The 61,019-nt window shown below is 34.2% G+C and overlaps 3 protein-coding genes across 7 annotated transcripts; all 3 read right to left on the reverse strand.

The window, feature by feature from the left end:
- LOC109824697 lies at positions 1,144-5,925 on the reverse strand. Its single transcript, XM_020391340.1, has 12 exons — positions 5,843-5,925; positions 5,681-5,765; positions 4,663-4,801; positions 4,383-4,513; positions 3,916-4,118; positions 3,335-3,613; positions 2,951-3,009; positions 2,812-2,851; positions 2,664-2,735; positions 2,428-2,578; positions 1,845-1,988; positions 1,144-1,763 (listed from the first exon to the last, which is right to left on the reverse strand). The coding sequence occupies exons 2-12, from the start codon at positions 5,684-5,686 to the stop codon at positions 1,350-1,352; spliced, it is 1,638 nt and encodes a 545-aa protein (XP_020246929.1). The 5' UTR covers positions 5,687-5,765; positions 5,843-5,925; the 3' UTR covers positions 1,144-1,349.
- Positions 8,274-32,275, reverse strand: LOC109823186. Its single transcript, XM_020389472.1, is given in 9 exon segments — positions 8,274-8,697; positions 19,168-19,229; positions 19,846-19,928; positions 23,537-23,654; positions 25,106-25,168; positions 26,470-26,569; positions 28,172-28,235; positions 28,238-28,289; positions 32,246-32,275. Coding segments are annotated over 9 exon segments (669 nt in total). The 3' UTR covers positions 8,274-8,600.
- On the reverse strand, positions 36,460-59,005 carry LOC109823886 (small G protein signaling modulator 1-like). 5 transcript variants are annotated; one of them, XM_020390313.1, is made up of 14 exons: positions 58,895-59,005; positions 58,631-58,782; positions 58,301-58,422; positions 56,977-57,075; positions 54,133-54,236; positions 43,526-44,298; positions 43,291-43,413; positions 43,071-43,159; positions 42,757-42,957; positions 39,318-39,719; positions 38,659-38,742; positions 38,278-38,436; positions 37,931-38,026; positions 36,460-36,735 (listed from the first exon to the last, which is right to left on the reverse strand). In XM_020390313.1, exons 2-12 carry the CDS (start codon positions 58,722-58,724, stop codon positions 38,395-38,397), a joined length of 2,133 nt encoding a protein of 710 aa, XP_020245902.1. In that variant the 5' UTR covers positions 58,725-58,782; positions 58,895-59,005; the 3' UTR covers positions 36,460-36,735; positions 37,931-38,026; positions 38,278-38,394. The 5 variants fall into 5 exon arrangements, with proteins under 5 accessions (XP_020245902.1, XP_020245903.1, XP_020245901.1 ...); XM_020390314.1 differs by lacking the exon at positions 37,931-38,026 and having other exon boundaries at positions 42,757-42,942; XM_020390312.1 differs by lacking the exon at positions 37,931-38,026.

A 61,019-nucleotide genomic window follows, 5' to 3' on the forward strand; every position in this document is an offset into this window, starting at 1 on the left:
GCACGTGATATCACCATCACATATATTGTTGGAAATTAACTTCCCCTGAATGTTTTCCTCATGAGTAGCCAAGGCAAGAGAACTCATTAAAAAAAATTCAAAACCGGCCACTATCCTATGAGTTTGAATAAAGCTTTGCAAGAAAGCTTTGCGTCATAGCATGCACCTGTATTATCTTCGGCTCAAATGTCAAGTTCCAAAATCCAGGCATGTAAGATTGAAATTGATGATTTCAATCATGTCCTGATGAAAAAAATGTGAAACCTGAAATTTCTATGCACATGAAAACTTATTTAGTGGATGATTGTTTAAAACTGCAAGCAGTTAGCATATATTCTATGTGAAGAATGTATTTAATTAATAAATAATTATAAAATTGGTGAGTGAAAAATCACTTGACCTTTAAATATTTAAACTCTTGTAGTTTCATAATATGCATCACGTGCAACGCACGTATGGCATACTAGTTCTTCTAAATAGGAGTATTAGTAAATCCCTCATTATGAGGGGTTAACTCATTTTAATCTCTCTAGAGGCCGGGTTAGCTTAATCCTTCTATATTTTTTATGTTTGGCAAATTATGGAGGGTTAACTCACTTTAACCCTTGTATAGATTTTTTATGTTTGGCGGGTTAAGAATGAGTTAAGACTCCTTAACCCCTCACTTAACCCTTTGTCAAACAGTATCATAAGAATCCTAAAGAAATTCACTCAATGGGTATATCTGCACTTAAGGCAACATGAGTCTATCCGCACCAATAAAACTACATAGGATCTATCCGCAACTGGGTGACAATATAGAGGGTTGTCTGCAATTAATCATTTTTAATTATGATTAACTTCCAGACGGCATTCAACTAATTATTATGCTCTAATATATTGTGTATTACTTTTGTAAAAATGATTAGAGCTGGGTTTTAGTTCACTTTAACTTATTCTATGAAAAGTTACCTTTTAGAGAAAATTAGGTAAGTGGTTATTTGTTTGGATTATTCATTTAGGATAATCAAACTTTTTGTAAGGTTATCCATTTATTTAGTTCTTGAGAGTAAAGAAAAATGTCTTTTTACTCAATTATATATACAGGAGAAATATCTAGCCTGATTAAATTAAAATTATCAAGACTTGGAAAGAAATTTCTCTTCTTTCGTGATGAAAGAAAAATATTTCAAGGTTCATTACAGGTTAGCCACTTCATCTAGCTCTCTACATATGAGAAAGAGATAAAAAAATCATTCTCGTTTATTTAAATCTTGAAAAAAAAATTCTCCAAGTATAAGGGAAGACCTGTATCTTCTCCTGCTAGAAATATTATTTACAGTGAAAAACAAACTCATCTATCTCAAAATTCATGCCTCCTGTCTAAATTCAGTATCTCTGTATGCCATTTCATTTACATCAACTTCTGAACTCTGTCTCGGGCTCGAATGAGGCTTCACAGATCCATCAACAGAACAACATTTACTCTCACGACGATCTTCAACAATCCATAAAAGTACCATAATGACCATAATAGTCGACAGAGCAACAAATGCTGCCCACGCAATGTGCACGTGTTTCTTCAAAGGTTTGCATTCTTCGAACAAAATCTTTGAAAATGCATCCTTTACCAACTTGCAGTCTACTAAGCTCTCCATACCGGGATAAGCATCAACTATTTCTTGAATTGAGCTGGTATATACAACTGCTTTGTTATAATTGCCAGCTGATATGAATTCTCCTTGTTTACATGTTTCATTTGAGCATGAATATGCTTTTAGTAACTTCAAAAAGAAATAAAATGTATTAGTATTCAATCTTGATTATAAATGGAAGAATAGTGAATAAATTGGATTATTGCTTACTTGGGGTATGTTTCCTATTTGAATTGTATTGGAAGAACAATTCTCTGGCTGGTAATTGTAATCAGGTGGCCCTGAGAATGGATTGCAGATGTATTCTACACCTTGTTGTGATAATGATTGCAGGCTTGGTATGTTTGCATTTACCTGCAAATTATGCGATGTGAATAAATTAACGATATACTATTGTTGATAGATCATATGCCGGAGGTTTCAACATCATGTGAAAATGAATGTACAGGCTTATGTGCAAATGCAAAAAAAGAAGGATGAAATATCTATAAAAAGTCTATTTATTATCTTCACATTGATGAATTATCAAGAATGATTACTGGATAAACCATCTTAGGAGACAAAATTCATGGTAGTCCATGCTGGGGAAAATATTATCTTAAAGATAGAGGGAAATCAAATTCATCGATTCAGTTTGAAATATTACATCCCAAGTCCATATGAGAACTAGATCTTATGTTAATGTGCATTGGAAATTGTTTGGTTGCCGATAATATCATGACAGTGGAGGAGTTTACTCAATGGAATATTTTAGCAAAACTTTTAAGGCTTTGACCATAATTATGTTCAATACCTGATCAACTATATTGTGGATTCCTGCTCCAACATCATGCAAAGCTGTCTTTGCTGAAGTTTGATCATTACATGGCAGAATCGAGCTTAGAGTGCTGTTTCTTGGATCTTGCCTAAATTCATCAAGAGCTGCACAAGTATCGCCAGCAAATCTACGAGAATGACAAATTATTGCTTCAGTATTATTTCGTCACAGAAAACAGATGATATCAATGTCGATAATGGAAAATATCTTACTTGTTCAGAAAATAGTACAATCCAAAATATACCCAGAAGAGGATTATCAATACCCAACATATGATGATAAGCCTGCAAGAGAACAAATTTCATTTAATATGATTCCGTTTTAAAAAGTGATACTATAAGAATTTTCTGCTTAACTTACATATGAAAAATTCTTCGGAGTCTCAGAAAAGGCCCTGATACTGAAATAGCCAAAATAAAATAAATAAATAAAAATTAAAAAAATTACATTTGAAAATTAGGATATCTCAATCTTTTATATTTGGGATAGTTTCAGTTACCTAGTAATCCAATAACAGCAACCAAGTTTACTGAAACTGTGACTATAGTCACCACATTCCTGAAAAAAAAAATACCAACACATCAGTTTTCATGACTCGATACATTCTTAAATATAGAGTAAAGCTTGAATAGGCTCAAGTGGACCGAGTACTTTGTTCACAAACTTTTTCATCTATTGGTTATGATTTGAGATTCTTGTTGATGTGTACTACACATCAATGTTATCTTTGAGATACGCGCCTTGATGTGTATCACAAACCTACATGACTCTCAAAAGGAAAATTAAAGATCAAAAAGTTGGAAAATGGAGCTGTTGGTCCACTTAAGCTTATTTTAGCGTTACTCGACAAACACATTTCTACTGTCTGTAAACTTTTACTCACAAAATTTTAAGACCCTTATTGAGATAATGCATAGTTTTTCCAGCCTTTCTCTCAATACGATCAGCGTCTCCATCAAGCCTTTGCAATGTAGAATTAAGCCGTCCGGATCTATCTAATCTCCTGTAAATCTGTGAATCATTTTGCATTGCCTTGACAGCATCTGTGACGCTATAAATAGTTCCTGAAGCATTATTTGCTGCATCAAGGATAATGTTCTTGATTATTTTGGCTCTCGAGTTGAATCCAACGCTACCACTGAGTGCTACTCCAGATGCAACTCTGTAACATAGAGAAAATAAATGTTACTGGATGAATGATCTTTTTGTTGAAAGATGGGTTAATTGCATACAAACCCCCAGTAGTTAACCCCATAGTTTCTTTGTTGCAGACAGACCCCCGGCTTAAATTTTTTTATCTTTTTACCCCTCAGATGGACTCACTAATTTCACCCAGAGGCAATACCTGCCAAAATTTAACCCAGGGGGTCAAGCTGCAACATGAAACTACAAGGGTAGCAAGTTGAAAACAACGATACTACAGGAGGTCTGTGAGCAATTAACCCTTGAAAGAATGATGCTTACATAGCTAGAAGAGTGAGAATAATTGCGAGGAGAACAGGCCAGAGATTGTATTTTCTACTGCAGAGAAGTTTCTTGTTCTCTTTTCTTTTCCTTCTCTTGTTGCAGCAAAGAGATGTAACTAGTAGAATTATAGCGTAAATTAGGCCAGCGATGAGCCATAGCGCTGCAATGATGTATCCAAATTTTCCCGTAAATATTGTGGACTGAAAAAAAATTGAACAATTTGTGAGAAAAATTCAACAGTCATAATTTTTATTAAGATAGTTTTGTTATCCTTTACTCACTTCAGTTGCAGAAATGAATTACTTTTTGTAAAATTGAATCGCGAAAAGATGTACTTTTGCAACTGCAGTTACAATGAAACAAATGGCTGACAACTCTATGAATGCAACTTGTTGTATGTCCATTTTTATTCTCATTTAATGTGATTTTGTATAAGTTCGAAAGATAGAAAGAGGTGTTCTTACACTCCAATAATGCTTGTTTGTAATATTATATCCTCCTCTATACTTCTTCAAATCATTCAAAGGATCGACTCTTTGTGTTCTAATCGTCAATGCAGATATTGTATCATTTTGAGCTTCAACCAAAATTCTATCTGCAAGAAGTACCCCCAAAAAATAAAAATTAGTTAAGAGTCTAGAGAAGTTTATTAGTTCTATCAATCAACTAGTTCATATTTCAAATGAAAGCTTCAACATCAGAATGAAACAGCACAAGCTTGATTAAAATTATTTTTCTTCTCACCTGTTCCAACTTGCAAATTTGTTCTGCGATATCGATGAGTTTTATGAGCATCAACTTCTCTGAGCCCAAATCTGAAAATGACCACCAATATGCACAGAAATAACACCACTCTGTCGAACTTTAGACCCGTCTTCATTATCTGTTATGTCAATATAATAGATTAGAGGCATTATATAGTAGCTAGCAATAAACTATTTGCACTACTATTTTTTTAGTTATTTATTGTTATTATTGTATTGAAGTAGAAAAATGTGGACCAACTTAGTAAAGGTCCATAAACATGTGCAGTATCTTTATCAGCATGACTGCATTAAGACCAGGTAGTAGCTAGAAATTAGTTTACTTTTAGCCATTGGAGGATCCAATATAATTGACAATTGCAATTTGCAAGGGGATGCAGAGGAACAAATAGACTTTATTTGCACTTTTAATCTGAAAACTGATCTTTCTCCGGAAGCTGCCCAGATTGTTGTTAATTGTTAAGAAATTTCAGGTCAAACTGAACAGAGATCATGAATTATAGAGGAAGGTATTGTATTAGTCATCTTCGGCTTCGAAAATTTTGTATATTGTTCTCATCTTATTCGCTTAAGAATGCACTTATTAACATAATTGAATCTACCATTTTATAACTTTCAATGTATTAAAACAAGTTTTTGAAGGAAATAATATTCTTCTAGATTAGTAGAGGACGACTAAGAGATTGATAACCACCAAAATGGTAAGAAATTGGAATCAACTAATCAGATAAACAACAAAATGATGGTGGCCAACATAAATAAAGAGTTAAGGGGAAAAAAAAGAAGAAGAATCAAGTGAGATAAATGATACGTAATTACATAAATGCAATCTATTAATTTAGCAAAAGGCTAAGGGAAAGTGGTGATGAATATAGTATTCCCTACCTAACAATCTAAATATCGTTCTTCTCATTAAAATAAAATTTAAAAAAAAGAGAGAAAATAAACAACAACAAAGAGGAGAAAGAATAAGATACCGAAAGAGAATTGAAACATACCAGCATCACTAAACTCAAGCAACCCCAGAACAAAAGAATTGTGAACGGCTTAATTCCTTCAAATATGTTGGCTCAGCATGCAGAACTGTATAAAGACTTTGTTCAACTGTCAAAATTTCTCCAAAATGTAAATAACCCAAGTCTCGAAATTCAACAACCAACCTCTGGAAGTTAAGTGTTTTCTCACAAACACGGGTCAAACACAAAATCTATACGTAAGAAAACCCATATCTTCTAGATTATATGAACATAGACATCTCTCTCTCTATATGCACCGTATATTAATATATTAATATATATTAAATGCTTTTTTTTTTTTGAAAAAAAAATCTGCAAATGGTTTTCTTGCTGAGTGGGAAACGGGTAAATGAGAAAGCTCTCATGCATCCTAAGAATGGAAAAAGAAAGTTTAATAAACTTTACAGTATTATAAATGGTCATTTGATCAACTCTTTTTCTATTTTCTATGCTTAACGTGTGAAAGGAATAGAAAATAGTATGCAAATTCTTTACTTTTGGCTTTGAAGGCTTTAAGCGACTTGGAAATCGGAGGAAGAAAGAGTGGAAACATAAAGAATGATAGTACAAAGGGCTTTTACCAAATAGACCCCTTGGTTTGAGTATATTTGACTTAGCTTGCTTTTGCGGTATCTAAATGCACCAAAATAAGAAACAGCGACAATATTACCGTTAAGAACTAAAAGAACTTAGTTGGAAGCAATTTAAGGGTACCGTTTCGGGGTTGAAAAAAAATCCAAATATTAGAAAGTTGTCACATATGCTATGGCATATTCTCGAGGGGGCTCTATTGTAAAAATACCCAAGAAGACAAAGAGAGAACTCTAAACCACACGCGTCCCTTTGCAATGAAGGAGAAGGTCAACTAATCTAACTCGAACCATGAGTGCATCGATCAGGAACGCCGCCGTTAAGTAGGCAGAAAGTCAGACACAGATGAAGAAATACAGGGCCCCTACTTCACACTTTCAATGGACAGTCTACTTTTTACGTTTGACCAAAAACATGGGAACATTTGAAGAGAAACCTTATAGAGATCGTAGAAAATCATGTAAAAAGTTAGTAGTAAAACTAGAAACACAATTATTATCAGCTCTGTCCGTCGCGGGTGGCTCGGACAGTTAAAAAGGTTCCAATATGGCTCTTACGGTCTTGGGTTCCGGAGTGTGTTATCCACCAAAAAAACAAAAAAAAAATCAGAAAATCAAACAACTTAGGCCAGTACAATCAGCAGAGAAACTGAAGACAGGTGCGATCAACATAAACCAGTACGAGCGAGCAGCTAAAACATCGATTGGAAAATAACATGTAAATCACCAACATTTGTTTGTTGAGTGGATGGAGTTTTGGCCTACCACGCTTCTCACTTTGACCCGCAGGCGCTCATTTGTTAAGTTTTTATTAAAGGTGAGCTCATCTCTTATGCGAGCAAACATCAGTGGTGTGACCTTGTTCTGTTCTTATTTGGCTCCTGTGGCTGCTGTTGCTTGCGTTGTTTGAATTGTTGTTTTTTTTTTAAGCTCCCACATTCGGAGGGGACACGCGCGCTCATTGAGCATCACGTGTGTCGTGATCCAAACAACGACCAGATTACGTCCACGTATGAGGCCTGTAATATCTTTTCACCTCTCATTTTCTTTTTAATGATCTTGATTTGATTAAGAAAAATGCCCCTCGAGAGGAGCCCCGATAGAAAATCACACACGGGGAGGACGGAGAACTCAAATCATTTTAGAGTTGATGATTATGTAATATCATGATTAACTGTTGATACTGATAATTACTAAATACGTTGGTATTATGAATTGATTGTACTCATTTGAAACTAGCGGCACGACACGTGTCAAACTTTACTTGGCCTCAAAAGTCATTCAAATGATCATCCATCTTGATTCACATGACCAAGTCAATTTAAACTTTTTACATGGCTTGACGGAGGGTCAAACCATGACGGATTCACCCCAAATTTGGTGTGTTAGGGTTTTAGAATATGTAGATCAAGTTCAACGGAACAGATCATCCACAATGTAGCTCAATCAAGTGATCATCAATGACTAAGAAACTTAGTGGACGTCCACTTAAGTTGACACAAGTTTTACTCTATATGAGTAAAACTTACTTTAAATCTTTATTTTTTACCTTCGAATCACAATCATTTTCTCGTCCACAAAAAATAAAAAAATGAAAGTAAAAAACGAAAAATAGAACAAGTACACCCACGCGCACATGTGCATCACACGGATACTTACTAAAACATGTCACTTGAACCAAAAGATCACACTGCAAGGAATACTCACAGAAATTCTCCCTTGCCATAAATGGGATATCTGATCTGGGTAGTAGCAGTCGTTGGATAACAGGTTAATAATACTATGTTTACTTTTCCTTTCCAATTCGTTATTGCAACTAATAACTATATAATCCAGTGGATCCGGGACTTTCCATATCCTTGCCAGAAACATTTAAATCCGTACATAATCATGTACAACAGATCCAGCACCTGGCCCTTGAAAAATAACAGAAAAACATTTAAGGAACAATTGCAGCTTTTGATTCACCAACCCAAGAAAACATAAAAAAAATAAAAATAAAAAAAATAAAATAAAAAACTAAGCTCAAGGGATATACACTTATGAACAGGTAAGTTTATTTTCTTTCCAGAATCCTGCTCTTACAGAACAAACTACATCTATCTGATGCCTAAAAGAACTGACTACTACATAAGGTCATAATACTGCACAAGGTTATATGTACCTAAAACATGAACTAGGCAACAAACTGAATGAAGACAGGGGACTTTTTCTATCTACTTATTGGAAATTGAACTTGGGCCTCGCAAGGCCGATGTGTGATTTCGACTTCCATACCATATGGAACCCTAATTCTTCGATATTCTGTCTCCTCATGTTTGAATAGGGAGGATGGAGGCTGCCAGCTCTTCGTTTATCTTCACTGGAAAGGGTGGCATCTGCTTCATGACTTCAGGCATATCATTCATACTGCAAAGATAAGTTCGGGATTAGATGGAATATTAGAGAGAGAATCCCCTCTACAATAGTTTGGCCCATTTTGAGTTAACCCCCAAAAAAGTTTGGAAATGTTAACCCCCAAAACTTCTCAGATTAACCTCCAAAGGTTAGGGGCATCTGAAAATATATTCAGACAAAAGCAAAAGTTTTGGAGGATAAGAACATTTCCAAAATTGTTAAGGGTTATCTCCAAATGGGTCAAACTTCTTGGGGGTTTTGTGAAAGTTACCCCAGAACGTATATTAGCAATGAGCAAAGTGATTCCTTGAGACAAACAGACCACAAACAACGAGCAAAGTGAAAGAAATTCGATGGTGACACCCCCTAGAAGAGCAAATAGAAAGTAGAATGCAAACTAGCAATTTTAATTTTGATCTTATTATTGACTGAAATGGTTTGTATATTGATTTAAAATGATTAGTGCACACATGCTATATTCTGCTTTCTCTATATGATTCTTCGAAAGAGGGCCCTCTATCGAACAATTTTTTTTTGCAATTTTTTTTTTGCTTGAGCAAGTGGTAGACAGCCTGTGTACTTATCTAGGCATAACCGATGGTATGTATCATAATATATATTTGATGATTGGTAAAACAACATGAAAATAATGGAGAATAGAAGAATCTAAATGATCTTGAATTGTAGACCAGAATTATGAAATTTGGGTATATTCAGAGGCCAAGCCAAATCTTTTTTATTAGTAGTATGGATGAGTCCTGGGTTTTCCAGTTACAAGTAAATAGAAAGATCCCCGACTATAGGTAACAAGATGAATTTGCAACCGAGAGAAAACCATGAGCGGAACTTCAAAAAATCGTAAGGTAATAGCTTACTTCACTTGGGACGAAGCAGGCAATCAAAAGTTCAATGAAGGTCGCCAAAAATGTTTCAACGAATTTTCTCCATCCAGGGAAGAGGGCACGGGCCTTCACCTTATTCATGTGAGTGAGGAGGGAAGTTCGTAAATACGACCAGTCAGTAGACGCTTTCTTCTTGTTGAAAGAGTTGTTTATTCCTTATTGTTTAGTCCCACATTGGTTAGGGACAAATTCTTTTGTTTCTCAAAACACTATTAATAATATCCAAGATAGAGCTAATAATCTCTCTAGGGTTTCACATTAACATGGTATCAGAATCACCCTCTCTGCTCTCTAATTTTTAATTTTCTAAACCCCAGCCGCCACCCTCCTAAACCCTATAGGCGTCAAAAATTGCCTATAGGTCCCAAACACAGCTCAAGACTGAGAGAAAACGAAGAACGTCATCATCTAAGTTAAAAAAGAATAGCCAATGCAAAAAGAAGCAAAGGAGCACGCAAAACGACAACTCAAAGGGACTCGGAGTTGTCTCACAGTTGGTGAGACGGTCTACACTATCTCGCATAGCCGAGATAGTGTAGACTGTCTCGGATACGCGAGACAGTGGTAACTGTCTCGCTAACTGCGAGACAAACTCCCCTGATTTCTGACGGTTTTGTGACTTTTGTGGGGTCCACGTGGCTCCATAACTGCGGGGAAACGTTCATTAACGTTAATGGACAGTTATAGCCGTGAAATACGCCCACTACCCACGAAAAATTACGGCATCTAACGTAATTTAAGTAGTGGGACGGCAGTTACAAACCGGCTAGAACTGTCTCCTTTAACCAAGACAGTAAACACTGTCTCGCCCAAAGGAGATAGTGATCATCAGTTGTTTCAACTTCTTTTCGACGATTACGGTTTCCAATGGCTATAAATACCCCTTGACACACTTATGGACGGGCACTGACGTACTGATGAAGCATTGAGCACAAAGCAGAGACAAACTTTTGGCGAACTTGGAGAGCAAGAGAGAGAGTCGTATTCCACTTTCAAGTAATTTCAAGAACCCTTCGGTATTTCCTCGAGTTCAAACTTAGATTTGACCTTTAGAAGAGTATTTATCTTACTTTGCTAAGATATTTGCTTCTGTTCTTGTTTCCACATCGAAACATCAACGTCAAACCTTCTCCGCATCCGACTCGGATCGTTGATTCAGTGGTCCACGATTACGCATCCCCGATACAGGCAAAGATTCCACGCAAGCAGGAGCTACTACGTAGAAGTTTTTGCGTGTGTTTCTACAGAACACCAATTATTTTGTTTTTAATGTAAAGAGAAGTTTAACGCGTGTAAGGCTCACTCTTTTATTTCCGTTAAAACATTTGTAATGGAATCTGCAATAAAAATTGTTCCCAACGCAAACAAACCCCAGCCGCCATCTCTACCCTTCTTAAATCCTAGCTGCCACCCTCCTAAACCCTAGCCGTCACCTTTTACCCCTCTTAAACCCTAGCTGTCACCCTCTGCCCTTAGCCGCCAATCCTAGTCGCCAGCACTCCCGACGACGTTACTATTCCGCAGGTTACTGGTCATCAAAGATACTGCTTGTCCAAACCAAACCTTACATGATCAAGCTAATCATTTGGCTTAATTAACTAAATCTTTATAGATCTTAAGCTAATCATTCGGCATAACTAACTAGATCTTTGTAGATATTTAGCTAATCATTTGGCTTAACCAACTAGATCTTCCTTGATCTTAAGCTAATCATTCGGCTTAACAAACTCGACCAAGCTAATTATTTAGCTTCATCTTAACAATCAGTCATTAAAAATCTCTTTGAGATTAGCGACAAGTCATTTTTTTCATCGAAGAAACCAACAGTGTAGGATAGTTTTAATTGGTAGATTGATTGCTTGTTGTAGGGGTGCTTACTTATTGATGATTTGATTATTGGAGATTGATTTGTTTTTGGGTAAGTTGATAGTTATTTGCCAGAGGATTATTAGTTGAAGGATCTTACTTGTTGTGTTAACTTTCCTACGTGGACGAGAGAGTTGAAATGAAGACCCACACAGAGGTGCTCTCTAGTAAGATCTTTGACTAGAAATTGAATAGGTCCAATTACCAATTTTGAAAGCAATTTAGTTATGTTTCAGGTCGAGGAAAGGATCATCATCTTATAGATGACCCCTGTGCCAGCTACCGCCTCCTAAAAACAGGAGGACACTGGTCTACTTCATCAAATTTGAAACAACATAGAACCACATGTCTTTCAGCCATCAATTCATTGTAATACAGTGAAAAAAATGTGGAATTTTTTGGATGAATTCTACTCAGGCAGTGGGCATGCCAATTGGGCATATGATGTCATTAAAGAATTATTTTAGAGCAAGATGGATGAGAAGAGTCAAATTTTTGAGGAGCACTATGATAACTTCAATTGCCTCACGGAGGAGCTAAGACAGATGTTCCCCGTTATAGGGGATGTTCAGAAGATGTAGGACCAGTGAGATCAACTGATGGTATTCACCTTTCTTGGTTCTCTTCCACAGTCTTATGATTCAGCAAGACCACAGGTTATTGGAAGCTCTGGTATATGCTCTTTATTTAGCAAAGAAATATTATTTCTTAAGATAAGCAGTGCAGGCAGCACGAGTAAGTACCACAGCAGAGTTTGCCAACAGGTTTGCTCCAGTCATACAAAGTAGATAGTTGACCAGTCAAGGAGATGGTTGTGGTGGAGGCCGCTTTGGAGAATGTGGAGGACGCTTTCGAGCATATGGAGGACGAGATGATAGTTCAAGAGTTGTAGGGAAGGGTTCATCTGATTCATCTATCCATTGTCATTATCACTGTTTTAAATATCGGCCGATAATAGGTATTATCGGCCGAGTTATCGGATTTGGGAGCTCTCCGCTAGGATAAATTGAATTTTTAATCGGTTATCGTTTTTGTAGGTTTATCGACGATTTATCGGCGTTATCGGCCGATAAGTAAGACCTTTTTATCGGGTTTATCGGCCCATTTTGACTAACATTATATTTTTTTAAAGGCTATGATGCAAGTATCGCTTTCTACAATTTGTTAGTGATTCTAAACATGATGATTTACATTTTGGTATGTTTATATTTTATTAAGCATGATTAGATTATATTTTTTAATTGTTATATTATATATACACACCATCCAGTATATCACTCCGATAAATACTACTTATCCCCGATATATCCCCGATTTCCGCTATCCGATAAGGATTTTGACCGTCCGATAAATACCCGATAACCGATATTTAAAACCTTGGTCATTATTGTAAGGAGTAAGGTCACATAAAATTTCATTGTCCTTAGCTACATGAAAAATAACCTTAGAAGGCACATGTGGCTACACAATAGAGTCCCATAGATGATGACATTCGCCACCAGTTTGAACAATTTCAGCTCCAGTTATTCTAGCAATTTAAGAAGACAATCCTCTCTTGCTATAGCTATACTTGCCTAGTCAAGTAAATCCACTAATCGCCTTACATCGTCACCGTCTTACACTTGGGTTATCAATTCAGTGGCAACTTATCATATGACTGAAAACCAATGTATATTATCCTCTTGCACACCTACTACTTTTTTTCTTCACTAGTATTAGCTGATGAATCCACTACTCGTATGAAAGGTGTTGGATCTACCAACATTAGTACTATTCCACTTTCATCTGTGCTATATCTTTCTCATTTTTATTTAGTCTCTTATCTGTCAATAGAATTACTAAAGCATTAAACTACATGCTAGCATTTTTTTCCTACACACTTTATTTTTCAAGCACTTAAGAGGAAGACAATGTCACTGGATGTGAGTAGATGTGAGCGGAATGGCTTGTATGAGTTGAACTTGCCCCAACCCAGGTGGCCTATATATCAGCTCCACATCAGCCTTTGATGCACAATGTCAATTTGTCATCCACTTTCGATTCTTAAAACTTTGGTTTCCATTTTGAATCATGTCGAATCCTTAGATTGTGAGAAATGTCAACTCGCAAAAAACAGTGTCTTGCCTGAGCCGCGTCAACAAGTGGGTTAGTAACCCGTTTTGAGTTAGTGGATTTAGACGTATGAGGCCTTGTTCTGTTCCATCTAAACTCGGTTTCTATTATTTTGCTGGTTTTGTGGATAACTTTTTTCACATAACTTGGATTTACTTGCTAAAAAATCATTTTGAAGTGCTCTCTGTTTTTAAAGTTTTCTGTGCTAAGGTAAAAAATCAATTTCATAATACTATTAACACTTTAAGAATAGTTAACACGAAGGAATATTTTGATAGATCTTTTACAAAATATTTTAAAATGAAATTTTAGAACAGTCATCTTGTACTTACACACCCCAACAAAATAGGGTGGCTGAGCGCAAGAACAGGAATTTGCTAGACATTGCTAGAACTTTGTTATTTCATTGTCAAGTCCCAAAATATTTTTAGGGGATGCCATTTTGACAGTCTGCTATCTGATCAATAAATTACCCTCATTTATCTTACAAAACAAAACTCCAATCTTCCTTTTTTATATCTAGTTGAAGATGCTTTCCATTTACCCCTTAAGATCTTTGGGTCCCTATGTTTTATCCACAAGCATAGTCCTCAACGGACGAAATTAGATTCGAAATCTCTTCGGCGTATTTTTCTTAGATATTCTAGGGCTCACAAATGATACAGATGTAATTGCCTCTCCTTCAATCGGTATATTATTTCAGCCAATGTTGCATTCTTTGAGAATAAACCAGGACATATTGCCTTTGATAACTCCTTAGACCCTCCCGATGATTATGACTACCTTATTGTTTCGGAAATCACTGTCAATGTTCTTTCTAAGACTGTTGTACAAACTGATCTACTATCCAAATTTACGAAACCAGTTCAGATTTATACAAGATGTACTGCTCCACAACTTGAGCCATCGTCCAAAATCCACCCAAGAGCCTAATATACTATAAGGCAAAATGTGACCATAGAGCCAAATGCTCAGCCTACTAATAGTCTTCCTATTGCCCTTCAAAAGGATAGGAGATCATGTTCTCGTTATCATCTTACACACTTTGTCTCTTACTCTTCGTTATCTCCATCATATTACTCTTTTATATCTTCTTTGGAGTCTCATCCGGTTTCCAAGAATTTGTCAGAAGCTTTACTCAGGTTAGATGATAGTAATGCAAGAAGAGATGACAGTCTTAGAGCGAAATAAGACTTGGCATCTTGTTTCACTACCACTAAGGAAAAAATCGATTGGCTGCAAATGTGTTTATATTGTTAAAGTAAACCTAGATGACTCTCTAGTTCACCTCAAAGCTCGACTAGTTACAAAGGGATAATCCCAGATCTATGGCATTGATTATATCCAAACATTCTCTCCTGTAGATAAGATGACATATGTCCACATTCTTATTGTGTTTGTCGCTCGCTATCACCGGCCACTACATCAGCTGCACATTAAGAATGCATTCTTTCATGGCATTCTTGATGAGTAGGTTTATATAAAGCAACCATCAGGTTTTGTTGCTCATGGGGAGTGTGGTAAGATTTGCAGGTTGAAAAAAAACTTTCTAAAGCTTGAAGCAGTCTCCGAAGGCTTGGTACGAACGTTTTGCAGCAGTTGTCCAAACTTCTGGTCTCTAATAAGCTCAGAAATATCACTTGGTTTTCTGAATATTTCATGATAGGAAACAGATCCTTTTGGTTGTATATGTTGACGACATTGTGATCACCAACGATGCGCATGACATTAGTCATTTGAAGAAGATCTACAGCAATAATTTCGAACCACTTGAATCCTTAAAATATTTTTTAGGTATCAAGGTGGCTAGATTGAAGAAGGGTATCCTCTTATCTCAGAGAAAATATGTGCTTGATATATTGCTAAATACTAAGATGTCAGAATGCAAGGGCATTGACTCACTTATGGATGACAAGATTAAACTTCTATCAGGTCAGGGGGGATTACTGAAGGATTCTAAAGAATATAGACGATTTGTAGGAAAACTAAACTACCTAACAATCTCGAGACCAGATATTGCATGTTCTGTTAGTGTAGTTAGTCAGTTTCTCTCGACAACTAAGAAACCTCATATGGAAGTTGTGAAGAGGATTCTTAAGTATCCCAAAAAAACTCCAGGAAATAGAGTACTCTATTCCGATTGTAGTCACACGAGAGTTGCAGGACTCTCAGATGCAGATTGGGCTGAATCGTCTGAGGACAGACAGTCAACAACTGAATATTGTGTGTTTCTTGGAGAAAATCTAATATCATGAAAGAGTAAAAAAACAAAGTGTTATCTCTCAACCTACAACTGAGTCTGAATATCAACCCATTGCGAATTTGACTTGTGAGCTAATTTGGGTTAGAGATATATTAATAGAGATTGGTTATCCTTCGGAGTGTCCCATAAGCTTGTATGGAGACAATAAGCCCACCGTTCACATAATTGAGAATCCGGTGTTTCATGATAACAAAACACATAGATTGATTGCAACTTAATTCGTGAGAAGATGGAGAAGAAAATCTAGAGCCAAGTACATACCATCAGAACATCAACTTGCAGACATTCTCACAAAACCTCTTGGGAGAACATGAGTGAATTTTATTTGTAACAAGCTGGGCATATACGATATAAATGCTCAGCTTGAGAGAGTGTTGAAAGAGTTGTTTACTCATTGTTGTTTAGTCCCACATTAGTTATGGACAAACTCCTTTGTTTCTCTAAATACTATAAATAACAGCTAAGAGAGAGCTAATGATCTCTCTAGGATTTCATATTAACACTTTCCTTTGTTAAGGATCTAGTGACTTTCTCCACCTTTGTTAGGGGTTTATTCACACCTTCGAACATGTTTCTCCAGAAACTCCACACTATGGGAAATGATTAAAATTTTTAATTAAAGCCACTTAACGCGATGATCATTGAGCTCACTGAATGGTAAGAAGACAAAAAAACTATAATCATTTACAATTCTGTAAAAAATTACAAAATACTAAAAATAGATACTTATCAGTAAAAACTAAAGATTGGTTGACATCTCAGATGATAAAAATTAAATTTAGTAGTAAGAAACTTAAAAATCGCTAAAATAAATGGTTATTACTAAGAGACCACGAGCTAAAACAAAGTCAATTTGGAAAACGAATATAGAAATCTTCGTCAATACCACTAAAAAGTTGAGATCGTAGAATTACATAGAAAACTTTAAAAATTGCTAAAAATAATTAGTTATTACTAAAACATATACGATTTAAGATAAAACAGAGTAAATTTTTTTTAAAAAAGATACGATCTTTATCGATCTCATTGAACTTTTTTATCGATCTCATTGAAAAGTTCAGATCCCACAGAATTTTCTAGAAAACCTAAAAAAGCTAAAAATAGCCAATTATTACTAAAACATGGTGAGAACCACCTTTTTTATCACCACTTATTCGATGTGGGATGATTGTAATACCCCTACTTATTTGAAGTGGGACTGTATCACCATGACAATTAGGCAGTTTTGGTGATTTTTAAAACTTTTTTAGTTAATTATGTGTGATCTGAACCTTCCAACTCTCTAGTGAGATCGACAAAGATCTCTATATATTCCCCCCTAGATTTATTGAGTTTTATCTACTTAAATCGTATAGGTTTTAATAATAACTAGCTACTTTTAGCAATTTCTCTATGTGATTCTGTGTGATGTCGATTGACAAAAATCTCTATATTTTTTTCTTTCTAAACAGACTCTCCTTTATCAACTTAAATTGTGTTGTCCAAATAATAACTAGCTATGTTTAGCGATTTTTAAGTTTTTTACTAAATTATTGTTCTATCATCTTAAATACCAATCGATCTCTAGGTTTTAGTGATAAGTAGCGATCTCCAAGATTGTTAAAGGTTATCTCAAAATGGGTCAAACCTCTCCGGGGTTTTGTGAAATTTACCCTTAAAAGTGTATTACCAATGAGCAAAGTGATTCTGTGATTCTTTGAAACAAACAGACCAACGAACAATTGACGGGGGGGGGGCGGGGGGGGGGGGGGGGGGGGGGGGGATCCTATATAGTGGCACTGTAACAGATAATATAGGAACGAAGAAAAATGCAACCTACCAATTTTATGTTGACGATTGCAATCATATTTTTATTGATTGCTAGTTGTGTATATTGATTTAAAATGATAAGAGGACACATGTCATATTCTGCTTTCTTCCCATATGATTCCTCAATAGAGGACCCTTTAGGGAACATTTATTTTCCCTCGAGCAAATGGTAGAGGGCCTGTGTAGCTATATTGGCATCAAAATGGATGTTATGAATCATAACAAGTATGACATGATGACTGGTAAAATAACATGAAGACGACGCAGAAATATAAAACACCCAAATGGCCTTTCAATAGAGCTCATGGGATTTTTTTTCTCTCGAGCAAATGGTAGAGGACCCGTGTAGCTATCTAGGCATCAAAATGGATGTTATGCATCATAACAAGTATTTGATGATGATTAGTAAAAGAACATGAAGATGATGCGGAATATAAAAACACCCAAATGATCTTGGATAGAATCCATGAGCCTCTCATCTACAGTAAAGCAAAATTGATAAATTAGTATATATTCGATGATAGGTGTTCTTGCACATGTGAAATATATGCCTAACATGGAAACAGCCCATTTGTTTCCCGAGCCAAATTTGTTAAGTATGGATGAGCTATGAAGCACGGACACGCATAACATGAAGACGTGTCGTGTCGTGTCCGTGTCGGACACACGTGTCGAAAGCACGGACACGCATAACATGAAGACGTGTCGTGTCGTGTCCGTGTCGGACACACGTGTCGAACACACGTATCCTATGTATTTTTTAGGATTTGCCTCGTGTCGGCGTGTCGGATGGCCGTGTCGGATCCGTGTCCGTGCTACATAGTGGATGAGCCGTAGGTTTTCATGGCTCATGCTACAAGTAAATTTAAAGATCGCTGACTATAGGTAACAAGACGAATTTGCAACTGAGTAAAAGCCGTAACAAGAGAGGAACTTAAAGGAATGGTAACGTAATTGCTTATTCATGATGGAGGAATCAAAAGTTCAAGAAAGGTTGCAAACGTTTTTAAAGGAATTTTCTCCATCCAAGGGAGAGGGCATGAGCCTTCCACCCTTATTGAGAGTAAGTGAGGAGAGAAGTTCGTAAATATGGCCAGTCGCTAGAGACTTCTCAAGTTTTCCGGTAAAATGACTGCTTCTTTTAAATGAATGTACATGCACTAATGAGTCACAAAGTCAGTTGCCAACTAACAAAAAACAAGCACAAAGGTTTAGAAAATTATAATAGATTTAACGCAAGACAATAAGAAAGTTTAGAACTGAATGAAGCCAATGGGGGAAAAAAGAGTTTATCTGGGAAAAGCAATATCTGAAATTGCAATATACGAGAACTCTTCTTCATGTTGGATAACCAACAACTTTGGTGTTAATTCAATTATCATGCCTTCATCATTATGGAAAAACAAATAAAAGAGCCAGTGCAAAGGGAGTAGATAGCAGTGCAAATGTATAAATACTATATCATTTAGAGATGTGTTGCATAAAAAACTCGCATTTTAGGGGAAAAAGAATTGAAGGTAAAGCACATACTCGTTGAAGATTGCAAACAAGTTGTTTCGTGCCTGGCACAATAGTGCAATGTTTTCCTGTACCTGTTAGAACTAAAGATTAGCATACCATAACCACATGTATGCATCAGCATGAATATTTCTACGCGCGATCTATGAATCAGACATGGACCCATAGTCATGCATTTGTGTGCAAATAAACCTTTTTGGCAATAAGCCTATAAAACTTCTGATTAGATATTTTTCTACTTTGCTCTAGCAATCTGCTGTTTTTTGTGCTTGAATTGTTTCACATTAACCAATGCAATTCTTTTTGGCCTTTTGGATTAACTGTGACTTTAAAATGAATGCATTCTGCTCTAACAAAGCTTGTTATTCCTTCATCTAAACTCTTTTGCAATATAATTGGAGGCTTGATACAGTTAAGTTCTGTGACTGCATTTCTGGACAAATATTAACATCTACTAGACATAGTTGCTCAATAAGGTATAAGATACCAATTCAATGGGAATAGCATCAAGGTTAACAGCCCATCTTACAATTTGAGTAATTTCATGGTAAAGCTTTCTTAACTTTGAGTCTTGGTCAGTACCCTACAGTATTATTATTATGCAATAATGCATAAATGATATTGATGATGCCTATTACATGAACATGGAGGTGATTGTGGTTTTCTAATGATTTCCGGTGGGTGCTTTACCTGTAAGCTGGTCAGGTTTACAGATACTTTCTTGAATAGTTGATCATTATTCTCAAGGAGTTGTCCTGTTCGACCACCAATATCTGAAACGATCAATAAAGGAAAAAAATTAGCTATATTGGTATAAAATTAAACAAGCTACCTTAGAACACTAGTTAAACAACCAGGAATTGTTTCATTAGGCATTTGATTGAAATTTGGCAAAGATCATGTCAAATACACTTCTAAATGTGGATGTCTATCTACTCACTGTTTGGTGGAAAATTTGTAGAAAGACAATGAAAGAATTAAATGTTTTATTCTCTCAATCTCGATTACAATTTGAATTCCCTAATTACAAAAGAGAAGAGAATTGATCTGAATTCTCCCCTTTGTTTAAGTCTGGGTTCTTCAAGATGGCGATGGAGTGCCTCCCTTGATTGCTCGCGTCGAGTTTGCTCTCCGTTGATGATGAACGTCTTGTTTCACTGGAACGTGATCTTCTCCTTACGATTTGACGTTGTAGAGAACTTGCAAAACAAGTTTTAAAACTCTGCACGAGTTTAGAAGAACTTGCTGAGCAAGTTTGAAACTCTGAACGAGTTGATAACTCAGAGCGAGTTTAAACTCTTGAAAAAGAGTTGATTTGGACCGAAAAATCGGTTAATAAGCTACGGCTCTAGATCTCTAAGATACTCCAAGAGCAAAAAGCTCCGAACTCAGTTGAGTTTACTCCTATTTATAGGGGATTAAGGGATGTAACCGCCCCCTTAATTCGCTCCTAAGTAGGGCTGAATGGGGTGTAACCACCCCCTTAAACTGCTCCCCAAATCGTGGAAAAAACGGTTTTGAAACAGTTCAGTTCGTGCTTTGAACGAGTCAAACACTAAAAAATAGCGTTCAGGGCCCGAACTCTGTATTTTAGACTTGAAACGCAGAGTTGGGCCTATTTTGGTGGCTGAACGCACAGTTCGCGCTGCGTTGTAAATCTGAAACGCAGAGTTGGGACGCAGAGATGAACTCCGCGTTTTGAGTCCGTGAACTCTGCGTTTTTAATTGGAGCGCTAGGTATTACCTCTGCGTTTTGACTCTGAAACGTGGGCATAACCTCTGCGTTTTGATGTTGTAACACAGGGATGACCTCTGTATTTTGAGGTTGTAACACAGGGATGACCTCTGCGTTTTGAGATTGTAACACAGAGATGACCTCTGCATTTTGAGGTTGAAACGTAGGGATGACCTCTGCGTTTTGATGTGAAGAGACCATCAATTTGTGATCTCTTTTGCTAGAGCGTTGCAAAGACCGTCATCTTGTAATCTTCATCTTGGCTCCTTGAAAATATGAGAGTCGTCACATTGTAACTCCCGATGTTGATTGTGAAGGCTGTTGAACTAGAGCTTTCATCGGTTATTGTGAATGTCGTCAGATTGTAACCTTCATCGATCTACGTGAAAATCTTTAAATTATAGCCTTCTGAAAGTCGTCAGATTGTAACTTCTATCATCGGTGTTTGATAGGGGATCAGCTATCTGTTGTGATTTTTAGACAGCCTACACTCACCTAGTTACCTTCCCTAGTCCAGAAAATTTCTCAAGACAGAAGATCTATATGCATTATTGAAACTACAAAAAACACTCCTATCCTGATTGGTACAAGAGCCGTCTCTTCAGAATCTTTTGGTCAGTCTGCTTCAGGGCCTAGTGGAACCTTAAACCTTGTTTAAATGCTAAAATAGGCTTCTATATCTAAATGGTCCAGGATCAATGCTTTCAAAGGTTTTCATCAGATTCGTGGCATATCAACATGCTGAATGTATATACTAATAAGACTTTCAAAGGTTTTAAAACATAAGTATGAGTGTCACCATTGTAATGTCGTAAATCAAAAGCAGCAAGTACGAGCATAAGCAATGATATTTTACTAATTCTCTAAAACATGAACATTATAGTTGTAGGCTTGTAGCCCAATAGTTTTCTTACTGTTTCTAGAGTTTTGCTAGTTTCTGACACATGCTAAACTTGACAATGATTAATAACACCATAGTCCATAGGCGTAGAAGGGAACACATGAGCTCAACTAATAGCATTGGCGTTGGTGGTTCATGCTTAAGAAGAAGTCTGAAACTTTTTTCATCAGGCAACAAAGCCTAAATGACAAAATAGGCATGGCAAGAAGGTCTACGTTGACTCCTCATGAAAATGGTTTCTGCAGCTTGTTTGCAACCAGTTTCAACAAAAGAAATAAATTGTCACTCGCCTATAAGAAAGTAGGAAGGAAGATACCCAGTTATAGGATTTTTGGAATCTCATCTTTTCAGTACTTCGAGTTTATTGGAACCCAATCCCTTTTGTGCTGGCAGACCAAATGTGGCATAAGATTTTATTTGTTTGTTTACTACAGAGTCAGACTCACTCCATTTTTTCAGATCATGCAGTAAGTACTAGTAACATCAAAATTTTTGTTATTAAAAAAAATCACACCCATTACATGTGACTTCAAATTCCTGGGATATGAATATGGGCAGCTTTTTGGTGATGTAAATTAGAGATCAATACAGAACCCCAATAAAGTATGACGACACTAATTAGGAATTCTCAGCAAAGGCATATCAGCATCCATTGGAAATTTACTGGAATGTAGCATCTAAACTACAAGTGATTGATATACATAATACAATATAATATCATATATCTGTATAGAGAGAAAATCTATAGCTAAACGATTCTAAACATAATGGATCAAAATGGATCCCAACAAATAGGACCACCTCCAGAACGGATCCCAACAAATAATGGTCACACATCACAAGAAAAACCACATCAACGGATTCCAATAAGTAACACTCACGCATCACAAGGAACAAACACGCAAACGGATTAAAACAAATAATGGTCACATGCCTCCTAAGTTGCATGGAAACGGTATGGATACAGGTGTCGGTACGGGTACAGGCACGGGACGTGGCAAATTGGAAAACGTAGGGTACAGGGACACGGGTATATAAGTATTCATATACACATACATATGTCATATATTGAAATTAATAATTAACATGAGATCAATATTGTTTTTTCATTCACGTGCTATGAGAATTAAAAATCCTATAATATATTTATGTTTCTGTTATTATGTGGATTATAGATTGGAAACCATCATTTTGAACTAGACACTCAACCGATCCTTTTAATAGTTCGAAATCCGATCTATCCCCAATGAGTTTTAATGGGTGGATGGGAAGTGTAGGATTCGAAATCTGATCCATCTCCAATGAGTTTTAGGAGGTGGATGGGAAGTGTAGGATATGAGTTCAAGAAGTGTATGAGAAATGTTTTAACTCAAAACATATATTACATAAGTGAGCACATGCCGGAATAAATATATTCATACATGCAAGAAGTATCTGAGGAGTTTGGTATGGGTATGTGTCAAGTACGTGTACGACTTCAGTTGGAGTACCCAGGTAACATACCATCTCACCAGAAATCACATCAGTGATTAAAAAAACTAACATTAAACTATGTGTTGGGCCTCACTATAGAAAAAGCAAACAAAAAATGCAGGTGGATATATATTAACAACCAGATCATCTGACAAATCATGCTAAATAGAAAGATTCAACATTTTAAAAAGTAATTTGAAAGAGCTATAAGTGATAGTTGGTTCCATCATATAAAATTATAGAAAACAGAGAGGGTAAATAAATATCTGAACCTTTGTATGAAATATCATCATCATTGTCAAAAGGAAGCATTGGCAGAGAATACGGAGGAACATTAGGTCGTGCTGCCAAATTAGATGATGGTTTTGCTGAAGAGTCTGTAACCCGCTCCTGGGAAAGAAAAAGTCAAAAATTCTTAGTTAATTATAGAAAGCCTTAGCCTTGAGAAGCAATTTTGGAGCACATAATGCAGGATACAGAAGCAGTGTTTTCAGTTATACTTGATTGAGTGCTGCAAGTTACATGAAGAAAGGAAGCCAAGAAGTGGATGGACAAATAGGTAAGTTTTATATGTCTGTCTCCCTCTTCTTGGTGTCCTTTTCCATCTGACCACACCACCACCAACATGATGCTCGCTTCTTTTCTTTCCTTTTTAAATCCTAATGGTCTATTTGGCAAATGAAAAAGAGCCTAAAAGTAGCTGATTGATACGGAAGTAAGGCGATGGAGTGTGTCAATTTTTTGTCAAAATAAATAAATAAATAAATGTCTGCTTGTGTCTCCAAAAAGTGTGAAGAGCTGAGCTGGATACTCTGTGGCACCAGAAAGTAAAAAGGGAATGTTAGTTATATCAAGGAGAAAGTAATAAAGTGTCTTAGATCCTCTGTTATTTTGCAGCGGATGAAAATGAGAAAACTTGTGAAACTTGACAAAACACCCCTAAATAACGAAAGATAAATATTGCAAACATGCCTTCAAAAGGAAAAGATCTTGAAGAAAAAAGTGAACAAAGTACAAAACTCCAAAAAACATGTCAAAACAGTGTAAGAAAGAAGTCGTGTCCAACTCTTAGCATTAACATCTTGAACATCTTTCACATGGATTTGAGAAAAAACCATCCCCTTTAGAGCGTCACAAACACCTCAGACACTGTTCCAAAACTTATGCATGTACATTTGTGCCCCATTTACTTCTGAAAACTCAATTGTCAAAAATTAATAGCTGATACATAGAAATTACATGCTCAAGTGACCTTGTGGTCCTAGCAGCCTGTCACCCTCTACCTATCTACCCTTCTGCTTAACTCCCATGATCAAAAGAATAAAGAGATGAAATAAATGGTCATGGAGGAATGGAGTAGGAAACAAATCATTCTAGCATAAACCATACGAATTTAAGAAAGAAAACAAATAAATCTAAAATTCCGAGGTTGATCTTGGTACCTAAGCACTGTTCAAGTACATCAATATAAGGAGGACTGGGGTAGCCTTTAAGATTGATTTAAGTCCCATTTCATTGTTGGGTGAATTTCTTCTTTTTTTTTCAGTTGATCACAGCTCTCTGTACTAGCTTCCTTAATGAAACTAACCCTGGTCAGGAATTTTTAGGTAAATAACTCAACACAAGATCTTGATGAAACAAAAAAATTATTGGTTATAGAAGTGTTCAAGAGAGAAAAGAAGACTTCCTCATGAAATATTCATTTTGTACTAAGTATATGTTTCATAAGCAGGAATCTAGGTAACTTTCTGGATGCTTAAAAAAGAGAGAGAGATTCCCTTTAAAGTATAGCACCATGATTAGAGACAAAAAATAGCATGTGGACATCAGTATATTCTCACCTTTTTATCTTTGCTTTTCCTGAGGTTATGATCCTCTTTCCTCCTCTTCCCACTTTCCCTTTTCTGTAAAAAAATAATAAATAAGGAATCAAATTGGTTTGGAAAACTTTATTGAGCATTCAAGCTTTAAAGATTAGAAGACCAGTGAGCCTGTTTGGTCATTAATCACATTTGAACAATTAGAAGGTGACAGTTCAGCAGATATTGGTTTATCATCTTAACCCTTTCAAAACGGGGTTGCATATCCAGAAGAAGCTTCTTCCTTCTCTGAGTCTAGAAGGTAAGTCTAGAAGGTAAAGACTGTATCTGGAGGTGTTAGTGAAAAACGTTTATAAGGGTGATACATAAATAATAACTCACTGAGGGCTTGCAGGGAATAAAAATCAGAATATGATTAAATGACATATATTATAAATTTATAATCATATGCAAAGAAGGAAAGAGAGTTTTCAGTTGGCTTGAGGCCAAAACTACTGATAACAACATAAGAGATAATTCATGACGAGAAAAATTAGCCTCCAGTTCCTCACATAATAAAACTTCCTACGAAGCTTCTTCCTTCCACGATTCTAGAAGGTACAGTGTAACCCCGAGTATTCATGAGTATCCACAACATTCATAAGAAGGGGTCTGTCAATCATTTTAAAAATAACTCTTAAAGGGCTTATTGGGGGAAAATCAGAGGCCAAGTAAATCATGTATACACATACACAAGGAATAGGGAGGGAGGGAGCTTTCAGTTAGCTTGAGACCAAACTAAATCAAAACTACTGATAACAGACATCAGAAAAATCATGGCCATAATTCTCAGTTCATTGCATACTTCTCCTGTGCATGAATCAACCACTCAGTGGATACTGAACACATGGTACCACCTCCTCTTTTCCTCAAACACATTATTTGCAATTTAACTTCTATCTACTAGATTTAAACATTTGTGATTCCGTGATCCAATTAAAATAGAACTTTAACAAAGAACACTTGTTGTTGAATACTTGAATTTACTATGAAAATCATCCATGAGGGGACTTACCACAATTTTAAATACCACACTTTCCTAGGGTCCCAAAACAATAAGTAACCATTTTGTGTTACATGTATGATGTATCCCGAGACCACTATCTTTTCCAGTATGATGAAATTTTCAAATGAGTTTCAAAATGTCGGATTCTTATAACATTTTAAATGGAAATGGTTGTTCGCACACGAACTATCTCCCAGACACTGATTTAAGAAGTGTTTGATAATTGCATATACAAGCAGCAAAGAAGAGAATAAACTATAGTTATAATTGGTTATTTAAAGTTTGAGAAGCACTTAAAGAATGGAAATGTGGGTGCAACATCCAAAATCATCAAACTTACACTAATCCATTTGCCCCGTAGGGCTACATCTCTGACTGTCTTTCCCTGCAGTTGCATGGCAATTTTTGCATAACGATATGGAAGTTTCTCAGATGAAAACCTGAATTGATATCCACAATGAAAGAGAACATACAGTATTAGTCCAAGAACATTAGAAATGATATAAAAAGTGATAAATGGGTGTATGTAGTAGTTGAAATATGAACCTCAATGGAGGCATGTGTCATCACAAATAGAATATCAAAAGAAAGGAAAGAAAAAGGAAAACCCACATTTAGTAACAACTGAACCAGAAAAACATCTCTATTTTCACACTAGTGCAACCAACAATTTTACGCCTTTTGTCACCCAAAGTTATTTTGTTCAAAAAATCCCGATTTGCCAGTTACATTGGCTATCACCTTCTCTAATCTAATAAGTTTGTTTGAAGATTTGAAGCAGAATATAAGTTTGTTTATAATTTGTTTAAGTGTTTTTCTCACTCGTGGTTGTATTCTATAATAATGCTTGAAACCGGGTAGTTCAAAATATTAAGTAATAAATAGCTCAAAGGAAACAAGACCAACGTTACGGGAAAAAGAATGTGAAAAATGACTTGTGCGTCACAAATTAAGTGTTTGTTAAATAGCTCATATACCAACACTTAATACAGTACAAATACTATAACAAAACAAATAGGCAGACGCAAATAAGCAAAATGTAACATCCAAGCAAGACTAACCATCCCACAGATTGCAAAAACACAAGAGAGTATAATATATATTATATATATATATATATATATATATATATATATATATATTATATTAAGAGAGAGAGAGAGAGAGAAATATGGTGATATGCTTGGTCCAAGCACAAAAAACTGTGGCTTGGTAGTGATGTGTCAAATCCGCCTCCATTTCCATTCAAATGTGGGACAAATCACATTGGGTAGTGAGTGGAGGGGATTGTGCCCACCACCCCTCATCTACAAGCACACAATTTGTGCTTGTACAGCATACCCATATTCTCATAATATATATATATATATATATATATATATATATATATATATATAGTATATATAAACGAGAGACGAGAAGAGAGAGAGAATAGAAGGTTGATAATTGTTATTCATAACAATTACATGGAAAATTGATATTATAATATAGAACGTTGATAATTGTTATGCATAACAATTTACACTGCGAAAAATTTGATATTATAATATAATATAATATATATATATAATATATATACTATATATATGATACTATTATATATATATATATATATATATTATATTATATATATATTATATATATATATATATATATATATTACTATATCATTTTCCAGCTAAGATTGTTATGGCATAACAATTATCAACTTAATCTCTATTTTTTATAGTAAACCATATTATACATGACAGCAATGAAGTAAGATATCGATATTACACAAAACCAGCAACTAGCCAAGAATTCAGAGGGCTAAGAAAGCTAAAAAAAAGAGGTTGTGTAATGGAAATAAATTACACCATAACAACAATTACCAGCGGAAATTTTTTTTTTCAAATAACTCAAAATCCGAGATTTAATTAAATAAGGACATTGCAAATGCCCCAGAACAAGAAACCCCTTCAAATTCCCAAAAAAGAAGCACCTTTCCAGTCAACACCACCCACCCCACCCCCCCCCCCCCCAAATTTTCCCAAAAAGAACACTCACTTGCGAGACCTTCTTCCAAAATCGTTTGGCCTTCAGCCGACCAATCCAGCATCAGCCCGCGTCGTGCTTCAACGCCGCTGACGTCGCTGAATTCGCTCCCGCCGGTCGCCGCCGCTGTTTCCATGTCTAGGGCTCGCCGTGGGCCCGCCACCTCCTTTCACGGAGGAGGTCCGCCGCCGTTAACCCTTTCTTGATTCCCATTAGGCGTTCGAATTCGCGGCCATCTCATAAAACAAAACTCGAGAAGTGAGACCTCAGAACTCCTTTTTCCCGCCAACGAGGGGGGATTGGGGTTGTTCGTCGAGGAACGAAGCTAGGGTTTTCAGGAGAATTGGGGGAAAAAGATGAGAAAATTTTCACCTTGGTGGAGTTTTTTGTTTTTTTTTGGGAGAAGCGAAGAATGAACTCGAGATAGTTTTGTTTTTGTTTTGTTATGATTTTTTCTTTTGTGTGCTTTAATTAATCTTTTTATTAATAAATTATGGTTATTATTATGGATTAGATTAGGATCTCACGAGAGATATATCATAAAACTGGGAAGTCTTTGATGTTGGGTTGGAAAGGACTGAATTGCCCTCCGGTATTTACTATTTTCTACTTGAATAGAAGTCTATAATGGCGGGGCTAAGTTACCATAATGGTATTTTTTGGTGGAACATGTTTAAGAGCCGGATATTTTTCTTTGGTTAGTTGCAACAAGGTATTAAAACTGATTAATTTTTATCCATTCACTCGAGTGGTTTTACCGCTGTGATGGTTTTGATCCCAACTAGTTGAGATGCACTGTCTGTGGTTGGTTGAATATTATGATTATTTAAATTAATAAAAATATAATAAAAATAAAAAAGAAAATAAAATTTTTTGTTATTGTTTCTTTCAACACGAATGTGGCCACGTGATCTACTATTTCTAAGTTATAAACACATTGATTTAATACAACATCTGTTTTTTATTAGTATCTTGAAGTCTTCAAAAGATGAGTGGTCATTCAATTTGTAAATGAATTTTGCATATGAATTTACTTACAATATGTTCATTAAACTTTTAGTTATGATTTGACTCATATTCACATTAACTTTTAGTTGTGGTTTCACTATATTTACATTATCTAATATTCTCATTCAATTTTATAACTCATTATCCACATCATAAAAGTAAAAGTGAAAGTATGAAGAATTATTTTCTTATAAAATTAGAGCAGAGAAATTATGATGCACCCCGCCATGTGCTCTAAATATAGTTTTTTTTTCCTTTGATGCAAGGTCCTTATCAAATCTTACCCCAAATGATGTGAATGAAAAATGCTATTATAACTCACTTGTCTAGGACAATTATATTGTATATAAGACATATAACTCGTTTGGAATATTCACATCTGCTGAGTGGATTTTGCTGTTGTGAGAGCAAAATGTTAGAGGCTCGCTCAAACTTTTTAGCTCTATAAAAGACACAATAATTTAGAGTGCAGCTTATATATCGTAAAGAACATACTTGTTCATAAAAAAGTTTCTCTAATAACGATATTATTACAACGATATTACTATTTAGTATTAAATCAATATTATTATATAAGATTATATGATCCTTTTTAATGATATTATTATAACGATATTTCTATTTAGTATTAAATCAATTTTATTATATAGAATTATATGGCCCTTTTTAATAAATTATAAAAAATATATATGAAAACATCGATGCTTATAGCAAGTAGTTGTGCTCTATAAAATAGATTAACTTTACATTGTAGTTTGCTATTGGTACGTAGTACTGTTGGCAGTGCTATTATCTTTCCTTTTTATCTTATTATTCATGCTTTTTTATGTAAGTTCTATTTCGCTAATCACTTAATTGGCTATATTTAGTTTTTATAATATCAGAGGTTAAGTGTTGACATGATTTTCTTTAAAAATATATACACATAGTAGCAATAGTATATACTTCAGTTCAACTCAAACATTAGCTTGGAGCTATTTAGAGTGAGGTCATTTCTACGCTATAATGGTGATATAGTGATTACACAATCCAAAAATCAAAGAAGAAATTTTTACAAAGGAAAAGTAATTTAATATGTCAAATTAACAATTAATTTATAAAATATACATTGGTAGTGCAGATAACTATAGAAAGTAAAGTATATATCCTCATGAAAATTCCTTAATGAGTGATCAACTACAATCATCCTAATTTAAGGATTTATAATTATTATTTTAGTTGCTAATTTAATACGCATAACTATGGAACAAATCTCAAGTAAAAAATAAGAATTGAGATTGTATTATCCTATAGGTAAATAAAAAATATTATTAGAGGTCCTCTTTATATTAAATTTGAAAGTAATAATTTAAAATATTAAGCGCCAAATATTAGTTCATGTGAGAAAGCAAAGTAATTATGGTCTATATACATATATAGTCTATCAATTAAACATATTAAAATTATGATGGCCACAATCAAAATTATATGGTGGGTTCACGTTAAACATAATTTATAAAAAAATAGTATATTAAACTCAAAATCCTTTTAACCACTATATAGATCGTCTGAATTTTTTTGCATATATAAGCTATACTGCTTAAGAATAGTGATGCGCATACATAACTATAGCCTAATACATCTTAAGAACGACTTACTCTTTAACATCATCATTAATTGACGTGTCTATGCATTATACTGAAAACGCAATAAAAATTTAGAAAACGATAAAAGAAACACCCTCAAAAGTTTTAAAAATTATAAAAAAACACCCTAAAATTTTGTAATTTACAAATACACAAAACTATTAAATATTACATTGAAATCAAGGAAAAATTTCATACTTTGGAAGTGTAATTTGAAATGTACTAAACTTTAAATGTGTTTTTTATAAATTTTAAATTTAATAGATTTTCAATTAGTTATGTTCTTTTAAAAAAAGTTAGGGTAATATTGGTCATGAAAAGTTTTTCCTAAACATATACTTTTAAAGGGAGTATGATATTTTTTGTAATTTTTTTATTTTCTAGGGGTTATTAGTAATTTTGTATATTCATTTTAGTGTCCATAGGTTAAAAATTTCTCATGACGTTTTTTCATAAATTATGAATTTTAGGGGTTTTTTGTAATTTTTTAAACGTATAGGCATTTTCTACATATTGTAAATTATTTATAGACTATTTATAATTTCTATGTTTACAGTTTACTAATGAGTTTTAAATTCTGAGGGTGTTTTTCGTAAAATTTAAATTTTGAATATTTGTTTGTAATTTTTGAAGCTTTAAGGGTGTTTTCTATAAATTATAAATTTTGTAGGGCATATTTATAATTCCTATATTTTTAATGTACTGTAAGGTTGAAAATTATCAGGATTTTTATAAATTTTACAATATGTAAAAAGTTCAGAGTGCTTATTGCAAATTCCATAAATTTTTGGAGGTTGTTTGTGTTATTTTGTAGGTTTTTTCTGTGTTTATAGGTTTGAAATTCTCAATGTGTTTTTTATAAATTTTGATTTTTTAGGGGTGTGTTTTCAATTTTCAAAACTTACAAGATATTTTCTCCAAAGTCAAAAAACTTTCAGTTTCTAGCTAGTGTATGTATTTTAGATTTCTCACTGAATTGAAATAAGTAAAATTTATAATTTTAAAATATTTTAATAAAATTTTGAATTTGTAGGTTTGTTTTTGCAATTTAAAAAATTTTAGATGATATTTTTTACAAAGTCCAAAAACTTTTAGATGCTGGCTAGCATATGTTTTTTAGAATTATCTGCGAACTGAAATAAGTAAAGCGTTTGAATTATATCAAACGTATCTCTTTTATCCAATAACATGTCAAGTCACATTAAAAAAGGTTAAATCATTTAAACACAAATGTGAAGAAGATATGATAATTAGAATAGATTAGAATAACAATGTAATATTCAAAAAAATTAAGGATAATATTGACTATTGAAAGATTTTTCCGAACTCGTACTTTTAAAAGGAGTAGAGTATAATTTATTGTGTGACCGCATGTGACATAATTTAAATGGTTTTGACACTTTGTAAATCCTAATTTGAGCCCGGAACCTCCTAGTGATTCCTGGCTACCTTTGTTATGGCATTAATCCTGTGTCGCATCACCGTTTGAAAAGTTTAAAGTGAAGATCGCATGATAATTTGTCACCAACATAATTATTGACAATGAACAATTAGACCGATTTGACGAAAACTAGTTGGTTTGAATACCTTGTTGAATAGATAAAAAAATACCTTGCCTTTGGGCTGCTTGGTTCGCTATTATAAGGGGTGGAAAACTCGGAAAACCCATCCACGTCAGATTTTTAACCTTCCACGTCAGTTTTTTTTATTTCCGTCCATTTCTTTGTGCCGCTTTGATTCGCTCGGATGGAAGAGGGAAAACTCTGTTGAAATCTCCACCAGCTCAGATTTTTTTCCCCTCTCTGATTTCCTTCCCCAACCGAGTGAAATTGATGAAAACTCTGCCACGTCAGATTTTTTCCTTCTCTGCTTTGTTTACAAAAGTTTTTCTTTTTTTTCTATGCGAACCAAACACAAGAAAAATAAATACATTGGTTTCTCACAATTTTTTATGTGCGAACCAAAGCAAAACAATATATTTCTTGGAAAAGTTTGGAAAACTCAAAACTTATATTTCTTTACATGGAATTGCATTTCCTTATATCAAGGAAACGAACCAAACAGCGCATGTTGCACTAAATCCACCAACATGATAATTTAATTAGCTAGAAAAAAAAGATTTATAAAAGCAATAATATTTTGAGAGAGGGAGGACTATTTTTCATTCAAAATTTTGTTGGTCATTAATGAAATACCCTTATTTAGTACAAATAGTAAAAGTATAAATTTTAAAAGAGAAAAATCAATGAAACCTCCGGAAGAGAATAGCCAATGAACCACGTTTAAAGAAATTAATTTTAAATTAATTCCAAAGAGATAGATGTCAAACAACTTTATTATTTCATTATACATGTCAAAAAATTTCATTTGTCAATCGTCTCATTTGTTTGTTCATATTATATACATACATAATCAAACAAAATAGTGTCTGAGTAAACTCAGTAGCAAACGTTCTCTGATATTTTAGCTATTTTTAAATAAAAATGTTTTAAAAATTCAGAAATAACAAGGTAATAATTGATTTCCGAATTATTATACTAAAATTTTCTATAAAACCATTAATTATTATATTTAGAATCGCTGACTTTAAAAAGATTTAACTAAAAAATCAATATTTTAGCAAACCTTACTGTCTAAATAGAGCTTAAAAAACCAAACCAAGAGTTTGAATCAGGCAAAGAGGAACATAGTAAGTTCACAAACAAAGTATAATAAGCAGAACTTAGAATTACTATACAAGCCAATAATTAAAGTCTGAAAACCCCAAAAAAAAACTTCTTAAAAAAGCCCAAAAAATCATCAAACAACGTCTAAAGTTGAAACTACGTGAAGAAAAAAAATTGTAAAATTAGAACAGAATTTAAAGCGAGCTAAATATTATATTTTTTTTCTTTTCTTTTTTTCACTTCTCTATCTTATTTTATCTTTCCTTCTTTTTCTTCCCTTACGATTTTTAGTTCGGTCCTTTAGTAAACTCCCAAACATAGTGGAAGTGAACTGTATTCAAATGGAAGAGGTCTGGAATCCTCTTTTTATTGATATTAACATAATAATCATGGGTTTAGTCAGAAACTCATGATTAAGTGTGGGCTCAAAACATGGTTCCGCACCACATTTTCTTTCCAACAACAAAACATGTTTCCGTATGTCCCATACTCAATAATGAGAGGAGTGGAGCCCATTAAATCTTTTCCATCTTCTCAATTTCTATGAAACAAATAAATCTTCTCAATTTGTATGAAACAAATAAAAGATTTCAACCAATATTAGATGTGAACGCTTTGGGTATCAATTTTCCATTGAAACAAACACAAATTTGGATTCACGAATAATAAACGAGAAATTTTGCGAGGATTTGGCACTTTCAGAAACCCTATAGCAAAATCCTGCAGCCAGACAACCCCTGAAAGCATGAGATAATAGAACATCTAACACAATTAATGATTAATCATACTCCGTTTAAAAACACGAGTTCGGGAAAGACTTTCGATAGGCCAAAATATCAGTAGGATTCAAATACTAATCCATTAAGTAAGAATAAGTTGAGAAATTGATGAATTCTTATTGGATATATATAGTATAGAAATAAGGGTACAAAGCAATGCTCACAATTTAAAGGTTAAAGAAAGCTTAAATCTTAACTCTATTTATCATCTCATCGTGCATTATGTTGTTATTCATCTAGATTCATTGCATATACAAACACTTAAAAGAAAAGCTTATCAACAATGTTTTCAAAGACCAAAACTTCTTCAAACTCAACATATTTCTCATCTCCCCTATATAAGAAATTTCAATTGTAGCTCATCCTCTCACGGTTAGGGAAAAAAGGTCATTAGCCAATATTCTTTCTAGAGTAATTAGTTTTAAAGTTTAATTATATTATTATTATTTAAATAGAACTCTATTTACAATTGTCATCTTCTCACATGTAATATCACATACCAATATATATAAGCCAATAAATTACAATAATTTTCATAGCACTTTCATCTCCTTGAACAGGTATGTGCCTTTGTTAGTTTCTTCTTATTTGATTAGACTAGATCATTTTAAACTAATTAATTATATTGTATGTTTAATCTTTTTTATATCAAGAAATAGCAATAATTTTCACAGCACTTTCATCTATTTTCTTCTTATTAGATTAGCTTAGATTATTTTAAGCAATTAATTATACTGTATGTTTGATCTTTTTTTCAGATCAAGAAATTACAATAATTTTCACAGCACTTTTATCTCCTTCAACAAGTATGAGCCTTTGTTATTTTCTTCTTATTAAATTATATTATTAGATTAGATTAAATTGTTTAAAAATTATAAATTCATTGAAACATAAAAAAATCAGAGTGCATATTTTTGAAAGTTTGTGTTGAAAATCAGAAAGACGTTTAAATCCTAACAAAGTTACATGACAAGACAAAAGATGAGCAAGCCAAAGGAAATATAATAGCACAAGAATTCCAGCTTCAGTTGACGGAGATAATGATGACACTACTCTAGAATTACCAGAAAAAAATAAATGTGGAGAAGAATTGATCTTGGCTCAATTGAAAATAGTGTGAACACTGTGCAAAGCACGACATATTTTTTTTCCCCGCTGCAGTAATCCCGTTTTTTAACTGCTACAATAAATTTTTTGAATTGGCACAACATCTCGCTTCGCTACAGTATTCCCGTGTGCTACAGTAATATTTTTTTCAAAAACGCTCAGTTTCATGTTTGCTACAGTAATAATGCTATTGTAACATTGCTATAGCATAAATAGTAAATCTTGAGTTTTCCCATTTGTATAGAGGAGTAGATATGAAAAAAAAGGAATAAAGGACAATATATAATTTTTACTATAGCTTAAATTTTTTAGAAAAATTAGAAAACTTTTGAAGGGATTTTTATGCAAATTGTTATAATATTTTTATATGCTTATGTAAATGCTTTATCATATAAAATTATATTAGAGTTAACATTCATCTTTACTTTTTTAATTTAAGTTTATCAATAATTAAGATCTCTTGCATTTTGGAGGAAAACATGTGTCTTGTGATGAGATTTTATACTAATCATCTTACTATTAAATATTTTTTTACTTATATAATAATATTTTTCCTCAAGTCAAGCTCTTTTTGATGAAATTTATTTATATTTTTTATCCATCAGCAACAGATTATTGTATTTTTGTTCATACTCAACACTATATTTAATAACAAAAATAAACATATTGGAGATCAATGATCTGATAAATAAATATATTACATGAAGTTTGATCTATACAAATTGAAAAAAGTGATCTTGTGCATACAACTATATGGAAGTATATTAACCATAGTTTAACACACAAATCCATTTCATCAAAATTTTCAAAATATTTTTAAAAAATATGACAAATATAATAATCTGGGTTTACATATTGGGAACTCAAAAGGAATATGATTGATTCATAATAAGAAAATAAAGCAAAAAATAAATAATTTTGATGGTTAACCACGTGCATTGCACGTACATAAAAACTAGTACAATAATAATCATGATAAATTGTAGTTCTTTTTCAGAAAATTTAGTTGATTTCTAAATTATGCTTAAAAGTTATGCCTCTGAGAGCACAAGGGAAGAGTCTAAACATGATTTTGATAAATAATCTGAAGCTTGCAATAATAAAGAGCAACTGAGGTCCAATGAATATTTAAAAAAATTGATTTCCTTTTGATGAGTAATATTCCAGAGAATGCACATACAGTGTAGTTGTTGCCTTACTCTTCTTCCTTAATTCCTCACAGATTCAATACATCTCTCATCGCAGACATATTCCTGCTTAAATAGACACCTGAATAATTTTAGCCACTGCAATGCCTCGGATTAATTTTTGATTGGATAGAACGATGCTGCTTCACTTTCATTTAGCAGTATAAGTTCCAAATTTGGGTATCTTTCTGAACAAATTCCTGAAGATAAGAATTAAAAAAAAAAATCAGAATATACAAAGGAGGTGCATCTCCATGAAGAATGAATAGAAACATGCACTGATAGTCTTAATCCAAACTTGGACATGTAAGTTGTCATCCAGGGCATATTACCCAAATTCCAGCCAAACAGCCAAGAATCTTTAAATATTTGAAAAAAAAACCTCCCCTAAAGGAATTAACTTGGGGGTTTTCTGAGAAAACCTGAAGGGGGCTATTTCAGAAATGCCCACACTTATGGGGTCTTCACAAACCCAGTAACACCATACGTTCGGAGGGCTTCCTGACAATTATACTTATCTTCTTTTTTTTTTGGTTGGGAGGGCTGATTAATTTTTATGCTCTTTCTGAAGATGGGGTTGGCATTTCGCATGTTAAGGGGGTATTCTGTGAAATTTTCCCTTATTTTCTGTTATTCCTCATTAGCAAAAAACCTCTCTTATATCAATGTTTTGGTTAAAGCAATACCTAGAGAATTTTATAGTTTTTAAACCATTTTTCTAGCTCTCAATCCGCCTATATGAAGGCTTATTCACAAGTATGATCTGATATGGTGAGAGAAATGGTCATAGTAAATACTGATCCGGTTAACAAATAAGCCAGCCAAATCTGACAAGCCAGCAGTCATTCTTTTGATATTTAGACTACCGATTTTAGAAACAAAAATTTAAAAGAAAATTTAGAAATAAATTTAACATGGGTCAATAGGTCTCGTGAAGTAACTTGTGACAAAAAGATCCATTTTTTGAGTGTGAAGAAACTGAACTGGTAAGAGATTTCCTTTTTAAGTGTGCCTAGATAGATCTTGCAGATATCAAAGTTACTTTCAACATAGATTCAACAACTAAGACTAATGTGATATGGTGAGAGAAATGGTCATAGTAAATACTGATCCGGTTAACAAATAAGCCAGCCAAATCTGACAAGCCAGCAGTCATTCTTTTGATATTTAGACTACCGATTTTAGAAACAAAAATTTAAAAGAAAATTTAGAAATAAATTTAACATGGGTCAATAGGTCTCGTGAAGTAACTTGTGACAAAAAGATCCATTTTTTGAGTGTGAAGAAACTGAACTGGTAAGAGATTTCCTTTTTAAGTGTGCCTAGATAGATCTTGCAGATATCAAAGTTACTTTCAACATAGATTCAACAACTAAGACTAATGTGTAAACTTACCAGTTACGTAAGATGTTGGTTTCAGGAGTTTGGATCCATAGTGGCTAAACAATATCCACAAGATACAGCTCCAAGCCTTTAGAACTTGGAGCCAAACTGGAAATTTAAGCAACTTTCAGTTTGACAGCAGCACGATTCATTTATACTCAAAATACCAAATACAACCACAACCTATGATGTTTTAACCCAGAAATTGGAAGATGGTCATAAGTTGACAAGGAAAAGTATTTTACTCCGCAAGTATAAAACCTCCAAAAACCAAGAAAAGGTCAAGTATCACAGAAATCAAATCAATTTAAATTCACTTAACAAGGGAAATAAATCCCATACAAATGAAATCATCTAACCTTGCATGGTGCTTGAGTAGCAAGGAAGGTGCAGATCTCCGAGCTATTGGTGGGTGCGATGGTCCAGTTCCACAAAATAATATACAAGATAAAGCATAAAACACTTCCTACCCCTTCTTATCTTTGATCTGGAGTCCCCATGCTTGTTTGCTTGTTTAACTGTACCAAACAACAATGAACTCTTATTAAGGATCAAACCACCAACATAGTGAATTCCGTAGAAGTATATGCAAAATCTATACAACAAATTAACTATATGATAACAAAAACAGAGGTACGTAAAATGTCACAGAGTGAAGTAGCTACAACGAAAGTCACAGTCAATAAAAACAGGCCCTATCAAGAGTGAAATACATGTAAATGAAGCTATTTAAATTCTACCTTGTAAAAGTACTTCTTCCGTAGTTTGATAGCCATGCGTATGCAGCGCTTCACTTTAATCTTCAGTTCATTATCATTGAAAATCTGAAATAGATTAAACAGAGAGCACTGTTATAGCATTGTCATAGGCTAACATCAGGCACTTGAAAAGTGTTCCCATTCTCCTTTGTCGTTCACAGAATCATAATTCTAATAATTTATCAAAATCATGAATGTAAATGCCCTAATAATAAATAATAGTCAATACTAACGTATTTACAATGGATATGGTCCTTGGTGGAGCTGAAGGGGGAAAAAGATTCATAATTTTATAAGGCTGAATCCTAGTATATATTATAAAGGATTAATTGTTGCTACCATTATTATTGTGGTAGTAGAAACTTATGGCCAAGGAGCATCCTTAGTAAAATAATACTGCCCAACATTTGCAACTTTGGTCAAAGTAAACCAACAAGTAAACAATGTTTAATGAATAAAACCCTGCATAACAGAGAAATGCTATAGCTCCCTGGACATTTGTTAATGTTTAATGGAAAATGAAATTTATTCAGCACAATTGCCAGTTTACATGTTGATGTTCTATTCAAGTTGAGAAAGTTCTGAAAGAATGAAAAGAAAGTACAAAAAAGGGGAGGAGGGCGGGGGCAACTTGAACTAACCTTGATTACATCATCAATGGAACGAGTCTGTCTCATGATTTTTTGACGGTTCAGGATAAGAATTGCAGCAACACAGAACACAGGCAGTTCATCGTCCCCATTTCTTGTTGATCCAGCTGTTGTGCAGCCATGGAGCTGATTGTCTTTGACCCAGAAAGTAGCCTTTGTCAAGCCACAAAATGGGTGATTTGAGATGGATCTCAACCCATTGCTGTAGGGTGAACAAGAATCATCATGACCCTGTTCACGTTTGGGACTTTTATATTTTCTTTTACCATTTTCACTTTTTCCTTCCCTCAAATCTGCGCTTGAACTTTTCCGTAGCTGAAGAACTAATGGTTCAAGGCAATTTTCCTCTAATTGCTGCGCCATGGCTTCACCAAAATCAGCTGCCCACATCATCTGGAGAGTAAAACAGAATTAGAAATGTAATCACAGCAAGAGTTACATAAATATGCTCCGAACTTTATCATATTTATTGCAATTTGACATCTATGGATACATGTGCATCGACAAAGAATATATTCTAAGAAAGGGGTGTCAACATGACTGCAGAATTTTACAACAACAAAGAAGTGTTTTTCTCGAATTTTTTGGTGTGGCTACTAGAATCCTATTCTTCCATTCAGTTCTATTTAGGGTTATCTGCTTAATTATGTTAACCGCTATAGCATCCTTCTTAACAGCTTATAGCCAATTCTCTAAGGGCCACCGCTACTCTCTTTACTCTATTAATTCCAATCTTGGTACCTCTTAATTGGTGCATTTTATTGCCTCTGTTGCATATGGTCAAACCACCTTGATCAATTCTCCTGCATATTTATCATTGTATGGTGCTAACCGTTGAAATTGATAACTAAGGAACTTATTAAAATCAGTACTCAGTAAATTAAAGATCAATCCAATCTCAATGCAGCCATAGAAGACAGGAACTAAGAATGAGTCAAATTGTTGGAATTAGTTCCTCCAGCAATTCATCATCAGTGAGATCAAACCCAGAAAAAAAAGGAATTTTAGTTATTAACTATGTAAGGGTCATTTTACCCAGTGTGTCATAGAGACAATTGAAGCATTAACATTGCACCAAAGTTACACAAGATGCTTAAAATAGAGTACAGCAAGAGGTAAAATAGGACTACAGATTACTTAAAACTAGCGCAAGAATAACACCAAAGCCAACCCCCCCCCCCCCCCCCCAACGCCCACAAAAAAAATCACACACCACACAAAGCCCTCTAGGGTAAATGCCATGCTTCCACATCCAATTCAAAAAACCAAGGACTCATACTGATAAAGTTCATAATGCACAAAAGAGATATGGTGCACCATTTGATAGAGAGTAGCCTCTGGAAGCAATCAGTTTGCTAAATGATATTCAGGAAAGGAAGGGATAACAATGAGGGGTTAAAGGGAGTCAAATTGATTCACAGCTTAAACCTGGTAGTGGGATTTGGCTCGCAAGTGTCGCTTAAAACTGGACTCCGCATGGAGTAGAGTATTTCAAATGATTTTAACTCTAGAGAGGTCCTGATTGACCTTTAAACCAACCTGGATCTCACCTGTGCATGGGATCGAAACTGACCTCTAATCGTCTTTCAGGGGATTATAAATATTCTGGGTGATTGCTCACTCCTATTGAGGATAAAATGAGAGAGAATCGACTAAGCGGTTTGATCATGTGCAATGGATAGCTCTTAGTGCACCTGTTAGGAAAAATGATAATATTATAGTTAATGGGGCAAAGAGATCTAGAGGCAGACCAAGAGATCTAGAGGCAAACCAAAGTGAACTTGGATGGAAGGAATTAAGAAGGATATGATAATGATTAACTTAACGGAGGAGATGGCCCATACTAGAACGGAATGGAAGAATAGGATTCATGTAGCCAACCCCAAATATTTGGGATAAGGCTTTGTTGTTGTTGTTGTTGTAAATATTCACAGTGAACCTAGTTACGAAAAGGCTAAAAGTATAAAAGCAAAGGTCAGTTTGAAATGAGCACAATTATTAAATAACCATGATGAAGCTAGCCCAAAGAGGTCAAAATTAGAGAGAAGGCAGTTAGTTGGAGGCCTACATGATGACACTATAAACTTCCTCCATGTATCAGACCTAGCCTGTGAGTCCCCCTCTCTGTTTCCATCTTATGAAGACATAAAATTCGCAGTGTTCAACCGACACATATTGCCAACACCAAAATGTTGTGCTTGATGCATGCCGGATGCTTTAAAGCCATTTGCTGATCGAACATAGAAAAAGACTCTTAAGCATAAGCAGGAGACTATGTCAGCAGAATGTAGCACCTAATAGGCCAGGTATTGGGTTTATTTTCAAATTTACTATGGTATTATCATGACTTTATTAAAAGACATTTAAATTGGTAAGGGTTTATTTGTTTCCTTTCCATTTTCAAATTTAGAGAAATCCTAATAAGAAGGAAATTTCATGTGTATATATAGAGGCACACATAAAGATATGTAGTCTTGCTGCCGCAACCATGTAACCTACTTCTTCAGAATTTGTCATTTGGTTGTGTTGGTATCATGTCATATCCATGTTCTCGCTTTCTACAGGAACAGATCCTATTCTGAAGCTCTTTTGCATTATCTCGAGAAAAGGGTATAAATTTAATAATTTACTAAACTTACAACTGTAGCGCTTTCTTTAATAATGAAAAGTAGGCTCATGTCTATTGAGATATGCAAGGAATAAAATCTAACCATTTCGGAGCTACAATTCTTAGTTAATATACGCTACTTATGACATGGCGAAGAGCTACATAGAGCGTTAATAACCTCTAAAGCGGTGTATGGGCCTGTGTTTGAGACAGTAACAGATTTTAATGCTAAGATGACCCAATGTTAACTGTGTAACTCCTCAAACCATAATCCCAAAGCAGGTTGGGCCTACATACAAGATTGTCATATATTTTAACCATTAAGATTTAGATGCCCACACGTAACAAATCTAATAAGGTGCACACTAAACAACTCTGTAACCATTACCTAAATATTGCTAAACTGGTTATAAGAGGGCTAATTCTTGAATACATTTTGATTATTCATGTTGTGAATTGCCAGTATTCTAGACAATTTATCTATTAAATCAATTTATTAAACTTACAGTAACCTAATAAACCTGCAGATAGGCAAATGTCAGACATTTAATATTAATACCACTAACCATGGCAACGAGAGTGAGAATTTTGAAATTGCTGTGCTTATGTGGTCCATACTTTTTGCTGTTGACACAAAAGCTTCTTACATCAACTTACTAAACTTTCAACAGACAGTTTTTGGAGATAAAGTAGTCAACATTAGACATGGGATTCATAACTATATTTTCCTATTTTAGCTTAAACTCAATATTTTTCCACTGAAGCACAAGAAATATGTAGAGCATTTAACCACCTCTTAAATAATAGTCTTCAAGAACAAACCTCCCACATGCAGAGGGCCTCAGTAAAGGAAAGCTCCCGGCGAAAAAGTACTAGCAACATCCTGAAAGCAAAGTGAAGGCTTTCAGCACCAATAGCTGAAAGATGTTCAAATATTTCAGCATCGGTTAATTCCAATATCTTCCATAATGCTTGCAACTGTTTCATAACTCCAGTTGGTCCTTCCATCTGGAAATTTTCACGCTATGAAGGAGACCAGAATAAGATTTCAACAAAATAAGCAGTCATGAGAAAAAAAGAAACGAAGAAAGAAAAAAGCTGGACAGATGCAGCACATGACATGTACATGGGATTACCACTCTCCGTAGAAGCATCTCAAAGCACCAAAAGGCATCTGCATTATCCTCGTAAAGCACAACAAAAGGTGAAAGCAAATCACTCATACCTATAAAGAAATGTTGTGGATAAGATTAGTATGAACTGAAATGGATAAAAACTAAGGACTGATTTATTGGTCTCAAGAAAACACCCATGAAAATAAAACATCAACAAAGATAAGAAAGTTTAAAGAAAAACCTTGACAATATCCAGTTGCAGGATCAACCCATGCATAAACAGCAAGAATATCGGACATTCTAGCCATATTTTTTGCATCTTCATAAAATTCAAGGTGACTATCTGTTCTCACCACATCAACAACTGAAAATACAGGCATTAATCCAGGATTGTCACTAAAGAAATCTGAACAAAAGCCAGCACTAAAGGAAGCAATCATAATATTATCTGAAATTAGAACACATAAGAATATTACCAATTCGATGCAGTGTCCATAGCCATTCAGAAACTCTGTCTTCACCGCCTATGTTTCCATTTGATGCAGTTCCATCAATTTTAGCTATTTCAGGAGCATCCATTATACGCAGTCCACTAACTGTTCCAGTGTTACATTTCATTTCTTTGGAAGCACTCACATTATTTAGTACATCTGGACGAAAGATCTCATTTTCACTGTTGCTGACACGCAAACTATTGGACGAAGCATTTGATTCCATAATCAGATCTACGTTGTTGCTTATTTGAAAACTATGCATGTGTTCATCATCATATCTTGGTGGATGTTCACAAACAGATATCCCACCATCATGCATCTCAACTCCATTCATATCATTATCAGCATTTGTGAATAAATTTGAAAAAGGCAGAGAAGGAAAATTGAACAAACTCTCAGTTAAATATTGAGGTTCATGCATTTCTGTCTGTGATGTTGAGAAACAATCATATGCCCCAGAAGAGGGAACGTACGAAGAATCATATGCTGCACTCTCGGCATTGGCCCTGACACTGACAAGTTCTGTCAGATTGGTTGAGCACTTCCTTACATGAGAATATGTTGTATCTGCCTCTACTGTGTTAGCAGTATCATGAGAAGCCCGACCACTTTCAGTTGCTGCTTCTCTAATGTCATTATCTTTAGATGAGGTCCTCATATCCATCACTTTAGACCCAACAACATAAGCAAGACTGCCAGTCCCAATACTTGAGTGCATACCTTGACACTGCCTGATCAAATCCTCATATTTTTCCCTGCATTCAAACGATTTGCTAAGTAATACATTTTGTACATCTCAATACCTGGGTTCAACAAGTAGGAGCGAGGAGGCCTAAAACCATATACTTAGAAACATGCGGAAAAGAAATGCATCACCAATACATATGAGCAGTTTCAAAAGATATAACCATGTCTAGAAGTTAAAACTAAGAAGGTTTAACAAACTAAAGCTTCCAACTGACAGTAACAAGAACATAAAAACAAAAGGATTCTTGGTATGTTTTGAAGTCGTTCAAGATGTAATATTTAAGAACAAAAGAAGTTGTGCAAGCCACAAGATGGTCAAAGGTGACTAAATGCCAAAACCAGGTTAGGTTCTCCATCTTAATAAGAGTGACAGGAAGAGGAAACTGAAAGTGAACAGAGCAAAATCGATGATGCATAACAGGAAAAAATGGGATCCATATTCATCAAATGGAAAGGCGAATAGAAAATTGGACATAGTATTCTAAACTAAGCTTTTCACATTACTAAACGATAATGCAGAAGATGATACACCAAAAGGAAAATTATAGTATCCATGAAGATTAGTAGGTTAATCAGGAAGCTAAGCTAACATACATCTTGTCACGACCCCAATTATCCCAAACTCAAAGGAACTTGAACTCGGACTAAACCTGATAGCAAAATTACTCAAAATACAATCTAAAATCAAATTCGTAATTCGTCAAATAACCAACACATTTCTCTCTCGTAAAATGTATCAAAAATCAAACATAATCATCCAACATGAACAATGGTACATATCCATCAACTAAATAACATCATTATATATTCTCTGTACTAGATATATATCCAATCTAAAATAGAAGAAAATCCTTGTTATTCAAACTATCCTAAATCCAATTAAATAATAGAAATTTATGCAAATCTCTACCAAAAATAAAAAGACTAGTATTATTTCTTGATCCTTCCCAAAATCACGAAGTCATCAACTCCATCTAGTCTAATGATTCCTGCAATTGACTTTTCAACTCCATCATCTCTACAAGTGCTATGCGTTAATGTGTTTTCGAGATCAGTCCTGTTCCTGTAACTAAATGAATAGCAAACTCAATCTCTTTATCAGGTAGCAACACTGGTAATTCTTCAAGAAACACTTTGGGGCATTCTCAAACAACTGAAATTACATACAAGCAAACCTAATACTTCTCGATGCTAACTACACTGGCAAAACAATGACAACCCTTAACAATCTAGAGGTTCGCATGACTGAAACAAGATATTTCTTAGAGCAGATTCGTCAAGTTGTTTAGGGAGAAATACTCTCCTATGTTCGAGCTCACAAGATGAGGGATTTTGTAGATTTGAAGAGAATGATATGTCAGTAGAGGAATATGAAGTCAAATTCAATGAGCTGCCTCCGTATGCACCTGAGCTGGTAGAAGAGAAAATCCAAAGATGGAGATGTTCAAAAAAGGCCTGAGGCCAGAAACATATAAGAAGATTACTATAGCCTTGTCGAAGACTTTTGACAAGGCAGCAAAGATAGCTAAAGGGCCAAACAAGCAAGTAAAAGAGAAAAGACTACAAATGAAGCAGCATACAAAAGTTGGGATCAGAAAAAGCAGTCTAAAGACGAGGGCATTAAGAGAGAAACTAGCTTTTAGACCTTCTAAGAGGCCTACATTTCAAAAATTAGGAGCTCTAATATAAAGATCAAGACATTTTGATCATAAGAAGTGGCCCCAATTCAGAAGTGCAAAATGTTATGATAGAATACTAAGATGTAGACTTGGTGATTAAGAGAAATTAGAAATTTGATTAAGAGACTAAGAGTGTTAAAGCAATTGAGTTTAGTCTCACATTACCTACAAAACACAAAACTCTTTGGAATTGTATCCCTACATAAAGGGAGTAGTTGTAGCTTTAAGCAAAAAAAGAAAATCTACAATTATTTGACTGCTAACATGGTATCAAAGTCATGGTTCTCAAAATAAAACTTTAATAACTTAATCCATAAAATTAAATTACTTATTCCATAAAATTATAGTCTCTCCACTTATCAGCCTCTTTCCCCCAATTTGTCGTCAGTGCCCCCTACTTGAGGCCACCACCACTAAGCATCTGCCATCGCTGGCACCAAGCTCGCTTGAGCAGTTTTTTCATGGAGATTAACGCTCATATAATTAAGCATTAACTCTTTATTTAAACCCATTAACGCCCATATTATACTGGCGTTAATGCCTCAAAATTTGGCATTAACAACATATTATAAAGGCATTCACAACTCATTTAACTTGACGTATTAATGCCCATATTTATTTGAGCATTAACACGTCTTTGATCTCATTCGAAAGATGTTGATGAGTTTTTGGAGTTTTTGAATTGTTCATTGTAGATAGTGTTGAAGTTCGGACTTGTTCATGTAATCAGGTACTAGAGAGTTTTCAGTTAGTTTTTTTGGTTTTTTAAAGGTGGTAGGGTGATGGTACAAGTTTGGATTGGCTTAGAATTTATTTTTGGTAGGTGATAGAGTTGGAGTTATATCCACCATAGAGAAGTTACATTGTCATTATTTCAGAATACTTGATCGATAAGTTTTGTAATAGAAAGTTGTTTGCTAGTAATTATGTGTAGTGGAAGAGACTCATTTTGAGTAGTTTGAATTAATTAGTTTGGAAGGGCAAGGGAAGGAGGATCACTTGACAGGAAAATCTCTTTCTGGAAAGCAAACAAAGTGGGATGGAGATGATAATCAGCTCTTAAGTCAGTCATTGACTGCTATGGAGAAGTACAAGATCTAGTCCTTTATTGTACCACGGTGAAGGGATTAAGAGATTCATTGGAGTCAACCTACTCTAGGAAGAGTAGTTTGACACAAGTCTAGTTTGTTTCACTAGAGTTTTCTAGATGTCAGTTAGGTAGCAAAATTTTGGATAAGTATTATATAGAGATTAACAAGCTCCAAGTTGAGCTTTGAGAGATTTTTCCCATTACATCCAATGTTTTAAATATCAGTTATCGAAAATATATCGGACAACCAAAATTTATATTAGATCTTGATTATTGGGGATACATCGGGGATAAGTAGTAAAAATCGGAGTACCATAAGTGAGCATATATAATATAATGTCCTAAAATGTAATCTAAGCACATTTAATGAAATATAGAGAGAGAATCTTCGAGAGAGGTTGTCGATGGAGGTCTTTTGAGTGAGAAATTTGCCAGCGATTTCGGGAGAGAATAATGAAGGCGGAGAGAATTTGGGTTACACAATGAGCGGATGTAAAATAGAATAAGATAACATGGTTTTTGTTTAGTGGATGCGGGTCGGTTATGGAAAAAGAAGGGTTTTGCCTCCAAACTTGAACCGATTCACTTAGAATGTGAATTGTAAAAAATCAGGCGATTTTAACCCTTGAGAAATCAGCCGCTTTATCAAATTTACACCGATACACAGGGACAAATAAGCAAAAAATGGTATGCGATAAATTTTTGCAGAAATCATATCGATCATGTGTCAAACTCTATATATCGGCGATAATCGATAAAATCAGCCTATTTTTAGAACAATAATTAATCTATAAAATTTGCAGAGATGATAAGAGTAGTTAGAGATTCTGATATTTCTTGGAGGACTTCTAAAGGAGTATGAAATGGTAAGACTGTAGGTGATCACTCTTACAGGTGCAAGTTCGCTCTCAAATACATATCACTCATTATGTGATATTTTTCCCAAGTCTTCTCAGTTCTCAGAAGGAGTAAGAAGAGAATTTAACTTTGGTTACATAATAGAGGCAACAATACACATTCAAGAGTTTGTGGAGGCAGAACTAGGCAGACTTGTGGCGGAGGTCGCTTTGGAAGTTGAGGTTCTAGACATGGTAGATCAAACTGTCAAGATCTCTATGCTACAACTTTTGCTCCTTTAAATGCAGGCATCTTAGAAAGCCTAGAAGCTTATTTCTCTCCCTACATGCCTCTCTCTCAACCACTTCTACTAGTTTGTGTACTTCATCTATAATCTTTTCTTCTTTACTTACCTTCTCTTTTAGCTATCTCTACTACCTCCTCAAAGGTCTTCAATAAGATTATAGTAACCTTCTTATTGATTTCTGACCTCAGTCCATTTTCAAACAATTCCATCTTACCAAGTTCATCTTTTACTAACTTAAGTATGCTGAGACAACTCATCAAGCTTGGCTTCATATTCCTCTCCCAACTTATCATTCTGCTTCAAATTAATGAAATCCCTCTTTTTGCGACTCAAAAAAAAAGGAAAAAATTTCTCCATAAACAACTTAATGAATCTGCTTAAAGGAATATCTTGGGTGTTAGTGTCTCTCTGCGTCATTTCAGCCATGAAAACTTGTAGATTTTTAACAAAGCGTTGTCAGAACTATCTTGTCAGTGTAGTAAGCACCGAGAAGAAGGTTAGCACGGGTGCAATTCCAAATGTTTGAGAATACCCTGAAGTGTTTCTTGAATAATTGTCTCAGAATTGTCACCTAATAGAGAGATAGTTTACTTTTGATTTAATTCCAGGAACATGAACGATCAAAAACACCTTACTGCATAGCATCTGCAGAGATGAGGGAGTTGAAAAGTCAATTGTGGACAATGTTTTTGAAAACACTAGTCATTTCTAGGTGCCAGACCAAGTGCCTATAGCGTAGGTGCCTAAGTGGGCTTATTAAACACACTAGGTGTTTTTAGCATCAAGAGAGGAAGGAATCTTTTCAAACGTTCAAAATTTTATCCTTGACCGTTACCTAAGATGGATTTGGATAAGAGTTCTAAACTAATTCATTTTGACTTAAGACTCATTTTCTTCATCTTTACTATGGCTAAAAGAGCAATATGCCTATTTTAATGCAACACGCTTAGGCACTCCTAAAACCTGAGTGAGCAACCTAAGTACGACTTAAGGATAGGTGGGTGCCTAAACAGGCGCCCAGATCGCTTTTTAAAACATTAATTGCAAGAATTGTTAGATTATGTGGAGTTGATGGCTTCGTGATTTTAGGAAGGATCAAGCAATCCTATTAGTCTATTAAAAATAATAGAGGTTTGAATAAATGTTTATTATTTAGTTGGATTTGGAATGGTTTGAATACTTGGGTTTTTCTTTTATTTTGGATTGGATTTACATTTAAGATTTAACAGGGAGAATATATAACAATGTTATTTCATTGATTGATATCGACTGTTCTTCATATTGGATGCTTATTATTGCTTTTTGATCCATTTAACGAGAGAAAAATATGTTAGTCATTTGACGATTATGGTTTCTCATTGTATTTTGAGTAATTTTGCTAGCAGGTTTAGTCCGACTTCAATTTCCTTTGAGATCGGGAAATTGAGGTCATGCAACATCTTCACGCTAAAACGATTAAACGAAGACACGCAAAAAATAGGCACACATAAGATGGTAGATTGATAGTCTAAATCAATGTTTAAAAAAGTAGAAGCGCAAGGTGAAGCGCTAGACCCTTTGATGAGGCGAGGCGTAAGCTTCAAATCGTGAGGCGTAAGCTTCATAAGTTTAAGTATTTTAATTTTAGATTTGTAAAAGTTATTAACATATAATATTTAGTGGTATAATAATTTACAAAAATACACATTCATGTCTTGATTAGTAAATAAGAATAAAATATATGAAATATAGAAATGAATCATACTAAACTAAGCTACATGCATAGCATACATATTTCATTTATACTCACATTGTCATATTGAAAAGACATAGGGGCATTTTAATGTTAGTCAAAAATTCTTTTATACCCTCCTATCTTGTCTAAAACGTGTGCTTCAAAAGAAAAGTGCTTTATGAAGCATGAAGCGCACACTTCAATTATGCTTTAAGCAATGAGGCATAAGCTTCAAAGGATAAATAGATTCACTCTTGAATTCCAAAGCGTTTAACCTTCAAAGAGTTGTGAAGCGAGTTTTGAAGCGAGTTTTGGAGCGAGTTTTACAAAGCTTTTTCCAAACATCATACACCATTTAATTAAAAGTACGAGTTCGGGAAAATCTTTCTATGGCCAATATTACCCTTAGGTTTTTTTAAATATTACATTATTATCTTAATCTATTCTAATTATCTTATCTTATTTGAATTGGTAACCAAATAATTTATTCTATTCATAATTAGACTTAACATGTTATTGGATAATATAGATACGATTCATATAATTTAAATCCTTTACTTATTTCAGTTCGTAGAGAAATCTAAAAAACATATGCTAACCAGCACCTAAAAGTTTTTGGACTTTGTAAAAATTATTCTCCAAAATTTTTAAATTATAAAAATACCCCTACAAATTCAAAATTTATTAAAGCATCTTGAAAAGTATAAATTTTACTTATTTCAATTCAGTAAGAAATCTGAAAAATATATGCTAACTAGAAACTAAATTTTTTTTGACTTTGGAGAAAATATCTTGTAAGTTTTAAAAATTACAAAAACACCTCTAAAAATTTAAAATTTATAAAAAACACCTTGAAAATGTCAAACTTATAAACATACTAAAAACCTACAAATAACACAAACAACCTCCAAAAAATTTTAGAATTTACAATACACACTTTGAACTTTTTACAAATTGCAAAATAAAACCCTCAAAATTGTAAAGTTTACAAAAATCTTGATAATTTCTGACCTAATAGTACATTAAAAAATATCCCTACATAAATTTATAACTTATAAAAACACTCTTTAAAGTTTTAAAAATTACAAACAATCCTTTAAATTTTAAATTTTAAAAAAAATAACCTGAAAATTTCAAATTCATTAGTAAATTGAAAGCATAGGAAGTATTAATAGTCTATAAACAATTTACAATCTGTAGAAAAGACCTATAAGTTTAAAAAATTATAAAAAAATCCTTAAAATTCATAATTTACAAAAAAACTTCATGAGAATTTCTAACCTATAGACACTAAAATGAATATGCAAAATTACTAACCACCCCTAAAAATTTAAAATTTTGCAAAAAATATCATACACCTTTTAAAAGTATAGGTTTAAAAAAAATTCATGGTAAATATTACCCATAATTTTTTTGAAAAGAACATAATTAATTAAAAATCTAGTAAATTTAAAATTTATAAAAAATAGCCTTAAAAGTTTAGTACATTGCAAATTACCCCTCCAAAGTTTAAAAATTTTCAATAATTTTTTTGTAATTCCTTGATTTTAATGTATTGTTTAATAGTTTTGTATATTTGTAAATTATAAATTTTAGGGTGTTTTTTCACACTTTTTAAAACTTTTGAGGGTGTCTATTTTGTAGTTTTCTAAATTTTATTGTGTTTTCAGGGTAATGCACATATACATCAATTAATGATGATATTGAAGAATGGGTCGTTTTTAAGATTATTAGACCATAGTTAAGTGTGCACATCACTATTCCTAGACAGTATAGTTTATATATGCAAACATTTTCAAATAATCTATGTAGTGGTTAAAAAGATTTCGACTTTAACGTACTATTTTTTACAAGTTATATTTAATGTGAACCTACCATATAATTTTGTTTGTGACCATTATAATTTTAATATGTTTGATTGATTGACTATATACGTATATAGGCCATATATTACTTTATTTTCTCACATGAGCTAACATTTGGTGCTTAATAATTTAAATTATTACTTTTAAATTCAATATAAAGAGGAGTTCTAATAACATTTATTTATTTACCTACAGTATAATACAATCTCAATTCCTATTTTTTCTAAAGATTTATTTCATAGTTACACGTATCAAATTAGTAACTAAAATAATAATTATTTATGCTTAAATTAGAATGATTGTAGTTGGTCACTTACTATGAAACTTTTATGAAGATATATACCTTATTTTCTATAGCTATTTGCACTGTCCATGTATATTTTATAAATTAGTTCTTAATTTGACATAGTAAATTACTTTTTCTTTGTAGAAATTTCTTCTTTGACTTTTAGACTGTGTAATCACTATATCATCATTCTAGCATAGAAATGACCTCACTCTAAATGGCTTCAAACTAATATTTGAGTTGTACTGAAGTATATACTATTGTTACTATGGGCATATATTTTTTAAGAAAATTATGTCAACACTTTTTAAATAGAAGAAAATATTCTAACCTCTGATATTATAAAAATTAAATATAACCAATTGAATGATTATCAAAAGAGAACTTACATCAGAAAAATATGAATAATAAGATAAAGATGAAAGGTAATGACATTACTAACAGTACTACAAATAGCAAACTAGAATGTAAAAGTTAACCTATTTTGTGAAGCCCAATTGCTGGCTATAAGCATCGAGATTTCCATATATATTTTATAATTTATTTAAAAAGGTCATATAATCTTATATAATAAAATTGATTTAATATTGAATAGTAATATCATTGTAATAATATTATTATTAGAAAAAAATTCTTCATGAATCAATATACTCTTTACGATATATAAGCTATACACTCTAAATTATTATGTCTTTTATAGAGCCAAAAAATTTAAATACGAACCTCTAACATGTTGCTCTCACAACAGCAAAATCCACTTAGGAGATATGGATATTCTAGATGAGTTATGTATTCTATATACAATATAATTGTCCTAGGTAAGTGAGTTACAATAGCATTTTTCATTCACATCTTTTGGGGTAACATTTGATAAGGACCTTGCATCAAAGAAAAAAAACTTTATATTTAGAGCACATGGCGAAATATATCATAATCTCCCTGTTCTAATTTTGAAAAAAAAATTCTTTATACTTTCAAATTTACTTTTATGATACAGAGAATGAGCTATAAAATTGAATGAGAATATTAGACAATATAAATATGAGCGAAACATCAACTAAAGTTAACATGAATATGAGTCAAAACTAAAAATTTAATGGACATATTGCAAGTAAATTCATATGTAAAATTCTTTTGCGAATTGAATGTCACCCATCTTTTGAAGACTTCAAGATACTAATAAATAGAGATGTTGTACTAAATTAATGTGTTTATAACTTACAAATAGTGGATCACGTAACCAAATTCTGGGTTGAAGGAAACAATTACAATATTTTATTTGAGAGAGAGATTATTGAGTTGATGATCAATCCCACAAAAAAACTTTGTTTTTTATTTTTACTCTATTTTTAACAATTTAAATAATCATGATATTCAACCACGTGCATTGCACGTGCATCTCAACTCATGGTATTCAACCACGTGCATTGCACGTGCATCTCAACTAGTTGGTCTAAATACATATGACCATTTATGGTTCTCTTGGTATATCCCCAGAATGCCTTATCAATATGACACAAGCACAAGGGCGAAGAATGTGCACATGCTTGAAACCTCCTAAGATTGTAGAATCGTGAAATCCAACTATAGCAAAGCCATTACTGGTTCTCTAGGTATATCCCCGGTACAGAATATCAATATAAACTCCTATTCTCCTATATCAAAAAATGGGATTAACGAGAGGCAGCTCCACAGTTTCAAGAACAAATGGACCTTTCAGCAGAGGGAGATTTAGAACCATATGTATCACAAGTCATAAACATCCTAAGTTTGATGGCCATGAAGTTTAAACCTAGCACAAGCCCTGTTGAGCATCAGTACACTCAAACTAACGGTAATAAATTAATTAAGATAAGAGCAAATTCTTCTGTCATAGACCTGTTTTATATACCTAATACAGCTGATTTCAAAATTTCCAGTTTATCTGTAAGAGATTATGATATTAAACCTCAGCAGACCAGTAAGCTGTGGCTGTTTAATAGACTTAACACAAGATAATGGTCTTATACAGTTAGCTCATAAATAACTACTGAATATGATAGAGAAGAGTTTTAAAAAAGAAACCTCCGAGCCATTCTCAGCTGCTTTCGGTCCTCAGCTGTGCTATTCAGGTCATAGCATCCAAGAAGAAATTCCCACACTTCTGCACGTATAGAAGGATCCACACCCTGCTTATGCAGAAAAAGAAGAGCATGAAAAAAAAAGATGCCATCAACTAATTTACAGTTTGATATTAAATCTAGAGTTACCACCTGGAGGGAAAGTTCATTTCCGTTTAAAGAAAGAATTTTACAAATCAGTTATTTTCATATTAAATTACAGTATAGCTCAGTTAGAATTTTTTTAGTTGGCAAAGTAGTGCATCTCCCCTCCATGTAAAAAGTTACAACACATAAGCAATGCTTTCTGTACGTTTGTGAGCTCTAATTGACATTGTTTTCGTGTTCTTGAACTTCATATGATAGCAACTTGACCTCTTAATCAAGACACCTTAGAATTTAGAATTGCGTATCTCTGCAAGTAAGACTACAACTTGCAGATGGGGTCTAAGATCAAAGCCAAACCAACTTCAGAATCCTCAATCACCTGACACAATATCAGGTGTGATTTCCACCAACCTGATTTTTAGTTCATTAGCAACTCAGGATTGGCCAAGCTGAGGCCCTGGTTAGTCTAATCAAGTATGATCGTTTTAAATTCATATCTCAGGTTACACTATCGCTTTACAGAAAAGTGGTACACTCAGACAAAGACAACAAACTGTGCTCTGGTCACGAATCCCCTTCTGGCCAAAGAACAGCTCAAGAAAATTAACATTTGGGGTGTTTCACAATTTTGAAGTGATGGTGAAAGTGTGGAAGTGACACTTTTCATATGCAAGGTTTGTCTCCTATGTGACCCCATACAGTAAGATAATTTCACAATTAAATCTCCCAGCTCACAATTTTAAGACCTGAAGTGACACCTTCACAATTGTAACATTATCCTATAGTGTGCCTAGTTTTACATTTTCCACTTTGTTTGCCAAACATATTGGATCTTTGATATTCCCCAAATATCCCTCAAATACTTTGTTTGCCAAACATATTGGATCTTCGAGCTTCCCACTCAACTTCTTTTACATTATCCTATAGTGTGCCTAGTTTTACATTTTCCACTTCCTACTGAGATTGGAAATTCCCCTATAAAGCTGCTAGTACCAGGTGAACTCATATTGGCCAAAGTGGAAGAGAAGGAATTGGTAGGGAGATTCAGCATGGTGCTCACTGAACCTCCATAATATCTAACAAGTCGAGTCTTATGTCAGTCATATAGAACACCAACACATAGAAAAAGGGCTGGAGGAACCAGTCCATGACTTGACATCGGTGGAATGCTACATCCAATTCCCTGAATGTTCGATAGAGCCAAATATTCCCCCCACTGATCGGAGTACACCGATTACCTCCCGAACCGTACAAGATAGTTACCACCTATCATACGACTTTCTAACTCAACTTCTTTTTCTGGTCGTTCCGCTCTGTCGGATCGATGGTAGTCTCAGAGATCTGTAACCCCCGAAATTTTTTACAACATGGTTCCTGCTTCCGTTTTGAGTTGCACATCTTTCTCCCCGGGAAATACTATAAGTATCACATCGTAGACCCCCACCCCAACTCTATCTTCCTTATCAGTGAACCGGAACATAGCGCATAGGTACTCTTCGATGCTGCGAGGATGAGACGTGACATACTACAATCACGTACAGAAGTTCTGCCCTTCGGCTGGAACCTCTCAACTGCTCCCTTTATAGGGTCCTATCGGAATACGTAGGCCCAAGCTTTTCCCTCCCCCGCCTCTGACATAAAGGCAGTAGTTCCCCATGGCTGACAAATGGAGGAGTTTAGGCTGTCAAAAAGAACCGGCCCTATCATGTAAAGAATGGTTTTTCGTGCTATACACCACGTTGAGAAAGACCAACCAACAACACAAATAAAGACCGTACAAAAGTGGTACCTCGAAAGGGAGGTGCTCCTTATGATGCTACGGACGGCTATCTGAAGTGCAATGATGGGCTCGGATAGGATAGGATTGTGCGTGCTGGGCCCTTCGGGTGTCCATATTTTGGCCGAGTTCTCCATAGCGTAGGCCCCTATGTTACGCGGCCGAAAGTAACTTTCACACTTTTACATTCATTTTCAGATGGCCAACCACTCACCACGAGGAAGGCAGTGAGGGAGAAAGTCATGGATGACAAGAGATTGAGCAGGTATCCAGTTTCTAAAGAACAAAAAGGCCAAGTGTCACTGTCTACTGATATAGATTAAGAGAATCTCCTGATATTCTTCACTAGTCAACCTCAAGCCCTCAACTACCAGTTTTATTTTACTGAATGGTTGAAATTGGCGTTTGGAGCAGACAGAACCTTAAAACTCCACTCACATTTGTCTCTTTGGCTCCACATGCCTCGTATGAGTGCGATTCCGTTTGAGAAATTATGTCAACGAAATGTGTGACTTGCTACTTGGTGTGTTAGCTCAAATGGCATCATCTAAACTGGTTATCAAGGTTTATTGGCATGGCATTCACTTGCTTATCATTTTCTTGCCAAAATTTTGACATCATCTCCAAGAGGGTTAGTCTAAGCTTGAGCATACCGTGAAAATGCCAAATTCCTTTTTAAAGATTTATTGACTAATAATTCTAATCATGTTCCTTAGCCGATATGAAAAAAGCTTTGATGATGAAAAGAGAACATAAAGAAATTTAAACTAAAAAAATATGAATTTAATAATATGAACTAGTTATACATGCATAACTACTTGAATATAAGTGCATAATACATACTTGATGCATCCTTGAAAATCATTTAAAATTTCATATAGTAAATATAGTATGCTATTATCTATAATTGTTCAATAAACTTACCCCTAAGATAATTAGCTTCAGTACTTTCTGAAAAGCTAAAACCTTTCCATCACTGTTGAAAACTGTTTGCCACTTTTCTGGCTTTAGCATTTTGCTTCCCTGCAGAATAAAGGACAAAAAAGAGAAATTTTTGCAACTCACAACGTTATGCGTGCTTGGATGAAGAAATATTCAAAATATTACTTGACAATTGAACTCACAAACTTGAAATACTAGTGTCCTATTAAAGAAAATACATTGATTAATACTTTTAATTTTCTTTAATATATATGATATCCAAATGGGTGCTACTTCTTATTGTGTTATAGGTGGTGTGTTATTCAGCATTAGATATTTGATGAAAGAAGAGACTTTAGTGCACATAAAATTAAAAATCATCAGACTCTTTAGCTAGTATTATAACCAGCATGATTTTCAACCAGATTATGGCATTAAATCTGTTGCCTGCTTCTACAAAAATCAGTTTTGCACCATTAGTCATCCTTGAGTGGAAATGTTCTATGCTTATGGTCGTCATCAATCATCACTTTGCGCATGGGTCAAATTTTATGTCAGCCAAGCATATCAATTTGATCCATATGTCACCCAAGTTGCACCCACTACCTTATGAATCTACTAGTGCAGAGCATTACTTATGTAACATGTTCTGTTTCAAAATGTTGGAACATCACCTGCTAGTTACTCTTGCACAAGCTGGGTGTTCGGATAAGAGGATTCAGTGTCTCAATGTTACAGAAAAGCACTAGGCTCCGCTAGGCATCGACACTGCGCCCAGCACCTAGGTGGGGCCTAGGTGGAGCCTAGATGGTTTTCTTTTTTTTGCTGTAGGTGGATACGATATTTCCAAAGTTCAGAGGAGGACGAGGTGTTCAGGTGGGGGTGGCTTGCGAGGTTGGTGGACATAGAGATGGCAACGGAGGAAATAAGACTACGACCTGAGTTTTGCATTCTGCATGCGACCCATGCTCACCTAGGCACTCCCAAGATCGAGACAGATGACCTGAGTGCTGCTTAGGCCTAGGCGGACACCTAGACCGCTTTTTAAAACTATGATCCACAAGATGCAAGCTTAGGATAGATTCATCTTTAACAAAGTTATCAAAATCAAGCTTCTTAACTAAAGAAAAATAATAATATGATGTGCATTTAAACGCCCAAAAGGACCTAATCTAAATAAACAAAATTTCCTACAACTAAACTAAAATTTCAAACAATAATAAATTTTCCAATCCTAAACGCGTAGTAACTCAAGTAGGACTTGTATACAAACTGAAATCTTTCTACAACAGCAAAATCTTCACCTCAAATTTTCAGGGTCAGTTACCTGAAGTATGTTCTTCCATTCATTTCTACTATGGGCCATATCCTCTGTTAAGCTAACTATTATCATATCATTTCTGATTGCTTCCAACCAAGTTATCCTCTTTCGAACTTTGCTTAATACCTCTGAATCAAATGAGCACTGTAATCAAATTCGTAGCAAGCTTGCACTTTTACATCTACTAGTATTACCATATATAGCTTCTCATGCTAATTACTATAAATTACAAAAAAAAAATCCATTTTCTCATCAGTCCTTCTAATTACTGAAAATAGAAGAAATCCATCAAAAACTAAGATCTAATTCCAAAAAAAGATTAACAATAATAACGACCTTTTTGGGCGAGTGAAGACAAGGCTCCCTCATCTCTCTCACGATCGAGCTCACTCTCTGCAGATTCACAACCCCTGATCTCCCACACATCCATCGAGCCTCCTCTCCGTCAAAAGACATCGCAATCTCACAACATTCGATCAAGATCACAACTTTTCCACAAATTGAATCGAATCAGAAACCAAAAACGCCAGAAAAAGCAAAGATCTGAGCATGAACTCAACTGAAAACAATCAGACTGAAGAGATTTTTGAAGGGATTCACCTGAAAACGAATGGGATTGAGCAATTTGAGAGCAGAGTTGCCATTTAGAAGAGAGGTACGTTTTCCCTCTTCGCTTGTGCGCTCAGTTTCTATTTTAGATTTTATTTTATTTTTTTTTAAGTGAGGGAAAGTGAGAAGTAATTAGCAGCAGTAAATGGGAGAAGGGTGAAAAGTATATCGCGGAAATGAATAGTGTTGAATAGTAAATTCGCAGGCTTTTTACAGAGATATTTTTCTACTGAATATTCCAAAGATGGATTTTTTTTTTTTTGGAGCATCCCTTGAAAAAAAATCCAAACGGCTGATTTATAATAACTGCCTGCAATTGCAGGAATTTAACATTTGTCAATTATTTCTAAATTATCTCACTGGAAAACAACTATTATTTATATGTCTTCTAGCTTCCACATTATTGTGGCTAAGGAGCACTTAAATACCTTATAATTTCTCCATCTTCGCATTTAACTCGTTTTGACAGTAATATATTTCTTGAAGTTTTGGAATTTACATTTTATTATCTTATATTATGCGAACACGAGAATATTCTTCTGAAAGTTCTCGACCCGCTGATATTTATATGCTAATTTTAGAATATTTACTGATAATCCAATCATAATTCCAAAATCTAATGGGCGAAAATTCAGATGTTACCCAATACTTTCTTTTCCTTAGCATTTCAGTGAGTGACATTTTTCAATTGAATACTAAACCTTATTACCTTGTTACCATCTCAGACTAGATTCATCTAACCTAACCTCACCTTAGTATTAAAGCATTATAATAGTACTGACATCAATCTGCTCACTAGTTTACTATGATATTAAGGAGAGTAAACTAATTAATCAATTCCATATTAGGGATTAATTAAGGACTTGGGATTATGGGCAGGATTCAAATTTATATTAGGATAGAAGTAGGGGTCTTGGTTAGAAATATAAATGATTAAATTTGATGGTCTCAAAAACTTTTTTATTTTATTTCAATGGCAAGGTTTTCACATAAAAAAGAGTAACTAAAAAGAATTGAAAATGTTTAAGAAATATTAGAAAGACTTTTCCCAATCATGATAAATTTTCATTTTATGTGTTTGAGGGGTTACAAAGATTTGGCTTGTACAGTTGCATTAGTACACATTCAAACAAATTAGGCTATCGTCCACAAGAAAGAAAGAGGGAGAGCATGCATGTACTCCAAATATAGTCAAAAGTATTGTAATTATGTGCACTTGAGGATACAATTTGGTCTACGAAAGTTTCTATTCATATACCTACTACATTAATACTCAAGAAAATTACAAAATGGTAAATCTTATTTATTTTCTTAGTGATTTGAAAGTGAGGCTTTATCATGACCTTCTACCAACAATACCAAAGAAATATCAAGACCTACCGCGTCATCCTAATAATAGTTTTTTTTAAATAGTACTATATAACTAGTACATCATACATTGAGCTACAAGATTCGTCGAATTTTCTTATTAAGAAAACACAATTACCGTATATATAGAGGAATTGATAGATGCATATATCTTAACAAGTTATAGAGATCTCACTTCTTTTCTTGGTCTTTTGCTCAGTCATATGAAGATTTTTTAACAGGGTTCACTGATTAACGATTGACTATTCCTTCGCCAAGTGACGATAGGAAATAAATTTTATCTCTTGGATAAAATCAAGCGATAATCTAGTTTATCTTAATAAGATCATTTTTAGTACTAGTCCTTATTGACATGTACTTACATGAACTAACTAGATCGAATTTTTAAATCAGCTTAAACACTTTTTAATGACATGTATTTCTTTAAATATATTGGTAAGTTACTTACGAAAATACATTAACATCCCCCCCCCCCACCCCTAAATCTTGCTCTTATAGGTTTTGTAAGGGACAAAAGGGCTCTTTTCAGAATCTAGCAATCTTTTCTTTATTACAAATTGTTCATTATCATATTTGATAACAAAAGTTTCGTTGAATAATGGTTTTTTTTGTTGACTAAGTTTTGGCATACGTCCTCTCAAGGAAATTTTCTTTGACAATTAATATTAAAGTAGCACGTACTTAATTTTTGTGGATAAAGTCAAGGCCAAATCACATCTTTTGAAAATCTCATTTTTGTTGCGTCTTT

Source organism: Asparagus officinalis, chromosome 9, assembly GCF_001876935.1.
Source record: "Asparagus officinalis chromosome 9, Aspof.V1, whole genome shotgun sequence".
NCBI classification, from domain to species: Eukaryota; Viridiplantae; Streptophyta; class Magnoliopsida; order Asparagales; family Asparagaceae; genus Asparagus; species Asparagus officinalis.

What these genes read in the sequence shown, in the direction of transcription:
- LOC109824697 (XM_020391340.1), bottom strand. An exon ending in AAATTTGCAAGTTGGAACAG is followed by an intron (nt 4,514 to 4,662) that starts GTGAGAAGAAAA and finishes TACTTCTTGCAG; the next exon opens with ATAGAATTTTGGTTGAAGCT. An exon ending in TCCACAATATAGTTGATCAG is followed by an intron (nt 1,989 to 2,427) that starts GTATTGAACATA and finishes CATAATTTGCAG; the next exon opens with GTAAATGCAAACATACCAAG.
- LOC109823886 (XM_020390312.1), bottom strand. Translation starts at nt 58,724, where the DNA reads ATGGATGTGTGGGAGATCAGGGGTTGTGAATCTGCAGAGAGTGAGCTC. An exon ending in AATGGAAGAACATACTTCAG is followed by an intron (nt 57,076 to 58,300) that starts GTAACTGACCCT and finishes TTTATTCTGCAG; the next exon opens with GGAAGCAAAATGCTAAAGCC. An exon ending in ATGGACACTGCATCGAATTG is followed by an intron (nt 43,414 to 43,525) that starts GTAATATTCTTA and finishes CTGTATTTTCAG; the next exon opens with TTGTTGATGTGGTGAGAACA.